This window comes from Oreochromis aureus, linkage group 19 (genome assembly GCF_013358895.1).
Source record: "Oreochromis aureus strain Israel breed Guangdong linkage group 19, ZZ_aureus, whole genome shotgun sequence".
Lineage (NCBI taxonomy): Eukaryota > Metazoa > Chordata > Actinopteri > Cichliformes > Cichlidae > Oreochromis > Oreochromis aureus.
Window position 1 is genome coordinate 21,023,180 of NC_052960.1, and position 72,089 is coordinate 21,095,268.

The window sequence follows — 72,089 nt, forward strand, 5'->3', positions numbered from 1 at the left end:
CTCCTCCATTCTCACTGTTCAGTCTAAATCAGTCATATGTCAGTGCATTTAAGCAACAATCTGTCACAGATCATGACGCCTACTGCTGAGGTCATCAACAATCAGTTCCAGTGAAATCTGCTGTCTGTAAAAGCAAAGAGGGGAAGTCCATCCATCCATCTATTTTCTTCTGCTTATCAGGGGCCGGGTCACAGGGGCAGCAGCCCATGCAGAGAAGCCCAGACCTCCCTCTCCCCGGCCACCTCCTCCAGCTTGTCCGGGGAACACCAAAGGCGTTCCCAGGCCAGCCGAGAGATATAATCTCTCCAGCGTGTCCTGGGTCTGCCCCGGGGCCTCTTCCCGGTGGGACATGCCCGGAAAATCTCACCCAGGAGGCATCCTTGTCAGATGCCCGAACCACCTCAACTGGCTCCTTTCGATGTGGAGGAGCAGTGGCTCTACTCTGAGCCCCTCCCGAATGGCTGAACTATTCTCACCCTAAAGAGCTGATCCAGTGTTCCACGACCAGGACGAAAACTGCATTGTTCCTCCTGCATCCGAGGTTCGACTAATGGATAGACTCTCCTCTCCAGCACACTGGCATAGACTTTCCCTTCACTACTAATTGAATGACTCTATAAAATATCTACATATATATATCTAAAAAAAGAGTCTTTGGATGCACTAGTGAAGCTCTGAGGTGTGCTGGATTTGTCAATAGAAACAAGTCATCTGACAGACAGAGAGAATGTCGAGACCTCAGGAGGACAGTTCATCCTCAAAATTTAATCTTATTCAGCTCGTTTTAGAACTGAAAAAGCTTCTCGGATGAGAGGTGAAATGTCTTCATGAAAAAAGTCCACGCGCTTTCTTTCCAAGCTCTTTTGAGCAGACAGCTTATTGTAAGTATCTTCTAAACAGCTTTGCACTGATAAATGTTTCTGTAGATTAATGTAGAAATACATTAAAGCATCATAGTCAAGGGAACAGAGGAAAGCACTGCCCTCTGCTGGGAGCAAGTGAAAACACTTTTACTGACGGTTGGATCAACATCCTGAGTTTGGTGCCAAACGCATCATTAAATAGGGAACAAGATCATTGAGTGAGGGCACACTGACAACAACAACCTAGCATTATATTTTCTGCACAGCTGTCTTCATGATGCTAATATGTATTCATATAGAGATAATAGCTTTATTTTATAGTATAAAAATAAAATCATCACTGTTTAAGACAATATTAACATTTTATTGAGCAGAATAAAGTATAGGGTGAAGAAAAGTCAGAGTGTAATATCTCCATATAAAATGTTTAATTTAAAACAGGACAGAATGATTATATTAAAGATTTAAAATAACAGCTGCTGTTGTGAAGCAGAGGCTCCTCTGGTGGGCTTTGGAGGTGACGAGGACATTCGACTTGTTCCTGACCAGGAGTGGGCATTCCACCCTTTTCCTGCTGAGGACCACTCTGGGTTACACCTCAGACCATCAAATATATGAATGTTATTAGATTGATTTTAATTGTGTTCTTATGTAACTGCCATAAATTTTCAACAATGGCTTTAAAAAGAGTTAAGGAGGATGGCACACACATCTCCTTGATAAAAGAGTGAATCAAATCCACCATTAAAATTACAACCACAGGGATAAACCTGCAGGCCTGACAGCAGATGTATCACTCTGCTGGTTTTCTACTTGCTGAGAGTGTTTACATTGCAATGTGCTTTTGTGACATTCATTAGTGCCCTCGCTGACACACAAAACAATGACTACACAACAGACTAACTACACACTCCACACTAAATGTCGCAAATCTCCCACATCTAAAAACTCACTCACTCTCACTCGCTCGCTCTTTCTCGCTGCCGTTACCGTCATTCCCAAAACTTTACCCTCTTCCTAAACATCCAAATCTCACTTTTTGTTAGGAGAGAGGCGGCTTTTTTTTCTTTACTGTTTTCGCGCCGTCCTTAGAAAACGTTTAAAAACCAACAACAACAACAAAAAAAAGCGTGACAACAGTATTTAGAAAAAAGCATAGCTTATATATATATTTTAATCATAACTCTGGATTTACTGACCTGTAGTTAAAATTTAAAAACCGGTGTATACTTTGAAGTCTGGACTTTCAACACAGGCTGAAAGACTCAGCGTGGCTGCAGCTTGTTGCTATGTCAGCTTAAACCAGTCATGTGATTTGGAGGTGCAGCGTTTGGACCCCAGAGGGTTATTAACACTCACCTTCATTTCATTTCCAGAGTGAAACAACCAACCACCTGTGTGAAATCTGAAATTCCCATGTGTTTTGTTTGTTTGTTTTTTGCTTGTTTTTGCAGATTGCTTCCAGATTTCTGGAATTTTAATTGTTTAGCTGATATATCTGATTACTGTTGCAAAAATAGCGCATGTGCTGATGTTTTATTCTATTGTGTCTGTAATACTAGAATCACCATTGGCTGATTTTAATCCCATTAAACTTCCTTTTAATTCAAGACAGGAATCTAATAAACACTAGAGGAAACAAAATATCAGCATAAACAGTTCCATCAATAGTCGATACAAATCACTGTCTTTGCTTTAAAAACTTTATTTAGGGGATTATTTAATCCCCTGCTCAATTTGTAAGTTTGCTCACAGAGAGAATATCAGACCAATAAATAACTTCGTACTTGGTGGAGAAACCCTTGTTGGCAGGTACAGGGGTAAGAAGTTGCTTGTAGTTGGCACCATGTTTGCACACATCTCAGGAGGAACTTTGGCCCACTCATCTTTACAGAAATTCTAAATCCTTCACCTTTATTGGCTGCTGCTTGGCAACTCAATGCTTCAGCTCCCTCTATGGATTTTCTATTGTGGAGACCAGGGAAATATTTTACTGCTACTATTCATAACCATCATCATTACTATTGCATTAATCATTATTTCATCAAAGCATTTTTTGAAGCTGTTGGCATTACGTTAAAACTTGTATTACAGGTGCGGTCATAATCATTTTCTACACACCTTGCATTTTGTTCTTATTTAAAGAGTTGAAGCTCAATCAGTTAATTGAGGGTCGTAGGCTTTGTTTGGCGCTACGTCCAGACAATTTATTGTGTACGACGTGACTTTGAGCTTTGAAAAGATTGCCTACACGCTTACAAAACACATATACCACGTTATTCATTATTATCTTTTAACCATTTATATCCTTTTTATTAAGCTTTGGGTAGTGGCTTTTTGATTAGAACATTTAAAACATTTTACATACATAGTTTCAGTTAGATTATTATCCACATGAGAATTGGCCTCTCTTCTCATAAGACAGAGTTCGAGTGAGGTCGATGCACACACACACACACACACACACACACACACACACACACACACACACACACACACACACACACAGTAGTTAAGTTCATGTTTTGGGTAAGAGTTTGGAGAATAGTGTGCAAGCTTGTAGCTGCAAGGATTGCGTCTGCCTAAGTGGCAGACACAATTTTTCATGTTCTCAGGAGATAAGCGAAAAGTTAGATGTCAACAGAAAGCACCTGGCCCACAGACGGAGAAAATGTTCTTTTCCCATGTGTCAAAAGTCAACAGAACATTTGTGGTTTGAAACTTACGTCTGTATTGTATCTGTTTGACGTAAGAGGGGGCGTCAGAAAACATACCCTGATGGTATAAGAGTTTGAGTAATGCTCCACCATTTTGAGATCGATACTGAATGTTTTACAGTGTTCATCTCCCACGCTGTGTGCATTCATTAAAATCATTGTTTGACCGACTCTTCTGGACCATGGTTGTTTTTGTACTCATCCTCAATATTTGAACCCATTTAACACTATAAGACTGAAGTTTACAGACCAGCTAAGCCACTCCATGACCCTAATGTGCTTCTTCTTTAGCTGTTCTTTTGCTGCCTTGATGGTATGTCTTGGGTCACTGTGTTGCTAGAAGATGACGACGACCCATCTTCAGTGTTCAGGTTGCGGGAAGCAGGTTCTTGTCCAAGCATGGCCACGTTCATTGGACTCTCAGTGCGGTGAAGACATCCTGTACCTTTAGCAGGAAAACAGCCCCAAAGTATAATGTTTACACTCCATGCTTGACTGTGGGGAATATGGTGGAGGCTTTAGGTCATACTCAGCATTTCTCTTCCTCCAAACACAGCAGTTTAAGTTGATGCCAAAGAGCTTGATTTTGGTTTCATCTTCCAACAGCACTTTCTCCCAATACTCTTCTGAATCATTTTAATGTTCACTGGAAACTTAAGACAGGCTTGTAACTTCTTGAGTAGGGGGACCTTGCAAGAACTACAAGATTTCAATCCATTACGGCGTAGTGTGTTACCGATGTTGTTTTTGTTGACTCTGGTCCCTACTGCCTTCAGATCATTAACAAGCTCCTCCATGTAGGTTGGGACTGATCTACCACCACTCTCATGATCATCCTCACATCATGAGGCAAGATCTTTCATGGAGCTCCAGACCGAGGGTGATTGATGGTCTTTTTATTTTTATTCTGAACAATCGCACCGGCAGTTGTCACTTCCTCCCACCAAGCTTCCTGCTGATGGTCTTGTAGCTCATTTCAGCCTTAAGCAGGTTGACAATCTTGTCCTTGACATCCTTTGACAGCCTTTTTTTGGTCTTGCCAATTATGATAGAAATCCATTTGGTTGACATTTGTGCTTTATATACATAAGTTGAGATCAGAAGTCTCGACAATTGATTTTAATCTGTGTGCCACAAGAGCAGGCAGCCAATCTCTGGGAGGCAAAATTCTGTTTAGGTTGTAGGGGATCAAATACTTTCTCCACTCAACGACATGCAAATCCGTTCATAACTGTTATGCAATCTGGAAATGAGCCTGCAGGTGGTGTAAGATTTCACAGAGACGAGTGTTAAAAATATGTATCTCTCTTTAACTGGAACATAACAGCCGCGCAGTTTCCAAGTCCCCAAATAATGCAACAGAGCCATTAAATGTTCTTCGCTTCTAAAATATAAGTTTACTTGGAAGTAATAATCTGGGATTTTTCTGTGGAGTCGACGATGTCATTTTCATGGGAAAATTCCTTCCTGATGGCCTTGAATGAAAAACAGAGCAGTGCACAGGTGCTCTAAATTAGCATTATGAAGAAAACCTACCATGAAACTCGGTGAGCTTTGACTCGAGGACATAGAACTCCAGATATGTCCTGTACACAGACCAGTGCTCAGTCTCATGTCCGACTGCAGAGAGTAAAACAACAAGGTTTAATTAATGACCCCAAACCAAAACAGCTAGTCACACTAGTTACTGGTTACCTAATAGTATTACAGATTATTAACAAGTATGTTTCAATGAGATATGTTGGTTGAGATTGTGTGCTTTTATGGGGGTTTTCTGATAAGAAAATTATCCTTAGATCCTTTTTTCAATCAGAGTTCAATTCTATTAAAAGACACGGATGACTCTAAAAACGTCCCAGCTGAAATGGTGAGTGACTTCACTCAGATGACACTAAGTGACACTGAAGGAAAAGGTCCGCACAGCCTCACCTGCCTTCCGGTCATTGCGCTCTACATCAATACAAAACACTGGAATGCGCTCCCTCTTTACGTCGTCATCGTAGAAATCAATGTACGGGATTGTGATGTTCCAGGCTGAGAGGTTTCGCGGGGTGCTCGGGGTGGAGGCCGCCTCCATAGGGGGGTCATCTTCCAGCACCATCATGGCTTCCTCCACCTTGAATAGAAGGAAGTGAGAATGGTTGAGGTCAAGGCTTTGCGGAGTACACGACAGATGAACAACACGACCACTTTTATGCTGCAAAACACACAAAGGTAGAGGCCTGACTTTAATTTCTTGGACTTCTTTTGTTCTTTGTGTATGGGTTCTTTTTACCTTAATCATATAATCTACTCCTATCAAAATTACTATTAAATTGAACAGCAAATGTGAAGATCAGGGACAACTAAACAAAAAAAAGGTGACTGAGACCTGACCACAAGTAAGGGAAGTGCAACGTATACACAGGATATCCCTTTACAATAAATGCCGAACAAGGAATTAACAGAGTAAAGACAGTAAAGTGCTGTAACAGACTGTGTTTGAAGTCACAGCAATATAAATTTACAAAAGCTCTTAAACTAGGGGATTTTCATTCATCTGACACTTTTTTTTTCTAAATTTCTTTCATTTAAGGTGGATATTTAGTCATTTTCGCAGGTCGTCTTTGTGGTTTCACAGGGAAACTCTTGCTCTTTAAAATCAACACTATCTACTGTAAAACAGGCAAATTCATGGACTCCACCTCAGAAAACGCCAGAACCCAAACGTTGGATTTAAATATTGGAAAACTAGACAGATATTTTATTATGCCTGAAGAAATCGGCAAAAACAAGCTTTGTCAAACTCGGCAGAGTCGGCAAATTGCACTGAAAACCTTGAAGATTTGCCCATAAGGTAGAATTAATAGACTATGTGGCTTTGTTTTCTTTACTCACCAACGCCACCATGTGGGAATTACTTCAGGAGACCCTCAATATGACTTGAAGACTCTGTTTGCAGTTACTTCTAATAAATTTGACACGCTGCTTTAAATTTGACATGCAGTTTAACCCTAAAAAGCAACTATCACCACGTGAGCATTATTTTATACACTATCATCATCTTATAATGAATGTTTAGGCCATTTTTAGATGTGCCTTACCATATCATCCTCCCCCTCTACCAGCCCATAGGATGGCAGCATGGCTCCTTCCATCGTTGTGCTCTTGAACACTCCTTTGATCTTACTGCCGATGCGGCTAATCCCAAAGGACTCGCCCCTCTTAAACATACTCCTGCAGTTCAAACAAGGAAGCTATTAAACACGGAGCAAAGGAGGAGATGCGCTTGGCTTCAGCAAAGCACATGCAGCTTCAGAGAGGTGACAGAGCAGGGACTATAGGGAAGAAGAAGCAGCTTATTGTATCATGGGAGGTGAAAGCTAATCTAGCCAAACCAATGACAACATTTAACTTCACAGTCATCTTACAATAAAATGCTTGGGTTGCTGGTAAAGCGCTGCAGAGCCACAAAAAAACACACACACACAACAAAGCGCTGAGCAGTGATGGACAGATGTGTAGCTTGGAGGGGATATTTTCAGGGTGTAAAAAACGCTGATGATGATCAGTTACCCGACAACCGATAAAAAGCACACATCATCACAGGTGCTCTGTGTGAGTGCCGGTTTGCTCACGTAAAATAAAAATCACCACATGACGCACAGAGATACGCCTACTACACAAGAAGCCGAGCACAGAAAAAGTGGCTGCGGTGTCGAAAACGAGACTGGAGGAAACAAAACGACAAATTAAAACAGGATCCCGTACATAGACCGCACCATGCAGGCGTCCGGCTGGGACTGGGGTCACATGGGTGTGAAACTGGCTAGCATGACATCACACTGAGCGACCTGTGACAGACAGATGGACCCTGACTTACTTGGGTGATGAGTGGCGGTGGGATAGCGAGCCATACGGGAAGTTTGTGAACGTGGACTGGGCATGGAGGGAGTTACAAGATGCAGGTGAAGAGCTGCCAGAGGCGGTGAACAGTGAGGACGGGGACTCGGGGCTCCAGTCCCAGGAGCTAAAAGCAGAACAGGGTCACATCCCCACGGCCAAGAGGAGGGAGCGGATTGTGGATCATACCAGGGCAGGCAGTATGGTGGTCACAGAATCAGAGTGGACATACGGTCACAGACGCAGGCACGATGGTGGAAATACACAGATGCTTCTGCTCCGCGGCTGCTGAGTGACCCCTCATCTGGGACTCTCCTCAGCTCTTTCGGGGATAGTGGCACGGCTGCCCCTCTGTTGGTCTTCCTTGGTCTCTTGTGTTCTGAGGGCCTCTGGATGTCTGGAGTTTTGATCTCCTCCATACCTGCTTCATGCCCTGGAGGACGGGGCAGTGGCTCCCCACACCCTCTAGCAGATCATTACATGAAGGAACCTTTTAAAAAGAAGCGCATTCATGCTCACAGGTGTACACACGGGTGATCACACACACAAACTACACCCTTTTTGGCTCCTACCTCAAAGCACACTGTGCGCTGTCGATCTTACGTGCTGCACAATAATGTTTAATATTTAGTATTTACTGTCATATTCCCATATATCATCGTGATGTTGTTTATTCTATTACTCTCGTTTTCTTCTGCTTGTTTTCTTTTTTCTTTCTCAACAGGTGATCCAGGTGATCGATATATGTATTTTTTGTCTGCTTATTCTGTTGGTTTTTGTTTTTTGCCATTTTTCTCCGTCCCTCTTCTCAACTGTTTTTCTTTCCCCCAGTCAAGTCTGTCCCGTATTCAGCAAGTGAAAATAAAATAAACAATAAAAGGTGAATCAAATAGACCATTACGGCAAGGCTGGGATGGTCCATTTGGTAAAGTAAATCCATTGGGCATCTTTCTTCACCTTTAGACAATAATTCTGATGGCAAAAGAGCCAAACGGGACAGGCAAAAAAACGAAAAAAGGAAATACACAGATGGGCGTAATGGGCAGACAAACGGGCAGAGGTGGAGAAGGTTTCTTAATCGCAGGTATGGAGGGAGGTTAGCCTCGAAACTGGTCACATGTGATTGTGGGCTGCGAAAGCAATTATATGCTATCCCATCTATCATTTTGAGTAGCGTAATTTATGCTGCTTTGGAAACTGCCTTTATAACAAGTTTGCTTTCAGGTGAAACAGAAAATGAGTTTTCCTTCATTTTAATTCTCTCATTTTGGATATAAAGCTTTTATTAGCTTTACCTGCTTACAGGCTTACTGGTGACACATGCTATGATTAGCTCATAAAGGTCAGTTTACTCAGTGTTCTCTCTTTTTGCAGCTACAGCACACTCACCAAATAAAACATGTATTTAGGGGTGAAATGAGATGAGTGCTAAAAGATTATATATCATTATCGTAGTATCAGCTAGTGCTTATGAAACTGAAGCCCTCCTTGACGGCTCGGCCCCAGGCAGGGCACAGTGATTCTGTTAAAAAAAGAAAGGCAGCACATTCCTTATGGAGCATCATCTTCTCTGAATCCAACAGCTCAGGGCACAGAATCCTGTCGTTGAACTCCTCTGAGAAGTTCAGAGAGTCAGACATCAATACGTCACAGTGATAGGTTAACTCTGCCACCCATGAGTGGTAATTTTTCCTGATAATTTCAGATGGGGTGATGAAAAGCTGTTGACTGACAGAACTGAGTAATTAAGGTAACAACAACTATTAACAACTACTAACAATTTAGAGAAAAAAATTGAATACTTGCCAACTGCGAGGCAGAATTGGAGGACATGGACAGCGCCTTCTTGCTTTAGGAAGTTCATAAAGCGAAAGAGAAGGTCTTGCTGTTCTCGAATTTCCTTCAACTCCAGCTTTAGCACCTGATACAAAGGCAGGAAAAAATGGATTAATATACTCTATAAAGCATTGCCTGCTATATCCCTCCTGCTTCTATTAGGCTTACACTGTCCCATATACCAGCTACATATTGTCACTAGGTTTTTGCTTAATGCCAGATGGCTTTTGTTTCAAAGGTGGCTTGCAGTTGAATTTTTTTAGGTTTTTAATGAATTACTTCACTCTCCTAGATGAAAGCAAACACTTACTGAGGGCTTTTTGCTGCGAGTATCAGAGTACTTTTGCAGGAAAGGAACCAGTGTTGAAGTGGGCTCTGTGGCTTCTTCAGGCTGGAGTGAACAAGTTGGGAAAAATTAAATACACATTTCAAATTCACAGAAGATACACTCACCCCTCATTCTCATTCACACATCCATCTTTAGGGTTTCAAGAAAATGGTCTGAAAAAGAGAAAATATCCCATGAGCAGCAGTTCTCTAAGTGAAAATGCCTTGTGGACGTCACAGGTCAGAGGAGAGTGGCCAGACTTCTGGCTGCTTTGAGCAGACAGGATAGGAGGGCAACAGTAACTCAAATAACCACTCATTAAAACCAGGGTATCCAAAACAGCATCTCTGAATGCACAACATGTTGAACACAGAAGCAGATGGGCTACAGCAACAGAAGACCACACAAAGATTCACCAAAATTGGACAACAGAAGATATGACAGACATTATCTGGTCTGATGAGTCTGAATTTCTGCTGTGACACTTAAAGGGAAGGGTCAGAATTTAAGTTAAAGAGCATGAAAGCACGGATGCATCCTGCCTTATACCAATAACTCAGACAGGTGGTGCTGGTGTAATGGTGTGGGGATATTTTCTTGACACACACTGAGTACTGCTGCTGACCATGTACATCTTTAATAACCCAGCCAACAAATCTGCTTTATGCCACAAAAATTTGAGTTCAGAAAGCAAAAGATCGACCTGACTTGTTACTAGAAAGGTGAACCAAACAGAGTGACTGGTGAGTGTAAATGACAGCCAGTTACAGTCCAGTATATACTTACAGGTGAGTTGTCAATGAATATCAAAATTAAATGATTTGCTGTGTCCTGAAATAAAAAAAAACACACACACACAAAAAAGCAGTCAGTAAGTTTCAAACTCAAGTGTAGCGCTGTAAGTAATGTTTTGATCTGTCTTTTATTTGCATTCTCATAATACTGCACATTAGCGCTGGTTAAAGGACTATAAAAGAAATATCCCGTTAGACTGGCAAAAGCATCCAAAGACACGTTTAAGGGAAAAAACAGCTTTGGATTTCTATTCTACACTCACAGGATCAGCCAAGTAGTCCATTGAAGGAAGGAAGACAGAACCAGCCAAAACTTCTCTTATCAGGAGTGTAAGAGATCTGAGAGAATGACGAGATACAGAAGCAGGAAATAACAGAACGAAGCAATAAAGACGTAGTGCTGCATAGTGTCACAAATGACACTATTCTCATGGTAGAATCATGCTGTGCATTCATGTTGTGACTTAATTGGGTAAATATATGGTTGCAGTGCATGGGCTTTACTTCCAGAGCAGTCAGTTACCTGCAGTCTGTGGCCTTGGGTGGCAGGATGTAAGGGAACAGTATCTCAGTCAGCTTCCTGAGGTAGAGAAGCTCATCTCTGCGACTGCGAAGAGCCACGTGGAGATCAGGACCATATTCCTCCAGGGCAGCTTGTTGAAGATACTCTATGTTTTTTACCGAAAAGAAACCAAAAAACATTTTTTATGATAAAAGAAATAAAAAACAAACTGCTCTGTGTGATTATATCTGCCATACCCTTCTGCCTTGCTTTGCTAATAATTTCAATGTGCTTCATGGAGACTTTAAGGAGCTTTTATGTGATGAGAGATGCCACATCCACCTAAGAGAGAGAGACAAGTTTATTTAAAAATGATGAAGATGAGTTTAAAACATTCAAAGTTTTTATCTTTATAGAGTCTAAGTTTCACCTTCTGGGTCCGACGAACCAGCACAGCTGCAAAGAAACGCAAGGTCACTCTCAGCTCGTCGACAAACGCCTCGTGGTCTGTGATGTCTCTGAAAGGAAAAAGAAATCTGTCCCCTCACTTCACAGGACACAACACAGTTTGAACCTCGGAGGAAGGATACAAGAAACTCTTACCTATACCAAGGATATACAAAATTTTCCAGAACAAGCTCTAGAATCTAAAATAAAAATGTTTGTTTAATGTTTGTTTAAAAATAATAACGTGTTTAACGAATATGTCTATTACCTCTGAGAGTGAGGTATCCACTTTAGAAGGAATTTTCAGGTCAAGCCATGGCTGATAGTTTTCCAGTAACAGAGTCGGTCTATAAATATGATCAAAATTGGAAAAAAAAAGAAAGGAATGAAATAGAAAAAATTCAGTATCATCAGCAGAGGAAGACAGAAGAATTCAGTCTGACCACTAGATGGCACTGCTAAATCTCCCATGACCTAATAAGTAGGTAACTTATTGTTGTCAACCCAGTAATTAGGTTATATATATATACATATATATACATATATGTATATATATGTATATATATATATATAGCATACGTAGTAACACAGTGATATGGACTTGGTCACAGATAACCTGTAAACAACGTCAGGCATTAAGTATTTACTATGCTAAATATATAACTGCTGCTGAAATAGATATAAGGTTTCAATGAAACACAAGTCAGCTTCTGTCCAGTCTACGACCATTGCACAACAGCATAACCACGTCACTCACCTGTGCCTTTTGCACTTGATTTTTCCACAAACAGCACAGCTGTGGTCCAGCGGAAACAGCTCCTGCTGGTACGACTACAAGATAAAGTCAATAGCAAAGATTATGAACTGCTGCTGCTTTTGTGCCTTTTTATTCATCATCATCAATGTATAAGTAAGCAATGGCATGCTTCCAACAAGTGATAGACATTACATATATTTCGCACATAAGTACTGACATCATATTCAGTACTTACTTTTGACAGTTCACTCTTCGGCCGCTCCCTTCTGCCGTATTTTGCGGCTGCATTATCCACACCCACCGCCGCGCTATGGATTGTGGGATATATGGGACCACGAAGCGTGCACCGTGTCGCTACCCGATCGGGTAGTGACAGGCATATACAGCTAAGGGTTTCCTTCCCAGGAAGGTGAAGCTGCGCACATTCAGTCGTGCGTGTGCAGTTTCAGATTCTGAAGCGTTATTCTGACTCCAAGGCGTCTACGCTGATGACGTAAGAGTGGTTATTAGTTCGGAACCAGCATAGAAATGGGCATCGTGTAGATGGGTCATAAATCACATCTTGTTATAATTACACAAAATGTGTGCTAAACCTCCAAACCGTTCCTTTTATACCTGACTTTTAGGACCTCCAAGCCTGTAGTTATGTTCATTATCAGTTAGAGCCCCTCCTCATTCTTTTCTTCTTCTTCTTTGGTGCAACCCAATAAATACAGTGTACCCCTTTGGCCTCTCCCCTTTTCTACAATTCTCCTGGGAGAGGTGGGTGTTATTTCTTTCCAACACTTTAAAACACACATATAATTCATATTTAGCCACCCTGATGTTTCTGATTGCGATTTTAGTTCAATTATTGTTATTATTAAGCCTGTTTTTTTGTTAGATGTTATAAGTGTGTAGTATGTGTGTATCATAAATGTGTTTTAGGCGCCATAAATGCTAGCATGAATATATACTCCTTGCTAGCTTGGAAGTTGTGGTGGGTTGAGCTAACCCTCTTCCCCACTGTATTTGGTCGTAGGAGCTGGAGCGGGCAAATTATTTACTTGGAGGCCTTTCTTTCTTTTACCTTTCTTATCAGACAGAACGAATAGGAATGCCGCTCGGGAGGAACGCGTTAGTCGGGCTGGCTGTCGGGGCCACGGCGGCCTTGGTTGCCTTCATTTACAGGCTCTGGGACAGCAGGAGGAGGTCCCAGAGCCTTGTACTGGAGACACGGCCAGCGGATGGAGGAGCGCTGCTGGGGGACACGCTGGATGCCCAGGGTAGGCTGGCACTGACCTCAGCTGCCCAGGAGAACCATGAGCTACATGGTTGCCCAGGATTCAATTTAACATGAACGTCACTGAATGTTTAGTATCACGTCTTTCTTATAGCGGTGATGGCCAGGCTAGTGTTATTCCAGAAAGGGACGATGTGTAGGACCTTTGCTTAGATTGTAAGGAGACTGCAGTCAACAGGTTTTCTCAAGGGGCTATAATATATAATTTCATATAGAAAATATAAATTATATATTATAGCCCCTGGCCGTGTATGTATATATGTATATATATGTATACATAGATATATATATATATGTCTATGTATACATATTAGGGGTGCAACGGATCACGGTTGATCCGAAATCCGAACCGATCCCTCTCCACGGTTCGGTACGCACGTGATCCGAAGATTCGAAAAAGAAAAAAAAAGTATGCGTATGGTGCGCGGTGGGTCTGTCAAGCGGTAGTTATGGTCAGCGCTAGCGGTCCAAGTAGCGGAGCAGAGGAGTTTGCGGCACTTAAGCAGCCCTTTGCTGCCCAGTCCGACCGGGCTAAAGCTATTACTAAAGCTAATGGGGTGTTTAGCTGCAGACGGGAGGCCGTACTCCGTTGTACAAAACAAGGGGTTTAAACTGTGATGAACGTGCTTGAGCCACGCTATGATATCTCGTTGCGCGTCCACTTCAGTGACAAGATCGTTCCAAGCATGTATGAGCAGGAGAAGTTTAAAGTTATGGCTGAACTGTCCCAGGCATCTTCTGTTGCTCTAACTACAAATGGGTGGAGCTCCAGGGCAACGGAAAGCCACGTGACCGTGACCCCTCGTTATATCACAGCGGAGTGGTAGCTACAAAGCCCTGCACTGCCCTATAGATTACATTAGATTAGATGAAACTTTATTTATCCCTCGGGTGGGTTCAAACTGAAATTCAGTTTCCAGTAGCACAGCACCGACAGAAGTTGCAGAATGTGAGCAGAAATATACCATATATACACATTTATAAATACAGAGAATACAAAAGGGATAAATAGAATAAATAGGAATAAGAATACAAGGAACGCCACATTTTAAGTATTGTGAGTCTATTACACCGTTGGATATTAACAAAACTATTGCACAGTGAAAAGGCACTACAGCTACTTGTTCCCTCTCCTCTGTCCCCGTTTCCCCTCCAGCGAGGAGTTAAACAGTTTGTGGGACAAAGGACTTTTTAAGTCTGCTGGTCCTTGACTTTGGGAGAAGCAACCTGTCACTGAACAGACTCCTCTGGTTGTTTATGGCCGTGTGCAGAGGATGCAGAGGCTGCCCAGCATGGTCCATAATGTCCATATTGCACCTTAATTTGTTTTTATATAAGTGCGTGGAATGAGTCTTCAGTTGAATGTTTTTAATAGGCAAAAATACTTAAATAAATAAATGGCGAGTAGAATTTTTGTCTTTTTTTTTCTCTTTTTGCTGATCTGAAAATTTATCCGATCCGTGACTTAAAAACCGTGATCCGATCCGAACCGTGAAATTTTTGATCCGTTGCACCCCTAATACATATATATATATATATATATACGTATATATGTTGATATGTTGGATAGATTGTAAGAACTCATTTACAATAGTTTTTGGGCAAACACTTTTGGATATACTGACCAGAGTCTGACTTGAGACTGGCTTTTATTTCCATTTATTGAAGTGTAAAACAAAGCATAACACGTTTCCTTTTCATACTGCCATTTTAAAATAAGATTTACATCATTGTTATAAACTGATTAATAAGTTAACTGTTCCTGTATATTAAGTTGTAATGCCTTTTGTGCTGACTAAAATCTCCCAGTGGAGGTATTCCAGATAGACCAGGCCACAAGTATCATTGTCACTGCAACCTGGAGGCAGGTTGGAGACATGGGTACAGTACTTATTAAATTGAAACAAGTAACTCCTGTTTCTGTCTTTAGAGATGGAGGCCCAGCAGCAGGCTCCGGCAGCAGTGGAGGCTGTGGATCAGGGGCTTTCCCCAGAGCAGCAACTGGACCAAGTGCTATGCTGCATAGCATCTCTGCGTTCAGAGGTAGCGGAGCTCAGGGGAAGTCTACAGGCAATGGCCTGGCAAATCAATCAGGATGTCAAGTGAGTTGAACTATGGTGAGCTACATAGAATCTGTCCTGCAGTACTGTGCAGAGGTTTTGTGTCACCCCTCAGTTCTTTACTGGGTCATAGTCAGTATTTGGTGTGAGCACCTTTATTCTTCAGCCGAGGCAGCTTTCTGTCATCTCTTTAAGTAGTCTTCAGGAACAGCTCTCCTAGCTTCTTGAAGGACAAAGCTCTTCTTTGTGTGGACGATTCCACACTGCTTCAATAATACTGAGGTAGGGCTCTGGGGAGGCCCATCCATGACTGATAGTTCTCCACTACATGTTTTTGTATCCAAGTATGCTTTTACTGCATTGTCAGTGTGTTTCCAAGCAGACACTTTCAGATGACACTGGATCAAGAATCCAAATCCTCCATCTACTAACTGTTTAGTGTCTTTCACGCTGTGTTATCTTTGATATTTTTCATAGATTTGAGTAAAGTAATGGAACAAATAATGTGTTTTTGTTTTTTGCATCAAACTTGGTTCTTTGCTAAGTCATCTGTACATGTGAGACAACACTGGTTCAACCCTCAAGTTAGGTTTCCTTTATGCTTTACAGAAGCTTAACAAATAAATAAACAGGATCTGGAAAGCTGGAGAACAAGACGTCTTTAAAAAAGACAAAGTCTGGAAGTCAAATGTATTGAAATGAGGACCGGCTCAAAACCTTTGCACAGTAATGTATCAGTTTGGAATAAAAAATCCTCAAAACAAAGATTAATAATTTGGGATGTAGTTGAGATCATGTGGTAGTAATGAGTATTAAGGTAAAGGCTCATTATTTTTATTTATGCGCGTGTTAATGGATTTTCACCAGGGAGCCATAGCCTGGTTACAGACATGTAAAAAAGAATAATAGACAGGAGGTGAATTCCTGCTACAAAACAATTACAATATTCAGGCTAAAGAGGCTTGTTTATATTAGTCCTGCCATCGGTTAGTATACAGAGCTAGTCATGATTTACAGGTTACAGTTGGCTTATTATGACCTTTGGGGAGGAATTTCAATGGAGCTTTACATATGAGCACACATACAACAGTACCTTATAGATGTATTAAATCACAAAACAGATTTAATGTGAAATAATAGAGACCACAACAAACAGTATTATAGCTGTTGTTTCATAAATGTCAAAGTGTATATTCAAAAGTCATTCTGTGTCTGTGACATTTCTGCGAATATTAAAATTATAAACAGAAAGCTGTCCCGAAGCGACATTATTTTTTATCCGCGGCTGAAACAAGCACCATATTGTTCAATAACTTGATGCCTATGGGAAATTTGTTCTCTTATAAACTCATTTCTGTAATGACTTGCGCATCTCCCATACACCAAATTAATCTGCCTCATTTTAAAATCATACGCCACTGCAGCTGTTTTGGGATACTTAAATAACCAATTGCAACGACAAAGGTGGCAATTTTAGCTTATTAAATCACTGATAACCCATCTTTCTTAGACAAGGGATTTTTGCAGTGTAGCAAGACTCTAAAGACTTTTTTAAAATATCAAAATCATACCATGGATGAGGGAGTATTCAGTGAGATTCATTAAGATTTGGAGACATAGCACCATTAAATCTATTGTGGCAATGTGGATTGCGATTAGATTAGCCTTTCATAGTCCTGGAAAAAAAAAACCTTTAGACAGACTAAATATAAATATACTTCATCGACTATCTGTCAGAGAAGGTGGCACAGGCATCTACAGCTTCCAGTGGAACCAGGTCACTAACATTTATTGATGATGTGAATCCTTGTAGAAGTATCAGGTGAATGTGTGGGACTATGTTTAAAAATTGCTGTAATGTACTTTTGTTAAAACTCCTGAATTACATGTCAGTCACATATCGATTGCTCTAAAATCCACTGGTTTAAAATCCTATGGACCTAGCTGACTAAACTTTGTCTTTGCAAAAATGTTTTGATTGGATAAAACATCCAATTTGGTAGCTGTTCATTCAACTGCTAGGACATCTCTATTTGCCCCTTATTCTAATAAACTAAATATTTCAGGACAGGCTTGTTATACTAATACACTCTGCTGTGATTAGGCACAAAGTAAATGTTTAAAGACTCCATGTACAGTATAAGCTCACACTAAAGTCTAACACTGCTCATTTCATCTCACCTCTGAGTTTGTAATAGGCCCGGTGGCTGCTGATGACTGCTTTCACACTCTCCTGGGGACACACTTTGACACCCGTAGTGAAGATCGTTGACCTCTTTCTACCACGTGGCTCCCTGGCCTCATCCTGTTAGTCACCTTCTGGACCCTCGTCTGTCAGCTGAACAAAAGTGGGGATCTGCCAACCAGCCGAGACCAGATAACTACTCCCCGCAATTGCTAGGGCTTGATCACTCACGACCAGTGTTGGTCAAGTTACTTGAAAAAAGTAATCAGTTACTAATTACTGATTACTTCCCCCAAAAAGTAATCCCGTTACTTTACTGATTACTTATTTTCAAAAGTAATCAATTACTTAGTTACTTAGTTACTTTTTAAAAACACGATTTACAACCTGAATAGGTGATAAAGCGATAGATCTTTCAGCCCAATTCTACTTTTTCTGCATAATTCATCATACAAAATGTAATCAAATGGAAAAGTCTCTTTTTAAAACTTGTTTTATTAGTTTTAATCTTTTAACTTTATGCATCAAGCAAAAATTAAATTATATGCAACATTCTCTGACTGGAAGAAATTTGTTTAACATTTAAACCTATTTTCTGCACATTCCAGCACATAAAATAAAATATTTTTTTGTGTTTACACTCACTCTTTCAAATAGATGCAAGTAAAACACAGCAGAAAATAAATAAAAACAAAGACTAGCGGTCCTGTTGCTCTATTTTCACCTGTAAAGCAGGACTGGGGTAGGCGGAGGAGGTTTACCCTGGTGCAGGTGCTGCAGCGGTCAGTGGAAGAATCATGAGTTTCTCTGTGAATTTCACATTACGTCGTAGCGCACTCGGTGCTTGCTTGGAAGTTTAGGGTTTTTTGCTGTAAAAGAAGTTTTCTTCCCACGCACAACGGACACTAATGTTTTGTCACTTTTTATGGAATCAAACTCAAAATAAGGTCAGTACTTCCACGCTTTAAACGCTGCATGCTACACTCTGTCCCGCACTCGATATATTATGATCTGCAGACAGCTGTTGTCACGAACGTCGCACTCGCTTACGTCACTGTCATGAGACATTCTCGCAAAAAATCACGGTTTTAGTAACGCAGCACGCAGCTGCGTTCTACGTGAAAGTAACGGTAATCTAATTACCGTTTTTGCAATAGTAATCCCTTACATTACTCGTTACTTGAAAAAAGTAATCAGATTACAGTAACGCGTTACAAGTAACGCGTTACTGCCCATCTCTGCTCACGACCAGCCTCTTTGTGTTTTTGTCTGCCTCTATGTGCAACTGTAAAGCTGCCCAACTCTTCTTCGTCCTTACCTTTGGGTGCCCTCAGCAAAGCTAAAAATATAGATGTCAAGAGAGGTCAGCAGTTTGTTTCTGTCCTACACACCAAGCTGCCGGACAAACAATGTGCTTTGTTGTTGTTCTCGCTGCACAGGCACGTTGAGCCTCTAAGACTCTTTCCTCTAGGTCCTGAAGAAGAACATTACTAACCTCCCTTCCCATTATTTTCCCCAGTTCGGTAATTTACTTGAGAGCATTTTCCTATGGTGTGTTTTTGTTCTTTGGTTGTTATCTGTGACTAGTTCTTCTTGTGTCCCATCCCATGATGATGTGACACTAACAGCTATGAAATAAGCAGCATCCTTGAGATGTGATGACTGCACTGCAGTGAGTAGGCCTCTCCTGGTTTGGTGTGCCAGGGTGGAAAGGCTCTGTGTTGTTAGTCTCCACCCCCACCCACATATTTTAGTGAATAGGATTAACTGCTGTTGTTGGCTGTTAGAATTTTTTTCTTTCCTTCTTTCTTTTGCAATAAATAAGCCTGTTCATTATATTCATAATCCATCCAGGCACTTTTTGTACATACTAATCTGAACAATGACTTTTTCTGAACCTTTCAAAACAAAAGTAATCATTTATTTTTGCTTGTTCTAGGCAAAAATAGAACCTAGACCCTAGCCATAGCTTTGTGTCTAAAAAAAATTTCACATCCATCAGATGTGATAGAGATGTTTCCAAAAACCTGTCGAACAAAAATCCAGTTTGTAGCCCGACTCCTTCCCCATCATTTTTTCCCAGCTACTGTCACTACACATGGCTATCTGTGAAATGATTGCGGTCCAACCAACCATCAACAACAGCTTGGTGAGAGCGCAGTCACGGGCTTTGAAGAGCTACTAACAGGCAGGGCATCAATGTGCATGCAATAGAAGATCAAATGTCTTGATCTTCTTTTTCTGTAAGACTATTTCAAAAAGGTAAATAAAAGAGAAATTGTGTCGTTAAATCTGACTGTTCCAGGATGTCTCTCCAGTTTGTGACACTGACCTGAATCCTTCATGATAACACAAAAGGTAAAGTCAGAGATTCAAGGTTCAAGGTGATGATTAAGAAGAATTGTTTTTAACATCTGAGATGAAATTAGAATAAACTGAAAATAAAGCAAAACACTGTCAAACTGAAGCATTGTTTATGCATAAAAACAGCTAATCTTGGAGCTGAGACTTGCACATTAATAATGTATTTCAGCTCTGTTTTCATGAGTTACTTTGATATTGTTCCCAAGATAAACAAAGCTTTGTCGATCTCAACTAAGATTTGATTCAGACAGGCTTGACCTTCTCCCACTGGCTGATGACTTGAATCATTGTCCAATTAGAGAGGTCAGTTTAAATTATGCAACAGAGGGAAAGTGGTACTTGCCATCTGTCAGAAGGGGTTATTTCATTAGGGACAGAGCCTGGGTATTGCTGACTGCCACAGTCTGGCACAGCAGAAAAGACACCTGCCGTTAAATTCATCATTTGTCCAGAGGGAGACTGAAAGAAGATTTCAGGCTGAGAATTTGACTCCATCCTTGGTCACTATTTGTTAATGGGTACTAGACAACTGCACTGATGTGGGAGGAGAGATACCCAGACTGACTAGCAGCCGGAGTACCGAGCTTGAAAGTGTGCTTAGGCTATGGGTGCACACTGAAAAACTCACAGGGTTGGAGACACAAAATGATTAGTCTATACTTTAAAACACTGGCTAAGATATAGAGTTTGTTCTCTGTCGAGAGACAAAATGCCAGAAAATCTGCAATGGAGGGGCTATTTGCATGTGTTTGTAGCTGTTCCATGATTATTGTAAATGGCAGAAGTGCTCCTTACACCTTAAATCAACTATGTGTCTTAGACTCTGTGCACATGCTTTGCTACACTGGCACTACATCGACACTACTTTTGCTTTTGCTGTTGTTATCCTCCACACACTGATTGGTGTGATAAACAGCCAAAGAGGTATTTCACAAATAAATCTTGATGATAAATTAGCCATTACAACATAAAATTAGACATAGATACCGCTGATTTGCTGGGATTTTCTTGCACAATCATCTCCAGGGTTTACTAGGGTTTATCCTTTTTCTAGGCCTGAGTGCCATCTTGATCTCAGAGGTGAAGACAATGGACAAACTGTTTCAAGATCATAAGAAGACAAGAGCAACTCAAATTATCCAAAAATGAATGCAGAAGAGTATCTCTAAATGGATAACACATCAAACTTTGAAGCAGATGGGCTACAGCTGTCAGGGTGCTGGGTCAGTGACCTAGCATTTTGAGTTTATTTTGTATTTCTGATTTCTTTTGATGTATTGGGGACATTTTTAGTTCTAGTGCTTACTGTTAGTATATTTTAGTTAGGTTTCAGTCTAGTTAATGTTATCATCCATGCTTCCTTGTTTATGTGTCTTTTCCTGTTTCCTGTGTAAGTCTGTCTTGTCCTCTGTGTATGACTTTTAGTTATGCCCGTGCCTCGTCCCCCTTACCTGTTCCCGTGTTCCCCTCCTTGTGTTCCATTCCAGCTCCCCAATCTGCCATGTGTTTCATGTCTGCGTGTTCCATGTCCTATTGTAAAGCACGTGTTGTCACAGTCTACGTCTCAGTATGCTTCCTGTTTTATTTTGACAGTCTTGTGTTCCGTGTTTAGTGTGTTTAGTTTTGCTTCCCCTGTGGCGTCGTGTCAGCTGTGTTTTCACGTCCATTATTAGCCATTGTCAAGCTTTCTGTTTACCTCCTCACGTCTCCATGGTTCATGGCGTCAGGATTTTCAGGTTTCATGTTTTAGTTTTTCCCAGTTTTCGTTTTGTTAGTTCTTGTTCACTTTATGTTATCATTTATTTTCATATGTTTCATTGGCTATAATAAAGGCTAATTTTTTGTTAGATTCAGTCAACCCTGTTGGAATTTGACATAATCAACATGAAACCAGGGATCTGTTCTGCTTGTAACAACAGTTCAGATTGGTGATGGTAGTGATTTCTTGAACATAATTGTCACGGTCCGCCAGGCAGACCGTGGGGATGTGGGGAAAGGAGGACCCAAAACGCAGACTCTGCGATGCAAACAGTGCACTTTATTTACAGTGAAGGCTGTAAACACAATAACTCCCCGTCACTCCCTTGACTCCCGTGTGTGTGCTCCCCTCCGACGTCTGTGCTCGTGCTCCCCGCTGTCGTGTTTCCGCACACCCCGTGCGTGCTGCCTTTCCGGTCCACTTTTCCTCCTGCAGGAAAACCACAGAAACAGCCGTCAACACTGACCCCCGCGGCACACACGAACTGACTTGAACTCACACACACTAACTTGGGATGACAATGCAATGATCCCACGCCAGTGGGAGCTCCAACACTCTCCTAAGTAGCTCCCCCGACGAGCCCTGATCACCAACAGGTGTGTGGCAGGAACTTCAGGTGTGGCCAGTCTGCCTGCAGGGCCACACCCATCAGGCCTGCATGTGGCTGTTCTCCATCCTCCAGCCACACATGTACACACCCACACCCTGCCTCTACATATAATGAGTGGAACACCGAACAACACAGCATAGTGCAGAAAACCACACATCCCCAAACAACAACAACACCACCAATAATAATAATAATAATAATAATAATAATGATCCATCCTGCTCACGGACCCCCGAGTCCTCCAGAGCAGGGTCCGTGACAATAATAGCAAATTACTGAAGTCAGATGACCTCCGTGGTCAACAGATCCCAATAACTTTCCCAAGATTTTTATCATGGATGTGCAGCTGACAAATCTGTTGCAACTCCATGATGCTCCATGATGTCAGTATTACATAAAATCTTGGATGGCAGGGGAAGGCTATGAAAGTAAAGACACTTTACTGTTTTTAAATCTCTAAACTATATAAAAAGCACCTTCGACTGCTCTCCTGACACAAGATGTTAACCTCAACAGTATGGAGCTACAAATATCTAACCTATTCTGTACTGTAATTAATTAGTGTCCTTTTTTATTTTTGAAAATGAAAATTTCCCCCTCAGTAAAGTACAATTCCCTAATGCAGTACTTTTATACATTTAGGTCTTGCATTCACTGCCAGTAATGACCCTGAACAGACATAAAACAAAAACACCTAAGAGATTTTTATCCGATTTAACTGTTTGCAGTTACGACTCTCTGCACAAGAGTAACCAAAAGATTACAACACATCATCTAAAAACCTGTGTGATCTGCTTCAACTGAGGTTCCAGCTTTTCTTCCCTTCCTGTTATTGTGCACCATCATGGCCAAAATTGCTGAACCGCCAACAGAGGGCGTTATGCTAAGCAATCCAGTCAGGATTCAAAACCTGAACTATTTAAAGCCAATGAAAAGAAAAAGCGTTCAGGCTCTGCGGATTCAAAAATAATTCATTCAGAAATAAACCTCTTATTGTCCAAGCTACCTTTACCAAAAACTCATGACCCACTCTATAAGCACTTAAAGTAGGAAATATTTTAGAAAACAATGTGGAAAAATCACAGAGAGAGGTTGTAAACACGTGGCTGGGACATGGAAAGTCCCTTAACCCTGTAAAGCCTGAATTATTAATGAAATAATTGCTACAAAAATTAACATTTCTAGCAACCTTCTGACAAAATACAGATAAAATTAGAGATTAATTTGCATATAGGATTTTTAATTTGTATAATATTTACTACATATTTTTTTTTAAATAAATGTATTGTGCAATTTATTTGGGTTTTTGAAGGGAAAGGTATCACAATGATGATGTAGAAGTCTCAAAGACTCAAAAAACCCCCTCATGTATCAAATATGGCACACTTAGTGTTACAGGGTTAAAGCTGCAAGGTTGCCAGGACTACCAAATATGCTTCGGTTCTGACGGCCTCATGGGGCTCAAAGGAATTTACTCATTCAGTCTGATCATGTTAGCAACACTTCCTAGGAGGGTCAAAATGCATTGCACCATTAGGCAGTCAAAACTCCAAATACTTAATCCAGACAGACACAGGTCACACGCAGAGAGGCAAACAGTGAAAGGAAAAGAAATCCATCATGATTCAGGTAAAAAAAAAGAAAAAGAAAAAAGAATTGGACGAGAAAAAAAATAATACACAGTGAATAACTGGAAAAACAAAGAATACATGAGGAAATCTGGAGGAAATCTCTGCTTCTCCTTGACCTCACTGGAAAACCTCATGAATTCAAGGAAATGTGTGAAGAATTAATAAGAACTTGATAAGGTGAGCAGAGGATCTGACAGCATTTACCCCGGGCTCCTTAACAATATGATGGAGGCTCTTTGCCTTATAACTAAAATAGAAGATTGACTAGAAAATGTGCATCTTACTTTACTCCAACATATACTCCTGTTTTTTCATGTAGGTCACATGAATTAGATCCACCACTGAAGTGTAACATTTTTAAAATGGTTAGATTGAAGAGGAAAAAGAAACATATGGGTTTTTTCATACTGGAGAGTGATCCTGGGAAACCTTCCTCCTGCTTTTTTTAAGATTTAAGATAGTAGCAGTATAGTAAAATTCCCTCCATCCATCACTTATGCCAGCTGCTCTGAAATAAGAATGAATTCATGATCCTAAATGATATTTATGGTTCACATTTAAAACATCAAAACAGCTAATGCCATGAAATGGAAAACACACATTTAGTTTACTTTAAACTTTGTAGGAAGTAAAACTGAGTACTGTGTAAAACAGCTAAGAATTAAAATAATGTACCCCGCCTCTCGCCCTATGACAGCTGGGATAGGCTCCAGCGCCCCCCGCGACCCTGAAAAGGATAAGCGGAAGCGAATGGATGGATGGATGGATAATAATAATAATAATAATAATAATGATAATAATAATAATAAAAAAACAAGAAAAGACTTAATGGAAATCTATATAAGCTTGATTTGTTTCAGTTAGTAATTAAAATTCTGAGACACCTAATTACCAGTTTTGAGATAATAACCCAAAATGTTTCACAGGAATTCTGATGTGACCAGAATTCCGGTGAAACGAGCTTGTGAAGAATGTGGTCGAGTTTGTCATTGCATCGCACGCCACAAGGACACACTAGACTCTTTATATAAATGTAAACACTATGCCATTTTTCCCTTAAATTTCCAGGTATTCATGTGGAGTACGACCTCTCCAAGCCAGTGAACCAGCGTGTAGCATCGCTGTCATTGCTCTGCACAGAGTACTGCGTGCCCAAGTATGAACCATTAGACCCACAGAAGACATACACCGTGGTCATGCCTTCATACATGGTGGGTGGAGGCGATAACTTTACAATGATTAAGAAGGAGTTACTGAAACATAATTCAGGTGGGTGGCAGACTCTTGTTATAAATTTGTAAGCAGTTTACCTCAGTATATCAGGGGCACTTAGAAGGACCTTTACTACATCCAGCACCAGCATCCTCTTAGTCAAAAATCACACTGACCTCATTAAAAAATGATATTTTCAATTCAAAAGGTCAAAGGTCAACCTCACACTAACATCCCTAACATCATAATCAACTTGTAGCAAAGTACCTGGCAGCTGTGAGATCCCTCTACAGTTCCCCTTTCCTTGTTTTGCATAAAGCACAAGTTTTTCTATTTTGGAAAATTAATTACATCTTTTTGTCATGAAACCTTCGTTACTCAACTTGGTTACCGGATACACGTCTTTGGTCAAATCAAATCCAAACGTGTTAGTTTCAGTGCACCTTTGTGAGCTGGATGGATACGCTTAGACGCCCTATGGGCTCGCTTTAATGTTCGATGTTGGAAAAGTCACGTTAGCAACTGTTCTGTTGTTTTTCCTTTGCCTTTGTGCATCCATCAAACTGCAGATAATGGTATTTCCACGCAATTGACATAACAGCACTCTTTGCATACATTTTGTTCTTATCGTGAAGCCAAAGTATTTTGAAATAAAACACTATCAAAGGATATCTGCATATCTTTATTTTAACATAGTTGTTGTTGCTTTGCATTGCATTGGAGGAGCGTGCATTTTAAATATCACTTTTGTGTAATTGTGGGAAGCAAAGATTGCAATTGAGATTAAAACTGATGCACAAATAATGATTATTTGTGCATATTTGTGCATCACATTTGTTTTGAGACTATCACTTGTGATACTAAATTTGGGTACGTACTTTTTATATCCTCTTCGCTGCCAGACTGAATGCTTGTGTGTTTGAAGCATCCAAGTTTCTGCTGCTGTGGTCCACTCCATACTCACACTCCCTTTATAAATACATATAATCTATACCTTAAATTAAATTCCTACAATGTCTTAGAACATATGCTGCAGTTTGATTGGTTGGTGGGGGGCAACAACCACAAGGCTAAATATTTAAAAGAAATCTCTTTTACTTGAACAAAGAGCTCATTTAGCAATCACTCCAAGACTTGGCAGACTGTCATAAAGGTTTGCAAACTCTTTAATGTTTCATAGTCATTTGTCCCTTGCTTTTTTTCTCCCTGGTGGAATGCAACCTGAGTCATGACCATTAATGTTTTTTTTAAATAAAACATCACAGGAAGGAGCTAGACAGTGCTTTTCATGAATTAACTGGATTGTCTAAAGTGAAATTCTAACATCCTGTCCATGTTAAAATGGATGAATTCATCTGATAATGCCTAAAGTGAGAAACATTTTACTAACGGACACTGAGAATTAACTGTGGCGCACTTGTCTGTGAAACACATGGAAATGGGGAAAAACAACATATGGACCACACATGGGAACGCAGCCGTATAACATCTGATCTTAAGAGTTTACTCTGTGACTCAAATTCCTGCACTTGTTTTTAAACTTGACAACACACATTACAGTAAAATATCTCTGCAGTGGTATAGTGGAAAAGTTATTCTTATCTTCAAGGCCGCACTAAAGAAGAAAAGAATAGCAGGATGTGGCTTGTGACTAGGGCTGGGTATCGTCACTGATCGTTTCCGATTCACAAGGTCCCGATTCGATCCACGATTCGATTCAATTCCATTCGATTCAATTCGATTCGATTTGAATCTGGGAAATTTTGACAGTCAGAAATATTATAATTCAGATCAGTACATTTACATATTTTTGTATCTATAAAAAGGAAGCTGACACACGCAAGACTTTATCAAAGGTGTGAGCGTCACAGCAGATGCCTTTGGGTCAAAGTAGCTGAAGATAAAACACAGAAAAACATGAAGGTGGTTTTCCTGGCCTGGGATTTTATAAAAATATTCTGCAGTACATCAAAAACGAAAGAAAACCATTAATCAACATATGAACGTTACCTCTGATGTTACAGCGGTTTTATTCGAGACACAGCTAAGCATTTTGCATTTTGCATAATTTTAAAAAGTTTAAATTTGTTCAGTATTGAACAGCAGAAATTAGGTTTTCTTTTCGGAAGTATGTAAAACGAAAAAAAAAAACAGCGGCCGACAGCGCTGTAAACAACGGTAGACTTGCGCTTAACAAGCAAGCGAATAATGCAGAAAACAGATTTTTGGACAGGAAACTGTTCTTGAAGTAGAGAGAGAGAGAGAGAGAGAACTGTGCATGAAGTGTGATTTTATCGTGGTGGAAGCAAAACAGTAAAAGTCAGAGTGATTTCATGACGATGTTTATGTGAAGCGTAGTTTGGATCTTCTTTTGCTGCTGGTTCAGTCAATATTGTTTGGAGAGAGATAAAACTAACAGCTTTAGAATCAGCGCAAAAGGGGCGTGAACACAAAGCGTGGACCCACCGAAACATCAGAATCAGCGAGCTGTCGGCTTTCAGCCCCGACCGTGACCGTGCCGTTGGGTGAGAAAGGCGACATCTCACTGATTCTGATCCATGGGTCCGCGCTGTGTGTTTATGTCTTTGTGCAGAATCCGTGTACCTGCTCTCATTTACTGTCTTAGCTGTTTGGTGGTTGTTGAAATTTTGTGAGGTTTAACCTGAGATTCTGGCATTTCGGGCAAGATAAATTTATATTAAAAAAATCGATTCAGGATTTTAATGAATCGATTTCACTATCCAAGCCAGAATCGATTTTAATCGATGAATCGATTATTAAAACCCACCCCTACTTGTGACATTTTCATTTCCAGCATTGCTTTAAGGGTTTCTGGCACTCCGGCACATCGAAATGCTGAAACAACCATTGGACAGTTTTGCCGTAGTGCTTTGTATTAACACTTACGATTCTGAGATGCTGAGCCTGAAAAGCCGATGATCTGCTGAGTGACATAGAAATCCATTGTTTTTGAGGATGGTTGAAGAACTCATATTAACTGTGGCAAAATTTCACACAGAGGTTGTTTGTTTGGTTTTTTTGTTGTTGTTTTTTACTTTTTTCCCCACCCATTATTCAGAGACAGAAATGAACAACAAATCAAAGCCCGCTGTAACTGTAAACTCTTTAGTTCTCAGTCTTTACTCTTGGGATTCTCTCCATGATGTTTAAATCTTTTAAATATGTTTCTGCAGTTTTCTTTAAATTTTACAAAAATCACTCTTGAAATTGAGAATCGAGCATCATGAAGATGTTATTTATATATTTTAATGATGTAATATTGATTCATTTAATGCCACTTTGAGATTTATTTTTTTTTTTTTTTTGCCTTTTCTTGCAGGTGACTTAGACATTACCGTTTTTTCCAAGCACATCTCCGACATGAAGCGCGTGTTCCCTGCAGTAGAAGGCCGCATCACTTTCAGGAACTCTGCTGTCATTGCTTCATACAGTATTGGCTTGTTGCTGCTGAGTCTGTGTCTGTCTGTGACACTTTGATTGGCTTTTTACACTCTGGTAAACTGTAATAAATTGTAAAGCTCCAGGAATTGGTTAACTGTCTTTTCAGCTCGCTGCCCTCAAAGCTAACTAGAAGACAACAGGATTACAGGTTCAGCCTTGGGGTAGCCAGCATCCAGGCAGAAACTTATTATAACCCACAACGATTCAGCAATCCCCCCAAAAAGCATGAGCGACAGTCTTGTTTACTAAAACCGACACACAAATGTACCAAAAGAAACAACCTAAATATAAAAAGCAAAGTTATATTGAATGATAGAGCTTACTGATTGAAAGATGAGGGAGTGTATGAAGCTTGGTCCATTTTCTGAATGAGATTATTTTACAAAATAACAGTGGATAGTAAAAAGCACACAAAGCAACAACTATTCCAAATGATTTTCTTTAATTACCATTATTCAAATGCCTCAAAAACTGTGGTCAGGCAGAATGCACGTCATCTTTAAAAAGAATGGGTTACAAACATGAATGCATTACTGTGTAGAAACTGTGAGGACTTGTAAACAAGCCAGTGATTTGTTGTCATGAGGACCTGTTTGATCTGCATATATGCAAAGCTGAAAGATTCATCTGCACTGAGTTCATGAATTTGTCAGTACATCTATGCTTTTACTTAGAATTCATATTTATAAAGGTGCTTTTAAAAAATTCTAAGGATATTTTTTCCTACTTTTATTTTTACACATTGAAAATACCAAAAGAAAATCTATTATTCATTGTGTATTCTGTTCATCTTGTAGTCATTCCAACAAACTTAACTTTAGTGGGCAAATGATTGTGCTCTTTAATGAAATATTAGTATAGTGATATGTATTTGCTTGTTATGATTACTCCTTTATTAGCAGTCAGCTATTAAGCTTGTAATATTTTACATTTCTCTCAATCAAATCCCATCTTCAAACTGACATAAACCCAGCCTCAGGTTAGTGCATTCCTAGTGTTCTTCTTAAGCCCAGATAAATGAGTTGGGTTACATCAGGATGGGCATCCCATCTAAAAACTGTGCCAATTTAAATCCACTGTTTGGACCACTTGGAAAATGCAGCTGACAGTGCCTTTGCCTCCCCTCCTTATTCCTTTCCACAAGTCTTGTCTCCCTATTCCTCCTGTCTGTCCTTTGTGATTATCTGCCCACCCTGGTGCCTGCCTGTCCCCTATCTGTTGGTCTGCTGCTCATTATTCATACTTCTGGTTTCCCTCAAGTGTAGCTTTTGGATTTTGTGTACTATGGATTTTTCCTTAGCCCAATAAAGGCTTTCCTTTTGCTGTTTATTTCCCTGCCTCGGTCATTTGTGTCCTCTCCACCTCCACCACACCTGACAAAACTGTTAAATCACTGTCTTTTACTGTTAGCTTCTACTGCTAATAATAATACAAAGAAGAAATTGTCAGTTAAATTCTGACTTTTTATTTAGTATATACTTCATGTATGTATTTATTTTACAAATTAATGACAGATGCACCAGGAGAAACCATCTGCCTTTCCTCCTGTTGTGGGAGCAGGTATCCAGATACAGTTACTGTACATGTCAGTTATGAAAGTCTATGCGTCGGATTTAGTCTAGTGTCAGATGAGCTCGGGTATGCCAAGCATGTTGGCTCATGTTTATTTTACATCCATGGAGCCATCACAGACGTCTCCTTCTGCACCTGCTGAGAACACAAGAATGCAGGGTTAACTCAGAAGCAGATGTGTGTTGCTGTGGTTTGGTGTTTGATTTAAAGACAATGTGAAAAAGCTTTGATTGTGTACAATCACATTTCCATAAAGTTGGGACACTGGGAAGAATAAAAATGGAATGCAGTCACATAAAGCACACCTAATTAAAAATAGAACATAAAAAAACCATAAAATGTTTATTATGGCTTCTTCTTTGCCTGATAGAGCTTTAACATGTGATTTCTGGAAGTGTTCCTGAGCACATGCTGTGATTTCCATGACAGATTCTTTCCTGTTTGTAAAGCATTGCCACCTGAGGGTCCAAAGATGCTATATTGATTTTCAGCATTGTCCCTTGCACACAGAGATTTTTCCCAATTCCCTGATCTGTTGATGATATTATGTACTGTAGATGATGAGATATTTAAACCCTTCAAAGTTTTATATCGAGGAACATGATTCTGATATTATTCAACAATTTGTAGGGGCAGTGTTTTGCAGACTGGTGAAATTCCGTCTTCTAAATGCTCTTTTAATGCCCGATGGTCTTGCCAAATAACCTCATTAGTTGCTAAATTTTCCTCCAGCTGTTCCTTTCTAGTACCTCTTACGTTTCAAGCCTTTTGTTGCCCTCTAACCTCTGCTCTAACGACTATCCAGGTAAAGGACTTTGGCATACTTATTAATGAGCTATATGTGTGTATTTCTCTACTAAAAATGCAGTTATTTAATCTTATATTCATTTAACATTGAACATTACCATGCAGTCTCATTCATTCACTTATGCAACGATTAACAATGATGTTGCTGATAGTTATTGACTGCATGTTTTTTCATTTTTCTGTTTATGTTTTGGTATTTGGGGTTTTTTGGGTGTCAGGATATATTCACACTCCATTCTGCGGAGGATAAGAGCCTATAGATGGGTGGGTGAACAAAAATGAATATATGTTTACCTTGTTTAGCTCTGGAAAAAGTTCCTGAATGACGATGTCCAGCAGCACATATGTCAGCTGAGTGTAGTGAAGTAGATTTTGGGTTGGGATGTTACATGATGTCCCTAAACGCACCACTGACATCCACACCTTTCAGCCGACAATTACCTGGCTATAAGAAACAGCTGCGCTTCACTACTGAGAGAAGGCATTTGGCAGTCTTGGCAATCTAAGGTGGTTGCAGCACTAGGCAGTTGAGCTCCACATATCTCTTAGGGAAAGCTACTCAGTTGCCCTTAGAGAGTGGTAAGTGCGACTTTTGTTTATTATACTGTGGCATAGTAGGGTGGACTTTTGACTACTGTTTTCCTCTTTTGTTGCAGGTGTATATTATACTGCTGCTGTCTTGTCAGATGCCGTTTTGTTTGTTATGCACTACTTTTATAAAGTATAGTGATTTGGGATGTGGTTTTATGTAGATCTTTTATTGATTGTTTAATGTTTTATCTTTTCCTTTATTGCTTTAGTGGAGGTGCGGCCGCTTGTTCAGAGGCTAGGCACGTGAGGTGGAATCCCCTCCCCGATGCATGCGAGTGTACACACCGGGCATAGGCAGATTGCACCCTTTAGAGTTTAGTGTGAGTGAGGTTTGCTGTGAAATCACACGGGTGAGTAATTGGTGGCACCCTTGGGCACTCCTCCCTGTAGGTTGCCTCCTCAAGTGGCCGGTCTCCACCATTTTGTTCAGTTGCTGCTTTTTAATATATTGTGCTTGTTTTAGGGTAGCATTGTGGCAGGGAGTATGTTGTTTTAATTATTGTTTGGTAATAAAGGGTTTTAATTTATTTTACTCTCTTACCCCTGCTACCCTAGGTGCCTTTTTAATCTTTTAGTTATGTTTTAGTAGTTTTTCTTAATAAACTTTGCATTATAAACTCCCTTTGTCTCACCTCTGCCTTTAAATAACGAGTCTGTGGGCTTTGGTAGCCAATACAATCTTCTCATTGGCTAGAGAAATCTTTCCTGGGGTTGTAGCGCCCTCCCCCAGGTGGCGTTGTCACTACTTTAGTAACCGTCCCCGGTTATCTCATTTCCGCGACACCACAATCTGGCGTTGTCGACAGAACATTTTCAGGCAGAGATCTGTTGCATGTTGTTTTGTTTTTTTGGGGGTTAAATCTGTTTGGTTATTGTAGTGCAGCGGCAAGACAGCAGCAGTGGCAGCGTCGGGACGGACTTCTGGTTTTTATAAAGTGATATTTAAATACTCTGGTTTATTATGGAGGAAGAGCTCACACAGTTACGAGACTTGGTAGCTCAGCTGCAAGCAGAAAATCGGCGGATGCAGCAAGAGCGAGGATCGGAGCAACCTGGCACCAGTGCTGCTGCTACAGGTTCATCCACCAATGGGCATTCTGCTGTTTCAGCTCCCGCGACTGAGAGACTGATTTATATTCCTCGGGAGAGGAAGTGCCCATGGTTCAACGGTAAGACTGGTATAGGTATTGCCGAATGGGTGGAAGAGGTGCAGGCCTGTTTGAGGGTACGACATCTTTCACCAGCCGACCAAGCCCTTTTCATCTATGATCATCTAGAAGGCGAGCCCAGAGAAGAGATTAAATATCGGCTTCCAGAGGAGAAAGACGATCCCGAAAAGATTTTGACTATTTTACAGGAACTGTATGGCTGTACTAAGTCATATGTTTCTCTGCAGGAAGAGTTCTTTTCAAGACGACAGCAGGAGGGAGAAACATTGCAAGAGTTTTCGCATGCTCTTATGTGCCTCATGGACAGAGTTGCGAAACAGTCCCCTCATGTTCTGCTGAACAAAGATGTGTTGCTTAGAGACCAATTTGTTGAAAATGTGCTTGATTGTTTCTTCGTGAAAATTAAAACAGTATGTCCGCAGCCACCCTACTGCCACCTTGATGGATGTTCGTCATGAGGCTATATTATGGGAGCGTGGAGGTATGCCAGGGGGCGGGAGGGATAGAAGTTACTCGGTTCCCCCGGCGCTAGGCTTCCAACACACTGTCCAGGAGGTCCCTTTTAGAGGTAGTCCGGCAGGTATTGCACCCTATGCCTCTGAAATACGGGAGTTAAAAGAGATTCTTAAAAGTCAGCAAGAGCAGTTGAATCAGCTCGCAAAGAGTCTTGCTGCTTTGAATAGTGCTTCCACACCATATCCTGCCTCACGTAATAAGGCTGTCATTTGCAGACGGTGCCAGAAGGTTGGGCATTTTGCCAGGAGTGCCCTGGTGAGCCCACAGTCATGCCTGTGCAGTCAGCTGGTACAGCAACGCAAGCCAGTTTGAGTAATGTCGTTTGTTCTTCCATGCAGGAAAACTTCCACCCCCTGAACCATTGAGCCGAGATTCAGGTGGGGGCATCCTAGGCTCAGAGTTTGTATTACCTGACCCGTTGCCGCAGGTTACTGGTGGGAAACCAGTAACTGGTAGGAAACCAGTAACCCCGCTGTCAAAACCATCACTTCACCCCTCTCTGGGTACGCATTGTCTGACCTTCGTATGTTGCAGGAGACTGACCCCGTGATCCGGGAGTTTCTGCCCTTTTGGAGGCGGAGGCGGGGCCCTGACGCTAAGGAGCGTGGTCGCACTTCAAGGCTGGCCCTCGGGTTGGTCAGGCAATGGAGTAGGCTAGTGGGGCGGAATGGGGTGTTATATCGGAAGGTCTGTCATCCAAGGAGAGGAGAGACACTGCAGGTATTGCTGCCAAAGTCCCTTCAGGGTCAAGTTTTGCAACATGTGTGCCAGGAGCATGGTCATCAGGGTGTTCGAGCACGGTAGATGTGGTTTCTCAATGGTGCTACTGGGTAGGGATGTATAGAGACGTCCAACGGTGGTGCCAGGAGTGTGAGCGATGCCAGTCGGCTCAAGATGCACCAACCCAACCGAAGCAAATCCCTGTAGCTGATTGGCGTAAGAAGCGCCACGACCAGCAAGCTAAGGATGCTCCCCTGCGAGAAGGTCAGTTGGTCTATCTGAAGAAAGTTGGACTCGGAGGTTGTGATAAAAGTAAGGGTGCTATGAGTTCATTGGCGTATAAAGTGCTAAAGGCCCCTCACCAAAATGGGTCCATGTATACTACTGCCCTGTAGAAGAACCGATGCACGGTGGCGAGTGGTTTTATTGGTCTCTGAACCTATTCCAGCCCCAAGCAGTTGCCAACAAAGACCAGAGACTCCTAGCCCTCGTAGGTCAGATGAGCTAGAACCCTCAACGTCCTCCGCGGGGTCGGCCTGCCCTGACCAGCTGCCAGTTATGGCTGGTGTTCATAACGATATAGCCCCTTTACGTAGGACTAATCGTGGTAATGCTGGGACGCACCCAAATCCGCACCATTTGCCCCAGGCAGCAGGAAGTAGAGCAATAGAGGCCGTGAACTCACAGGCACCTGTGCCTACTACAGTTACCCTGTTTAGACCTTGGCAGTGAGTGTCAATCGTCGGGACGACGATTCAAATCTCGGGGTAGATTGTAGTGAAGTAGATTTTGGGTTGGGATGTTACATGATGTCCCTAAACGCACCACTGACATCCACACCTTTCAGCCGACAATTACCTGGCTATAAGAAACAGCTGCGCTTCACTACTGAGAGAAGGCATTTGGCAGTCTTGGCAATCTAAGGTGGTTGCAGCACTAGGCAGTTGAGCTCCACATATCTCTTAGGGAAAGCTACTCAGTTGCCCTTAGAGAGTGGTAAGTGCGACTTTTGTTTATTATACTGTGGCATAGTAGGGTGGACTTTTGACTACTGTTTTCCTCTTTTGTTGCAGGTGTATATTATACTGCTGCTGTCTTGTCAGATGCCGTTTTGTTTGTTATGCACTACTTTTATAAAGTATAGTGATTTGGGATGTGGTTTTATGTAGATCTTTTATTGATTGTTTAATGTTTTATCTTTTCCTTTATTGCTTTAGTGGAGGTGCGGCCGCTTGTTCAGAGGCTAGGCACGTGAGGTGGAATCCTCCCGATGCATGCGAGTGTACACACCGGGCATAGGCAGATTGCACCCTTTAGAGTTTAGTGTGAGTGAGGTTTGCTGTGAAATCACACGGGTGAGTAATTGGTGGCACCCTTGGGCACTCCTCCCTGTAGGTTGCCTCCTCAAGTGGCCGGTCTCCACCATTTTGTTTAGTTGCTGCTTTTAATATATTGTGCTTGTTTTAGGGTAGCATTGTGGCAGGGAGTATGTTGTTTTAATTATTGTTTGGTAATAAAGGGTTTTAATTTATTTTACTCTCTTACCCCTGCTACCCTAGGTGCCTTTTTAATCTTTTAGTTATGTTTTAGTAGTTTTTCTTAATAAACTTTGCATTATAAACTCCCTTTGTCTCACCTCTGCCTTTAAATAACGAGTCTGTGGGCTTTGGTAGCCAATACAATCTTCTCATTGGCTAGAGAAATCTTTCCTGGGGTTGTAGCGCCCTCCCCCAGGTGGCGTTGTCACTACTTTAGTAACCGTCCCCGGTTATATCTTATTTCCGCGACACCACATGAGGAAGGCAAAGCAAAAAAGGCAGGAACAAGATGAGCAGCATTAAGGTCAGTCATGTTTAAATAAAGATGGAAACACGACCAGTATGCAGAACGGCAGAGGAAACTGTGTTTCAGCAAACTGCATGTTACATTGCGTACCTATTATAAGGTGCGAATGTTACATTCAGAGATACACTGCACAGCAGGAAAATGTACCCCAAGTCAATTTCCTTCATATACCCATCTGTCATATACTAGCACAGCTTTTTTTTCGTGACCAGATACGTTTCCTATCAGTGAAGTGCAAACATTCTGAGAAAGCACCGAGTGTGTCCTCGCTGTTTGCGCGTGTCTGTCCTTGTACCTGTTTGTTGAGCACTGGCTGCTGTAGTCCATCAAAGAGGAGACGCACTCCTTCATACTTGGCCTCTTCTCCGATACATTTCCCCAGAAAGTCTGAAGATAAATCAAGGACACGCCCCCAGGCGGCAATTTAAAACTCACCACTTGTCTTGTAGGTTTCAATGCCGACTACAAGTGGTCCATAAATTACAAAAGGCGACTTGGAAGAACTAAATAAATACCTGGAATATAGCTCATCATCTCCTCGAACGTCTTCTTTGCTCTCCTCTGCTTGTCTTGGGCGGAGCGAGGCGGGCTGCTTTCACAGAAAACTGAGTCTATGAGGGCAAAGATTCAGTACATGATTTCACCTCACTTAGTTTGTTTGTTTAAAGTTCAAGATTCTCACAAACACGCAGACTCTCTTCGGTTCCTTGGCCGTGTACCTCTAAGCAGGGTGATGAGCGAGACTAGCCGGTGCTCCTGGACCACCTGGTTGAGTTTGTACTGAAGATAATAATCTGTGTAGGCCTCCAGTGTGTTCTTGAACAGGATCCTGCCACCCATTAGCAGGTGGTGCAACCAATCAGGGACACGAAAGACGACTCTGCCTACAAATCAAGAAGAAGAGAGAGAGCACTGATCGCCTACATGACCTATCTTTTTAATATACACCAGTCAAGTATAGCATTATGACCACCTGTCTGATATTGTGTTGCTCGCAGCCCTTAAACAATCAAAGCATAGACGCTCGTACCAACAAGTCCTATAAGCTGCGAGGTGAAGCCTCCGTGGACTGGAGCATATCCCACAGATGCTCAACTGGACTTACATCTGGGGAATTTAGAGGCCAATTCATCACCTCAAACTTCTTGTTGTGCTTCTCAAATCATTTCTATACATTTTTTTACAGCCGTCAGGGAATACAGTTCCCACACATGTCAAAGTAATATCCACACCAATGGCAGGACCCAAGGTCTCTCGGCAGAACACTGCCCAAAGCACCGCACTGCTTCTGCGAGTTTATACTTGCCTTCTTGCCATAGTGCATCCTGGTGTCCGGTGTTCCCCAGAGAAGCTTCACACATACACGTGATGTGACAGAAAATGTAATTCGTCAGACTTCGCCATCTTCTTCCATTACTCCATGGTCCAGTTCTGATCCTCACATGCCCATTGTTGGCACTTTCAGCACTGTACAGGGGTCAGCATGGGCACCCTGACTGGTCTGCAGCTATGCAGATGCATACACAACAAACTGCAATACTCTGCGTGTTCTTACACATTTCTATCACAACCAGCAGTAACTGTTTCTGCAATTCCAGCTACAGTAGTTCATCTTCGCTCCCCATCAATGAGCCAATGAGCCATGACCCTGTTGCTGACTCACCACTGTTCCTTCCTTCACTGCTTTTGATAAGTATTGACCGATTCAGACCAGGAACACACCACGAGCTGCAGTTTTGGAGATGCTCCGACCCAGCTGTCTAGCCATCACATTTTGGCCCTTGTCAAACTTTCTCAAATCCTTACGCTTGCCCATTTTTCCTGCTTCTAACACATCGACTTCCAGGACAAAAATGTTCACTTACTTCCTAATGACAATCAGTGTAATTGACGTCACCTGTCAGTGGTCATCGTTATGCCCGATCAGTGTAAACTGTGTGTTTTACAATCTCTCTTTCCTCATCCCCTATTTGCCGACCTTATGGTTTCTCATTTGCTGTAAACTTAACACTGTGGACATTTTTCAATTATTTGGCCTAATATTTCTTTTTTAGTAGCATGCACTTTCAGCCATATGTTTCATGGTTCTAGCGTCTGTCAGCTACACAGACCAAGACGGATGAAAGAATAAGACAAGCAGTGGAAATGGGCTTCCTCTGAAGGAAGCGAGGAGAGATAAGAAGAGGAGCTCAGTCATTCAAGAGGGAGTCAGAGTAGAGACACTGCTTCTCTGCATCAAATGGAAGTAGTTGAGGTGGATATTGTGTCTCTCAGCTGGTTTGGAAATGTCCCTGTGCCTTCAGGGAGAAGCCGAGAGAGGGTATCTCTGCTGTGGCACAACCCAGAAGTGGTTTCACAGCAGATCCACAAATGGCACATGTGGAGTATTTCACTTTAGTATTTTACCTTGCAAAACAAGTCCTTTCTGAAACACTTTCCAATAACATTTCAACCCGGTACAAATCGATCCACATTCTATGTTTAAGCCTGGAAAGGAAACATCATAAATTGTGTCTGCAGAACAGACTGCAAAAAACAAACAAACCTCTACTTACCAACATACATGAAGTAGTCATAGACCCCTTCAATGGTGATCATTTCCATGAAGTAGTTCTGATTGTGTCTCTTCTCTGTCATCTCTGATCGGTTGGCAGTGTTTTTGAAGAGGTCATTGAAGAGCTGGGGGTGAGACACTTGCGTCAGATTTTAAGACTGAAGCTCTTTCAAACACCCACTGTCTCTATCTGAGAGCATTTCCAGTTATGAGTGACTCACAAAACTCTGGCAAAGTAAATATGTAACGTCCCTATTTTTTTTAGGAATATATTCAGATTTTATGTTAAGTTAAGTGGACGTGTTTGTTTAAGCACCACTTGCAAAAAGCTGTTATGATCTCATCAGTTCAGCCACTGGCAAGTTCTCAGATTAAATGCCCGAGGCCTTTATTGGCAATGTCAGACCTCATTTAAATTTTGTGAAGTGCTACTTCACAAAATTTGTTGCAAAAATAGCGCATGTGCTGATGTTTTATTCTATTGTGTCTGTAATACTAGAATCACCATTGGCTGATTATAATAATAATAATAATAATAATAATAATAATAATAATAATAATAATCCCATTAAACTTCCTTTTAATTCAAGACAGGAATCTAATAAACACTAGAGGAAACAAAATATCAGCATAAACAGTTCCATCAATAGTCGATACAAATCACTGTCTTTGCTTTAAAAACTTTATTTAGGGGATTATTTAATCCCCTGCTCAATTTGTAAGTTTGCTCACAGAGAGAATATCAGACCAATAAATAACTTCGTACTTGGTGGAGAAACCCTTGTTGGCAGGTACAGGGGTAAGAAGTTGCTTGTAGTTGGCACCATGTTTGCACACATCTCAGGAGGGACTTTGGCCCACTCATCTTTACAGAAATTCTAAATCCTTCACCTTTATTGGCTGCTGCTTGGCAACTCAATGCTTCAGCTCCCTCTATGGATTTTCTATAAGACTGAAGTTTACAGACCAGCTAAGCCACTCCATGACCCTAATGTGCTTCTTCTTTAGTTGCTCTTTTGCCGCCTTGGTGGTATGTCTTGGGTCACTGTGTTGCTAGAAGATGACAACGACCCATCTTCAGTGTTCAGGTTGCGGGAAGCAGGTTCTTGTCCAAGCATGGCCACGTTCTTTGGACTCTCAGTGTGGTGAAGACATCCTGTACCCTTAGCAGGAAAACAGCCCCAAAGTATAATGTTTACACTCCATGCTTGACTGTGGGGAATATGGTGGAGGCTTTAGGTCATACTCAACATTTCTCTTCCTCCAAACACAGCAGTTTAAGTTGATGCCAAAGAGCTTGATTTTGGTTTCATCTTCCAACAGCACTTTCTCCCAATACTCTTCTGAATCATTTTAATGTTCACTGGAAACTTAAGACAGGCTTGTAACTTCTTGAGTAGGGGGACCTTGCAAGAACTACAAGATTTCAATCCATTACGGCGTAGTGTGTTACCGATGTTGTTTTTGTTGACTCTGGTCCCTACTGCCTTCAGATCATTAACAAGCTCCTCCCATGTAGGTTGGGACTGATCTACCACCACTCTCATGATCATCTTCACATCATGAGGCAAGATCTTTCATGGAGCTCCAGACCGAGGGTGATTGATGGTCTTTTTATTTTTATTCTGAACAATCGCACCGGCAGTTGTCACTTCCTTCCACCAAGCTTCCTGCTGATGGTCTTGTAGCTCATTTCAGCCTTAAGCAGGTTGACAATCTTGTCCTTGACATCCTTTGACAGCCTTTTTTTGGTCTTGCCCATTGTGATAGAAATCCATTTGGTTGACATTTGTGCTTTATATACATAAGTTGAGATCAGAAGTCTCGACAATTGATTTTGATCTGTGTGCCACAAGAGCAGGCAGCCAATCTCTGGGAGGCAAAATTCTGTTTAGGTTGTAGGGGATCAAATACTTTCTCCACTCAACGACATGCAAATCCGTTCATAACTGTTATGCAATATGTTTTTTTCTGGATTTTTGATCAATTTTCTGTCTCTCCATTAAAAAGAAATTACCATAATAATTAGAGACTGATTTGTTTCTTTGTAAGTGAGCAAACTCACCAATTGAGCAGAGGCTCTAATAATCTAATTATTTCCCCACTGTATATGTGTAAAGCTCAGCTGGCTTGTGGACTTTTGACCAGACAGTTGTAACAGGAACAATTAATTGCAACTGAGCTTTAGGGAGGACTCTACCAGTCCTCAGGATTCTCCTCAGGCTACTCTTTTAAACAATGCAGACACTCAAAAAGCTATAAAGCCTCACTTGCCAACCTTTTTGTCATTCTCTGAGGTGGGATTCAGGATAGTGAGCTCAGGTCGGCTGGGTTTGGGTTTGGGAGATTCACAGGAATTGAGGTCAGCCTGATCAAACATTTCCACAGGCTGGTTGAAACTCTTGCTGTTTAAACATCATCTATTTTGCACATTGGTTTAAACAAAGTGTCTGTCACATTCTCTGCAGCGAGGTCAGAGAGAATGTGCCTCATACTGTACCGAGGTTCACGTCAGGTAACATCTTGTCCAGGAACTGAGACTCCATGCTATGAGGAGACAGGAACTCGGCCAGTAGCTGGCTGTTGCTCAGCTCTGGGTGCTGCAGGAGTTTCTGCAAATTTAACAGATCATGAAAACACACATTTGTTCTGTAGCTGAAAATCAATCACAGGACTGCAGATTTATTGTGTATGATCAAATGTATGCAGATGCAAGTGCTTTACTCGTTTTTAGAACAAAGCAGACTGTGGATTTTCAAGGGCTTTATGTGGGTTTTTCTGCTTATAAAGCCTCCCAACCAAGTTTGGATTAGTGCTTACTACTTTCCACAGAACATTGCAACTTTTTAAATTAATTCCCAAGCTTTCAAAGCAGCCTCTTGGTGTGCCTTGAAAAAACTTGCAGACTTATTTCAAGGTAAGTAATCCATCACAGTGAAAATTTTTACTGCTTTTTGTGTTGTCTTTTGTGATTCTGTACTGATGGTCCTCCAGGTGGGGACCATTTAAAAATCTTTCCTTGCTGTTCCATCCTCTCCAGGACTTTTGTCATTTTTCTCTATAAATGTTCAACAGTTAAGACTCAAATTTTATTCCTTGAAGTGTTTAAGGACCTTGGCAGCAACTCCAGAGACTGAATTGTGTTTTATTCAGTTTTTTCCTGTGTTTTTGAAAAGCTGCTCTTAGAATCACCAAATGAAGCAAAGACAAAGATATTTTTCTCTCTTTACAAGAAGTGACTCAACCACTGACTAAGACTGATTAAGACGACTTTAAATGTTTCTTTTTTTCTGAAACCTAATTTGAAGTATTCTGGATGAACGCATACGCACAGAAAACTACACCCAAAAACTTTTCAACAATGTGTGTGTGTGTGCGTACGTATTTCAAGCTAATTTGTTGGTAACCTTCTCACCAACCGCCTCCACTCAAAGTCATTTTCGTAAGACTACTTGTCTTAGAGCTTTTTATTATTTAGTTATTTGAAGACGTTTTCACAGTACAAACCATGATTCAGCAACTTTTAGAATCACCTCTAGCAGCAATAAGTTGAAGTAAACATTTTCTGTATTTTTTTATTTATTTATTTGAGGTTCATTTTAAAATTACACTTGATGGCCCCAGGTTCTATTCATCAATTGTACTATAATATATTTACTCCAAACATCTTATATTAGGAGCATATTGTTTTAATTAATACTAGAAAGTCATCAGGTTCCAATATATATTTTGCAGAAAATGCATAAACTAAATGCACAGTGCTAAATGTCAGGTTTTGTTATTAAAATTAACAATAGGATGCACATTTTTGTATATTATGTTTATGATTATTAGGGTTGGGTACATGTAGACATAAATATATACATACACTACAATCATCATAGTACGGCTATATAAAGAAATTTTATAGCAAAATGTTAAAAGTGTAGCTACACAGTAATTACATAAAGCATGATACTTTTAAAAGTGATTATTGTAGCTGATCAAAACCTGTTATATTGCCTAGGTACAGTATATATTACACCTATCTAAATGCTACCTCATTAAAAAAGCATTCGCATTTCAACATCAGAGATGGTCACACTTGCATGATCCTTTAATCAAGTGCATTTGATTGGACTGCTATTAACATCATCATTTCTATGGAAGCAGTAAGGCTGCACTCAGTGTTTCACAGCACTTCATGGAGTCCTTTGAAAACTTTCTTTTTCACATGACTGAGTATCCTGCCCAGTGCAATTCAGAAGAAAAGGCCAAGAGAAGCTCAGATATCTAACTGAAGATATTCCTGAAATTCCTCCCTCTTCGATGTCAGAAATTCGTAATTCTTGGGACCAATTATTCTCTTTGAGGGCAGCTGCGCATCTGGAAATGAGCCTGCAGGTGGTGTAAGATTTCACAAAGACGAGTGTTAAAAATATGTATCTCTCTTTAACTGGAACATAACAGCCGCGCAGTTTCCAAGTCCCCAAATAATGCAACAGGGCCATTAAATGTTCTTCGCTTCTAAAATATAAGTTTACTTGGAAGTAATAATCTGGGATTCTTCTGTGGAGTCGACGATGTCATTTTCATGGGAAAATTCCTTCCTGATGGCCTTGAATGAAAAACAGAGCAGTGCACAGGTGCTCTAAATTAGCATTATGAAGAAAACCTACCATGAAACTCGGTGAGCTTTGACTCGAGGACATAGAACTCCAGATATGTCCTGTACACAGACCAGTGCTCAGTCTCATGTCCGACTGCAGAGAGTAAAACAACAAGGTTTAATTAATGACCCCAAACCAAAACAGCTAGTCACACTAGTTACTGGTTACCTAATAGTATTATAGATTATTTACAAGTATGTTTCAATGAGATATGTTGGTTGAGATTGTGTGCTTTTATGGGGGTTTCTGATAAGAAAATTATCCTTAGATCCTTTTTTCAATCAGAGTTCAATTCTATTAAAAGACACGGATGACTCTAAAAACGTCCCAGCTGAAATGGTGAGTGACTTCACTCAGTGAAGTGACACTGAAGGAAAAGGTCCGCACAGCCTCACCTGCCTTCCGGTCATTGCGCTCTACATCAATACAAAACACTGGAATGCGCTCCCTCTTTACGTTGTCATCGTAGAAATCAATGTACGGGATTGTGATGTTCCAGGCTGAGAGGTTTCGCGGGGTGCTCGGGGTGGAGGCCGCCTCCATAGGGGGGTCATCTTCCAGCACCATCATGGCTTCCTCCACCTTGAATAGAAGGAAGTGAGAATGGTTGAGGTCAAGGCTTTGCGGAGTACACGACAGATGAACAACACGACCACTTTTATGCTGCAAAACACACAAAGGTAGAGGCCTGACTTTAATTTCTTGGACTTCTTTTGTTCTTTGTGTATGGGTTCTTTTTACCTTAATCATATAATCTACTCCTATCAAAATTACTATTAAATTGAACAGCAAATGTGAAGATCAGGGACAACTAAACAAAAAAAAAGGTGACTGAGACCTGACCACAAGTAAGGGAAGTGTAACGTATACACAGGATATCCCCTTACAATAAATGCCGAACAAGGAATTAACAGAGTAAAGACAGTAAAGTGCTGTAACAGACTGTGTTTGAAGTCACAGCAATATAAATTTACAAAAGCTCTGCAGAGCCACAAAAAAACACACACACACAACAAAGTACTGAGCAGTGATGGACAGATGTGTAGCTTGGAGGGGATATTTTCAGGGTGTAAAAGACGCTGATGATGATCAGTTACCTGACAACCGATAAAAAGCACACAACATCACAGGTGCTCTGTGTGAGTGCCGGTTTGCTCACGTAAAATAAAAATCACCACATGACGCACAGAGATACGCCTACTACACAAGAAGCCGAGCACAGAAAAAGTGGCTGCGGTGTCGAAAACGAGACTGGAGGAAACAAAACGACAAATTAAAACAGGATCCCGTGCATAGACCCCACCATGCAGGCGTCCGGCTGGGACTGGGGTCACATGGGTGTGAAACTGGATAGCATGACATCACACTGAGCGACCTGTGACAGACAGATGGACCCTGACTTACTTGGGTGATGAGTGGCGGTGGGATAGCAAGCCATATGGGAAGTTTGTGAACGTGGACTGGGCATGGAGGGAGTTAGAAGATGCAGGTGAAGAGCTGCCAGAGGCGGTGAACAGTGAGGACGGGGACTCGGGGCTCCAGTCCCAGGAGCTATAAGCAGAACAGGGTCACATCCCCACGGGCAAGAGGAGGGAGCGGATCGTGGATCATACCAGGGCAGGCAGTATGGTGGTCACAGAATCAGAGTGGACATACGGTCACAGACGCAGGCACGATGGTGGAAATACACAGATGGGCGTAATGGGCAGACAAACGGGCAGAGGTGGAGAAGGTTTCTTAATCGCAGGTATGGAGGGAGGTTAGCCTCGAAACTGGTCACATGTGATTGTGGGCTGCGAAAGCAATTATATGCTATCCCATCTATCATTTTGAGTAGCGTAATTTATGCTGCTTTGGAAACTGCCTTTATAACAAGTTTGCTTTCAGGTGTCGGAAATGAAACAGAAAATGAGTTTTCCTTCATTTTAATTCTCTCATTTTGGATATAATGCTTTTATTAGCTTTATCTGCTTATAGGCTTACTGGTGACACATGCTATGATTAGCTCATAAAGGTCAGTTTACTCAGTGTTCTCTCTTTTTGCAGCTACAGCACACTCACCAAATAAAACATGTATTTAGTGAAATGAGATGAGTGCTAAAAGATTATATATCATTATCGTAGTATCAGCTAGTGCTTATGAAACTGAAGCCCTCCTTGACGGCTCGGGCCCAGGCAGGGCACAGTGATTCTGTTAAAAAAAAAAGGCAGCACATCTTTAATCTTAAGTATGAAGTGTCTTTTGGAATCTTGCGTGCAGAACTACTCAGCCAGCCACTGTTCTGATCAGCACACTGACGACCTGTACTCACCGAATGTCATCCAAACTGACGCTATTTCTGGAACAATATGCACAAGGAGTTAGTGGCAGGGCCCCGTGGCCACGTACACACCACAGCCCGCGATAGAAAACACAACAGTCGATCCATGGCTTCAGTTCTGTTACAGCTATACTGCAGTGGTCTAATATAACTTGCATTACAAGAAAATGGGTTGCTTCTTTACAGCTTAGTTACAGTTATGTTTATGTGTGACGCAGCTGGCTCATAGCATATCCTGTCATCGCACTGCAGAGTGCTGTGGGGAAACAGGGATTTATGTACGTTTAATAGGGAAACCAGGAAAACTGGACGTGGAAGAAAACACAGAAATTTACTGTGTGTCTAAAATCTTAGTTAACAGTGAATTTGTGTTTGCGCTGTTTTCTGTTTCTATATTTTCTGAAAGTCCACCTGTGCATCATTATGCTAAACTTTTATGCTGTTACACACAAACATAACAAAGTGAAACCTACCTGCTCATTTTGGAATTTCTGGCAGGGACTCGGCGCCTCTGAGAAGCTGCCGAAAGTACTGTGGAAAAAAGGAGGTCACGGCAATCAAACAACACATGTGGAAAATCTGGTACAGTATGCAAGCTAAACTCAAGGAACATCCCATATCTATTGACCTCTTAATGTCTAAACAATAATAACCACTGATGCCCAGTTTATTTGGGAGCAAGAACAGGGGTGGCAACTAAGTAGAAAATAACCTCACATTGTTATCCAGACACTATTCACACAGGGCTATGGCCTGCTCTGAACAATGGCTGAGCTCTGGTCCACCCAGCTGAATTCAATGAAATTGCTTCTGAGGGGTGAAATTCAGCTTGGCAGTTTGGCATAATGCCAGCGCCGGCTCATTGGCCGGTTGCGCGTCTGATATTGATGACAGGGCTGATAGCGGTTGGTAGCTGGGGGATGGAAAAATGGGTCTGAGTCAAAAAATTCCAGTTGAGTTTGTGTTTAAGCATTTTACAGATATAGTTTTGGTATATCTGAGACAATACAAATACTAAATTTAAGGAATGATCATTCAGTCTCAACTTAAAGACCCATAATTTAGACAGGAAAATGCTTAAATCTGGAAATCAAGCTGGGTGACAATAGGCTTAGTGGTTTCTATTGAGGTGTGGGCGCTAACCTCATCGCTGTGGCAGAACATGGGGGTGAAAACATTCTCCAGAAGAGAGAGGACGTGCTCGTAGGCTTCAAACAAGCACCTCATGGTCTGCAGTTTCACCACCTCCGCATAAGGACCCTCAGCAACTAGGACGTTCAACAAAAACACACACGCGAGTTAGCATACTACACAGCATGCATACTCATTAAGGCAGACCTAGGATGTTTAAGACACTTTAACTTCAATAATGACTCCTGTCACATACTGTTGCGTATTTCTTCCACTATAAAGGGGTCAAAGCGGATTTTGTCAACACTCTCGTCCAAGCAATAGGTCTCGGAGATCTTCTTCACTTCCTTATGGAGCATCATCTTCTCTGAATCCAACAGCTCAGGGCACAGAATCCTGTCGTTGAACTCCTCTGAGAAGTTCAGAGAGTCAGACATCAATACGTCACAGTGATAGGTTAACTCTGCCACCCATGAGTGGTAATTTTTCCTGATAATTTCAGATGGGGTGATGAAAAGCTGTTGACTGACAGAACTGAGTAATTAAGGTAACAACAACTATTAACAACTACTAACAATTTAGAGAAAAAAATTGAATACTTGCCAACTGCGAGGCAGAATTGGAGGACATGGACAGCGCCTTCTTGCTTTAGGAAGTTCATAAAGCGAAAGAGAAGGTCTTGCTGTTCTTGAATTGCTTGTTAATTGCTTGTTAACAGGAATATCTAATCACATGACACAAACTCAGTACATTTAGACATTTATACGGCAACCTGCTTAAGTTCAAATGGAGCATCAGAACGGAGAAGAAAGGAGATTTAAGTGGATTTCTATGTATTTTTTTATTAAAACCACTTTATAGAACATCACATCCGTTACAATGTAGAATCCATGTCATTTATAGTTTACAAATGGCAAAATGTTTACATAAAATCATGACAACTTTTGCTTGAGTGTATTGCACTTCTTAGTTTTAACACCAGGGGGAGCTGCTGATGATCAAGGCAGTTGCTCCACCAAAAAGGACAATCACAGAAGAAATTTACCCCAAGTTACCAAACATGGCAGAACCAAAGAAGCGAGTGGTCGAAAGTGAGTGCAGAAAATTTCAGACACGGTGGGAGAGTGAATATTTCTTCAAAGAATTCAAGGGGAAGTGTGTCTGTTTGATCTGCACTGAAACTGTGGCAGTTATGCATCCTACACTGGTGCTGAGCGAGAGCAGAAATTAAAGCAAAGGGTAGCTATCCTGCGGGGTCAGCAACAGTATTTTTTTCGTGCTCAAATTGTCCAGGAAAAGGCTCCAATAGGAGCTATGAGGTCGCCTAACTCATCGCAGGACATGGCAAGCCTTTTTCAGATGGAGACCTCATAAAACACGGCCTCGTTAAAGTCACCGAAATAATGTGCCCGAAAAAAGTGCAGGACTTCAACAACGTCAGCATGTCCAGAAATCCAGTTGTGCCACGCACTGAAGACTCGTCAGCCAACATTAAACTGCAACTGTCTGATAAAGCTGTGCTTTTGATTTTTACTCCATCGCATGCGATCCGAGCACCGATGCCACAGACACCGCACAGCTGCTAATTTCTTTGCGGGGAGTGGATGAGAGCACGAGCGCTTTAGGTGAGTAAAAAATATATTCCACACCCGTGTGTTAATATGCAGGTACACATGCTTCAAATATCAATAATGCGCATCAATTCTGTCACTACCCTGCTTTTGCGCACCACTTTCTTATATGCGTTTTTCTTGTTAACACACAGAGTACACACCGCTGTGCACAGCACACGCACACGCAAAGTCAGCTGATCTCCTCTGATGCAGATCTGCTCCTTGATCAAGTGACATTTGTCCGGATTTTTGGCACGAGTGGCGTACGATCAGCACCGCGGCTGGATGGCCCGATTTACATACCCAGCGCAGCTGATACTCACCAGAATAATTCACTAAAATTATATGGACTCCTGTTATTAAGTCCAGTTCAGTCTGTTAATGTTGATAATCGTTTCAAACGAACGTTAATAGATGTTTTGCTAAGCCTAATAACGTAAATAACAAACTTGAAATGTACCCGTCCCATTTTCCCCTTTGTTGTTTTTTCTCTGTGCTGTAAATCTTCTGTCTAAGAAGAAATCTGAGGCTGCTGGTCTGAGAATGAGCTACCAAAGCTTTTTCTGAATAAATCAATAAAGATCCATTTATGGAAAGCTGTGATGAAGGCAGTTTTGTCTTTAATTATATTCAACAATATAACACATTTGACCACTTTTAAGTGATTTTTAATACAGTAAAGTTAAGGTTATATACCTAATTTCTAGTAAGTGGCCCAGCCCCTCCTATATTTTTATGTATGTGGCCCTCAGCGAAAAAAGTTTGGACACCCCTGCAGTAAGCTGCTTCTTCTTCCCTATAGTCCCTGCTCTGTCACCTCTCTGAAGCTGCATGCGCTTTGCTGAAGCCAAGCGCATCTCCTCCTTTGCTCCTTGTTTAATAGCCTCCTTGTTTGAACTGCAGGAGTATGTCTAAGAGGGGCGAGTCCTTTGGGATTAGCCGCATCGGCAGTAAGATCAAAGATCATGGTGGCGTTGGTGAGTAACGAAAACAAAGCCACATAGTCTATTAATTCTACCTTATGGGCAAATCTTCAAGGTTTTCAGTGCAATTTGCCGACTCTGCCGAGTTTGACAAAGCTTGTTTTTGCCGATTTCTTCAGGCATAATAAAATGTGTCTATTTTTCCAATATTTAAATCCAACGTTTGGGTTCTGGCGTTTTCTGAGGTGGAGTCCATGAATTTGCCTGTTTTACAGTAGATAGTGTTGATTTTAAGGAGCAAGAGTTTCCCTGTGAAACCACAAAGACGACCTGCGAAAATGACTAAATATCCACCTTAAATGAAAGAAATTTTTTTTTAAAGTGTCAGATGAATGAAAATCCTTTTGTAAATTTATATTGCTGTGACTTCAAACACAGTCTGTTACAGCACTTTACTGTCTTTACTCTGTTAATTCCTTGTTCGGCATTTATTGTAAGGGGATATCCTGTGTATACGTTACACTTCCCTTACTTGTGGTCAGGTCTCAGTCACCTTTTTTTTGTTTAGTTGTCCCTGATCTTCACATTTGCTGTTCAATTTAATAGTAATTTTGATAGGATTATATTATTATTAGATTATATGATTAAGGTAAAAAGAACCCATACACAAAGAACAAAAGAAGTCCAAGAAATTAAAGTCAGGCCTCTACCTTTGTGTGTTTTGCAGCATAAAAGTGGTCGTGTTGTTCATCTATTGTGTACTCCGCAAAGCCTTGACCTCAACCATTCTCACTTCCTTCTATTCAAGGTGGAGGAAGCCATGATGGTGCTGGAAGATGACCCCCCTATGGAGGCGGCCTCCACCCCGAGCACCCCGCGAAACCTCTCAGCCTGGAACATCACAATCCCGTACATTGATTTCTCGATGACGACGTAAAAGAGGGAGCGCATTCCAGTGTTTTGTATTGATGTAGAGCGCAATGACCGGAAGGCAGGTGAGGCTGTGCGGACCTTTTCCTTCAGTGTCACTTAGTGTCATCTGAGTGAAGTCACTCACCATTTCAGCTGGGACGTTTTTAGAGTCATCCGTGTCTTTTAATAGAATTGAACTCTGATTGAAAAAAGGATCTAAGGATAATTTTCTTATCAGAAACCCCCATAAAAGCACACAATCTCAACCAACATATCTCATTAAAACATACTTGTAAATAATCTGTAATACTATTAGGTAACCAGTAACTAGTGTGACTAGCTGTTTTGGTTTGGGGTCATTAATTAAACCTTGTTGTTTTACTCTCTGCAGTCGGACATGAGACTGAGCACTGGTCTGTGTACAGGACATATCTGGAGTTCTATGTCCTCGAGTCAAAGCTCACCGAGTTTCATGGTAGGTTTTCTTCATAATGCTAATTTAGAGCACCTGTGCACTGCTCTGTTTTTCATTCAAGGCCATCAGGAAGGAATTTTCCCATGAAAATGACATCGTCGACTCCACAGAAGAATCCCAGATTATTACTTCCAAGTAAACTTATATTTTAGAAGCAAAGAACATTTAATGGCCCTGTTGCATTATTTGGGGACTTGGAAACTGCACGGCTGTTATGTTCCAGTTAAAGAGAGATACATATTTTTAACACTCGTCTTTGTGAAATCTTACACCACCTGCAGGCTCATTTCCAGATCGCAGCTGCCCTCAAAGAGAATAATTGGTCCCAAGAATTACGAATTTCTGACATCGAAGAGGGAGGAATTTCAGGAATATCTTCAGTTAGATATCTGAGCTTCTCTTGGCCTTTTCTTCTGAATTGCACTAGGCAGGATACTCAGTCATGTGAAAAAGAAAGTTTTCAAAGGACTCCATGAAGTGCTGTGAAACACTGAGTGCAGCCTTACCGCTTCCATAGAAATGATGATGTTAATAGCAGTCCAATCAAATGCACTTGATTAAAGGATCATGCAAGTGTGACCATCTCTGATGTTGAAATGCGAATGCTTTTTTAATGAGGTAGCATTTAGATAGGTGTAATATATACTGTACCTAGGCAATATAACAGGTTTTGATCAGCTACAATAATCACTTTTAAAAGTATCATGCTTTATGTAATTACTGTGTAGCTACACTTTTAACATTTTGCTATATAATTTCTTTATATAATCATACTATGATGATTGTAGTGTATGTATATATTTATGTCTACATGTACCCAACCCTAATAATCATAAACATAATATACAAAAATGTGCATCCTATTGTTAGTTTTAATAGCAAAACCTGACATTTAGCACTGTGCATTTAGTTTATGCATTTTCTGCAAAATATATATTGGAACCTGATGACTTTCTAGTATTAATTAAAACAATATGCTCCTAATATAAGATGTTTGGAGTAAATATATTATAGTACAATTGATGAATAGAACCTGGGGGCATCAAGTGTAATTTTAAAATGAACCTCAAATAAATAAATAAAAAAATACAGAAAATGTTTACTTCAACTTATTGCTGCTAGAGGTGATTCTAAAAGTTGCTGAATCATGGTTTGTACTGTGAAAACTTCTTCAAATAACTAAATAATAAAAAACTCTAAGACAAGTAGTCTTACGAAAATGACTTTGAGTGGAGGCGGTTGGTGAGAAGGTTACCAACAAATTAGCTTGAAATACGTACGCACACACACGTTGTTGAAAAGTTTTTGGGTGTAGTTTTCTGTGCGTATGCGTTCATCAAGAATACTTCAAATTAGGTTTCAGAAAAAAAACATTTAAAGTCGTCTTAATCAGTCTTAGTCAGTGGTTGAGTCACTTCTTGTAAAGAGAGAAAAATATCTTTATCTTTGCTTCATTTGGTGATTCTAAGAGCAGCTTTTCAATACACAGAGGAAAAAACTGAATAAAACACAATTCAGTCTCTGCAGTTGCTGCCAAGGTCCTTAAACACTTCAAGGAATAAAATTTGAGTCTTAACTGTTGAACATTTATAGAGAAAAATGACAAAAGTCCTGGAGAGGATGGAACGGCAAGGAAAGATTTTTAAATGGTCCCCACCTGGAGGACCATCAGTACAGAATCACAAAAGACAACACAAAAAGCAGTAAAAGTTTTCACTGTGATGGATTACTTACCTTGAAATAAGTCTGCAAGTTTTTTCAAGCCACACCAAGAGGCTGCTTTGAAAGCTTGGGAATTAATTTAAAAAGTTGCAATGTTCTGTGGAAAGTAGTAAGCACTAATCCAAACTTGGTTGGGAGGCTTTATAAGCAGAAAAACCCACATAAAGCCCTTGAAAATCCACAGTCTGCTTTGTTCTAAAAACGAGTAAAGCACTTGCATCTGCATACATTTGATCATACACAATAAATCTGCAGTCCTGTGATTGATTTTCAGCTACAGAACAAATGTGTGTTTTCATGATCTGTTAAATTTGCAGAAACTCCTGCAGCACCCAGAGCTGAGCAACAGCCAGCTACTGGCCGAGTTCCTGTCTCCTCATAGCATGGAGTCTCAGTTCCTGGACAAGATGTTACCTGACGTGAACCTCGGTACAGTATGAGGCACATTCTCTCTGACCTCGCTGCAGAGAATGTGACAGACACTTTGTTTAAACCAATGTGCAAAATAGATGATGTTTAAACAGCAAGAGTTTCAACCAGCCTGTGGAAATGTTTGATCAGGCTGACCTCAATTCCTGTGAATCTCCCAAACCCAAACCCAGCCGACCTGAGCTCACTATCCTGAGTCCCACCTCAGAGAATGACAAAAAGGTTGGCAAGTGAGGCTTTATAGCTTTTTGAGTGTCTGCATTGTTTAAAAGAGTAGCCTGAGGAGAATCCTGAGGACTGGTAGAGTCCTCCCTAAAGCTCAGTTGCAATTAATTGTTCCTGTTACAACTGTCTGGTCAAAAGTCCACAAGCCAGCTGAGCTTTACAGATATACAGTGGGGAAATAATTAGATTATTAGAGCCTCTGCTGAATTGGTGAGTTTGCCCACTTACAAAGAAACAAATCAGTCTCTAATTATTATGGTAATTTTTTTTTAATGGAGAGAGACAGAAAATTGATCAAAAATCCAGAAAAAACATATTGCATAACAGTTATGAACGGATTTGCATGTCGTTGAGTGGAGAAAGTATTTGATCCCCTACAACCTAAACAGAATTTTGCCTCCCAGAGATTGGCTGCCTGCTCTTGTGGCACACAGATTATATTCAATTCAATTCAATTCAAGTATTTATTGTCATTGTCAAGAACAATGAAATTGTGTTTGGAGCTTCTACAACAAATAATAAGTACTAAATTCCCCTTAGACCCAAGTGTGACTATTTAACCCAGTGTGACTTCAGTGAAAATCAATTGTCGAGACTTCTGATCTCAACTTATGTATATAAAGCACAAATGTCAACCAAATGGATTTCTATCACAATGGGCAAGACCAAAAAAAGGCTGTCAAAGGATGTCAAGGACAAGATTGTCAACCTGCTTAAGGCTGAAATGAGCTACAAGACCATCAGCAGGAAGCTTGGTGGAAGGAAGTGACAACTGCCGGTGCGATTGTTCAGAATAAAAATAAAAAGACCATCAATCACCCTCGGTCTGGAGCTCCATGAAAGATCTTGCCTCATGATGTGAGGATGATCATGAGAGTGGTTTTAGATCAGTCCCAACCTACATGGAGGAGCTTGTTAATGATCTGAAGGCAGTAGGGACCAGAGTCAACAAAAACAACATCGGTAACACACTACGCCGTAATGGATTGAAATCTTGTAGTTCTTGCAAGGTCCCCCTACTCAAGAAGTTACAAGCCTGTCTTAAGTTTCCAGTGAACATTAAAATGATTCAGAAGAGTATTGGGAGAAAGTGCTGTTGGAAGATGAAACCAAAATCAAGCTCTTTGGCATCAACTTAAACTGCTGTGTTTGGGGGAAGAGAAATGCTGAGTATGACCTAAAGCCTCCACCATATTCCCCACAGTCAAGCATGGAGTGTAAACATTATACTTTGGGGCTGTTTTCCTGCTAAAGGTACAGGATGTCTTCACCACACTGAGAGTCCAAAGAACGTGGCCATGCTTGGACAAGAACCTGCTTCCCATAAACCTGAACACTGAAGATGGGTCGTCGTCATCTTCTAGCAACACAGTGACCCAAGACATACCATCAAGGCGGCAAAAGAGCAGCTAAAGAAGAAGCACATTAGGGTCATGGAGTGGCTTAGCTGGTCTGTAAACTTCAGTCTTATAGAAAATCCATAGAGGGAGCTGAAGCATTGAGTTGCCAAGCAGCAGCCAATAAAGGTGAAGGATTTAGAATTTCTGTAAAGATGAGTGGGCCAAAGTCCCTCCTGAGATGTGTGCAAACATGGTGCCAACTACAAGCAACTCTTACCCCTGTACCTGCCAACAAGGGTTTCTCCACCAAGTACGGTTATTTATTGGTCTGATATTCTCTCTGTGAGCAAACTTACAAATTGAGCAGGGATTAAATAATCCCTAAATAAAGTTTTTAAAGCAAAGACAGTGATTTGTATCGACTATTGATGGAACTGTTTATGCTGATATTTTGTTTCCTCTAGTGTTTATTAGATTCCTGTCATGAATTAAAAGGAAGTTTAATGGGATTAAAATCAGCCAATGGTGATTCTAGTATTACAGACACAATAGAATAAAACATCAGCACATGCGCTATTTTTGCAACAGTAATCAGATATATCAGCTAAACAATTAAAATTCCAGAAATCTGGAAGCAATCTGCAAAAACAAGCAAAAAACAAACAAACAAAACACATGGGAATCTCAGATTTCACACAGGTGGTTGGTTGTTTCACTCTGGAAATGAAATGAAGGTGAGTGTTAATAACCCTCTGGGGTCCAAACGCTGCACCTCCAAATCACATGACTGGTTTAAGCTGACATAGCAACAAGCTGCAGCCACGCTGAGTCTTTCAGCCTGTGTTGAAAGTCCAGACTTCAAAGTATACACCGGTTTTTAAATTTTAACTACAGGTCAGTAAATCCAGAGTTATGATTAAAAAATATATATATATAAGCTATGCTTTTTTCTAAATACTGTCGTCAGGTTTTGTTGTTGTTGTTGTTGGTTTTTAAACGTTTTCTAAGGACAGCGCGAAAACAGTAAAGAAAAAAAAAGCGAGAAAGTGAAAAGTGAGATTTGGATGTTTAGGAAGAGGGTAAAGTTTTGGGAATGACGGTAACGGCAGCGAGAAAGAGCGAGCGAGTGAGAGTGAGTGAGTTTTTAGATGTGGGAGATTTGTGACATTTAGTGTGGAGTGTGTAGTTAGTCTGTTGTGTAGTCATTGTTTTGTTTTGTGTGTCAGCGAGGGCACTAATGAATGTCACAAAAGCACATTGCAATGTAAACACTCTCAGCAAGTAGAAAACCAGCAGAGTGATACATCTCCTGCTGTCAGGCCTGCAGGTTTATCCCTGTGGTGTTCTCCTCTGTCATGTGGTGGAAAAACAGTTTTTTACTGGCACACATCATTTGTTTGTTCTCTCATTTTAGTTATAATAATATTTTTAAATGGTTGTATAAAATAAAAGGACACCAGGTCTATTGGCAGCATTTTTAGATAAATAGTTGTATGTTTACAAAATGTGTGCATAAGTTTTCAAAATGTACAATTTATATTTGCATTTCAAGTTATAAAAATAATTTACTCAACATATGAAGAATTTGATTTTTTTTCTAACAAAAAACAGTGAAACTTAAGTTAGACCTGTGTTTGTAAATGAACCGTCCCATGTTGTGTAGCTTTCTGGATTGTATACTTATTGGGCTACATATTTATATATTATGCAGGCTATACAGTACATGAAATCAAAATTCACATTGTTTTATGTCACTGAAGTGTTTAATTATGTGGGCTACAGAAAATAATGAAGTTACAGACGATATTTATATGAAAAACATGCATATGTGTTTGGGGAAAAAGGCTTTGATTTTGCCACCCCATTTGATTTCTTTGCCACCCTCATGCCACCCTGAGAACATTTCTCTAGATCTGCTCCCTGGAAGTGAATTTGATTTTGCTAAGAAACTTCTCCAGTTACTCTGAAGTCATGGCAAAGACAAAAAAAGGACAGACTATTAATAAAAAAATGTACACTCTTTACAGATTTCCAGTCCATAACTAACATAAAGAGGGAAACCATCCTTCACACTTATATTCACACCTGCAGCGAATTTAGAATCACCAAATCCCAACAAACATGTGTTTAGACCTGCAGAACAGGGACCGCTGCACTGTGCTGTACCCAAAGTGGACCATCTGTAATCATTGTATTTTATTATAATTATACAGCACAGAAGAAGGATTGTTGCACCATGAAAATAGCCTATGCTGTGCTTACTTTACTTGTTTTTGTCAAAACTGGGCCACACGGCCATGACAGAATGACAAGTGCACAAAGAAGTTTCAAGGCACACAAATAGCCTTTACATCTAATCATGTATGATAATTATTTTAAATGACTGATTATTGATCACTATAGAATTGACTAGACTTGGGCACATTCCTTGATTTCTTATAGAAAGTCAGCATATTACGATCTTGTGTATCATCAAATTAAAGGTTACACCAGAGATTACGTTACTTTTATTTTCGATTCACTTTTGTCACTGATAAAAGTTTGAACTGGAATTCAGTGATTAAGAATGAATCAGCAGTGAGTTGTGTTGACACAGCAAAGCGTCTTGCCAGATTTGCATGTGACTGATATCAACTACTGGTTGTAATTTTAATGGTGGATTTGATTCACTCTTTTATCAAGAAGATGTGTGTGCCATCCTCCTTAACTCTTTTTAAAGCCATTGTTGAAAATTTATGGCAGTTACATAAGAACACAATTAAAATCCATCTAATAACATTCATATATTTGATGGTCTGAGGTGTAACCCAGAGTGGTCCTCAGCAGGAAAAGGGTGGAATGCCCACTCCTGGTCAGGAACAAGTCGAATGTCCTCGTCACCTCCAAAGCCCACCAGAGGAGCCTCTGCTTCACAACAGCAGCTGTTATTTTTAATTTTTAATATAATCGTTCTGTCCTGTTTCAAATTAAACATTTTAAAAGTGGATCACTGTTTCACTGTATGGTTGATTCTTTATTCGTGCCCTTAAATGCATTCATGTATATGAATATGTCTACTAGGCATTTTAGCTTACTGAGAGCCTCATATGGAGTTATTACACTGACTTCTCTTCACCCTATACTTTATTCTGCTCAATAAAATGTTAATATTGTCTTAAACAGTGATAATTTGATTTTTTATACTATAAAATAAAGCTATTATCTCTATATGAATACAGATTAGCATCATGAAGACAGCTGTGCTGTGCAACCGATTGTAAGCTGAAAATATAATGCTAGGTTGTTGTTGTCAGTGTGCCCTCGCTCAATGATCTTGTTCCCTATTTAATGATGCGTTTGGCACCAAACTCAGGATGTTGATCCAACCGTCAGTAAAAGTGTTTTCACTTGCTCCCAGCAGAGGGCAGTGCTTTCCTCTGTTCTCTTGACTATGATGCTTTAATGTATTTCTACATTAATCTACAGAAACATTTATCAGTGCAAAGCTGTTTAGAAGATACTTACAATAAGCTGTCTGTTCCAAAGAGCTTGGAAAGAAAGCGCGTGGACTTTTTTCATGAAGACATTTCACCTCTCATCCGAGAAGCTTTTTTAGTTCTAAAACGAACTGAATAAGATTAAATTTTGAGGATGAACTGTCCTCCTGAGGTCTCGACATTCTCTCTGCCAGTCAGATGACTTGTTTCTATTGACAAATCCAGCACACCTCAGAGCTTCACTAGTGCATCCAAAGACTCTTTTATAGATATATATATGTAGATATTTTATAGAGTCATTCAATTAGTAGTGAAGGGAAAGTCTATGCCAGGGTGCTGGAGAGGAGAGTCTATCCGTTAGTTGAACCTCGGATGCAGGAGGAACAATGCAGTTTTCTTCCTGGTCGTGGAACACTGGATCAGCTCTTTAGGGTGAGAATAGTTCAGCCTTTCGGGAGGGGCTCAGAGTAGAGCCACTGCTCCTCCACATCGAAAGGAGCCAGTTGAGGTGGTTCGGGCATCTGACAAGGATGCCTCCTGGGTGAGATTTTCCGGGCATGTCCCACCGGGAAGAGGCCCCGGGGCAGACCCAGGACACGCTGGAGAGATTATATCTCTCGGCTGGCCTGGGAACACCTTGGTGTTCCCCCGGACAAGCTGGAGGAGGTGGCCGGGGAGAGGGAGGTCTGGGCTTCTCTGCATGGGCTGCTGCCCCTGTGACCCGGCCCCTGATAAGCAGAAGAAAATAGATGGATGGATGGACTTCCCTCTTTGTTTTTACAGACAGCAGATTTCACTGGAACTGATTGTTGATGACCTCAGCAGTAGGCGTCATGATCTGTGACAGATTGTTGCTTAAATGCACTGACATATGACTGATTTAGACTGAACAGTGAGAATGGAGGAGACAAATGGTGGTTTTCAGACACTTGTCTATGAAGACGATTTGCATGAGGAAGAGTATCCTCCTTACCATCAGTCTAACAGGGTACAAGGTATAATAATTCAAATTTTTATTCATTGCACTCCCATAGTCAGGTTTCTGATTCTTTTGATTGAAGTAGGTTTTACAGAGTTAAGATATAATGACAGGACATGATGATCTGAGACAACTACGTGTAAGGTTTACATGCTCTAACAGGATTTTTCTAATCATAAATAAAGAGTACAGAGCAGATGTTAAATAAACTGCTAGTAAACAGTAATATTAAGTCCTAAAATGATTGCATTTTATTCTTTTAAAGCTTCAACCAAGTTATATGTGTGTTACCTGCCTTTAAGTTGAAAATTGATCATTTTCTGCCTGTTTAGTGTCCATGTTCACTATGAGTCCTGGGAGACGCCACAGACTGGCTGCAGTGTGCCTGGCGCTTCTTGCTGCTGTTCTTCTGATACTGAGTATTGGCCTGGGGATCCACTGTAAGTCATTATGAGTTACAGGAGTGCACAGAAATGTTTTCATTATTAAATCATTTCTTTTTTGCAAATGGTTATCAAACTTTGCCAATAGTCCAAAAACAAAAACAAGCAAACAAACAAAAAAACTCTAAACTGTAAAAAAAATAAAGCTCTTTAGAAAAACTGAAAAAAGTCCTGATAATTTTCTGCCAGGAACACCTTCTGTTTTTTTAGTACAAAACAAAATTGGTTTTTATTCTTTTCCTTTAATTCTCATCAATTCAAAAACTGTACTAAAATATGTCAGCATCCATCTCCTCATAAAATGACTAAACAGCAAATCGATGAACAAAATAATTTACAATCTTTATAATTTGAGCTTTTTTATTTTCCTTGAAATGAGTTTGTCCTCATGTAAAGACATGGAAGTGACTTCAAAGTGTTGTCTTTAAACAGGATACCTGGCAAACATTAACAAAAAATTTAACAATATTTAACAATATCCAGAATACATTTAAGCTAGAATCACTGCCTCATGGTTATTTGCATCAGCCAAAGTGATAAGTTGTGGTTTAAATTCTTGTCTGTCGAATGATGTACATAGTCAGTTATGGCCAAATACCAAATGGCATTTATGTCATCAATGAAGCCGAGACTACATTTATCCTAGATTAACACTGTAGGACCTCTACCTTGCAATTTGAAGCAATAGAGATGAGTTTTTGACAGCTAAGCGGTGCTAAATGAAAATAAAATTAAAATAAAAAATAAATAAATAAAAATAAAATAAATAAAACTGAACAGATCTAAAGGTGTTCCCGTAATTTGGGTTTATTAGAATAAAAGATCGATGAGGAAATTAAGAAAAATATATGAGTTGGGTCAGTCATATACTCCGAATAAGTTCACTACACGTCGTAAAACTGAAACAACATTATCTGATGAGGGTATTTCCAAGCTTTGTGAGGCGGTCAAGGGATCCACATATGTGTAACAGGTGAGCAATCAGCTGAGTCTTCATCAGATGTACTGTGTGACATTAGTGATGGTAAGATATTCAAAAGTAGTCCTTTTTTTTTTTTTAACCAAAATCCATTATGTTTCAAACTACTGCTATACCAAGATGCCTTTAAAGTTGTTAATCCTTTAGGTTATGGAAATAAATAGATAAAACTGTAGTTAAAGGAACCATGTTTTGCATGCTGTAGATAATTTGGGCTCACATTGCACTGGTGGCTTCTGCTTTAGTCGTACACATCATTTCTGTAGATATCGCTTAATGATGCAATCTGTTTTTCAAGGTGGTGATCCAAATCAGTGTGGAGCAGAATACACCATAGAGATGTACAACTCTCCTGTTCAACACCTCAAGACTGAAGGTACACCAGATATAGAAGGAGTAAAGTTTGAGTCAGTTTTCAACTGTTTAAAATCTTTTCACATCTGTCAGCCAGGTTTGCCAGTTTGATTAGGACACAAGATTTTTATGGCATTTTGTCATATGATGTTGCACTGTTTCTTAAATTTTTTTGTGAAAAAAAAAGAATGGTTCGCCTACTCCATTCTGAATCGGAGCATTAAACAGTTTAAATACTCTGACTCTGGTACCTCTTCAAAGCCGTGTGAGGTCAGTCCTCAACAAATTCTCAGCACAAACAAAACTGGAACTTTTTAAAGCTGTTGCCTCTCATAATTGGTGACAGAGTGGAAGATGGAACAGATGACTTTTACCCCACTGCATCCAGACTGCAAATAAATCGCGCATGTGCGAAGGCACTGCTGGCATGTGATGCACAACCGCAGAAGAAAAGGACCTGTGAGGCTCAGTAACAGAGATTTTATTAGAAAACTACAGACATTTTGCACCGAAGAAATTTTTTTTTTCCCAATGCATCTTGATAACTTCATTTCAGTTTTTTTCTTTGCATCAACAAATAAAGGAGGTCACATATAAGCTACTTTTTTTATTGCTCAAAACTTGTCTGAACACAGGCTGCACATGTTGGTCCACTGTGATGTATGTGGCTGACGAAAACAAATTGTAGAACCTAAAAATAACAGCAGTCCTGATCAAAAGTTTTAGACCATTTGAAAAATGGCAAAAAATCATATTTTGCATGCACTCTTAGAAGGGATGTGTTAAAATTGACACATGATGTGTTAAATTTTAACACATGTGCTGCATCAGCTCAGGGACAACACATGATGTGTCAGTTTTAACACAATTAATGTGTCTGCTCCTTTAACACATCTTCTGTGTTAAAAAACGTAAACACAAGGATGTGTTATTTTGACACAAAGATGTGTTAAAATGTGTACATTTCAATTTTTGAAAAAAAGGAGAAAAAAGATGGGTATATATTATACATTTATTGAATTCCATTTTTTTATTTAGCATATTATAAATCATTACAAACTGAATAAACAACAGCTGTCAGAATCTTTTCAATTAAAATGTTTTAAATTCAATTTTAGCCAAAGCTATATCACAATTTTTACTTGACAAAATCAAACAAAATTCATATCTGACTAATTTTCTATCTCTCTAGATCATTAAAATGTCAAAAAAATTGAAAAAAGGGCAAAATATCATATACACACACACACGTTCTGATATAATCATGTCCAGACAATACATGAATTAAATTCTTTTAAAGGTAACAATTGTCATCTTCAACAAATTGTCAACATTCAACAAATGTGAGGTTGCATGCAAGCAGAAAAACATACATTTTGGCGAATATAGCATCCAGGTTATACAATTATGTACCTTGGGTTTAAATACAGCTTATTAGCATCAAAGCTTGTCACTATATATAAAGGCAGAAAATCAAAAATTTCAGCCAATCAGTTCATATTGTCTGACCTTTCCACTGCATAGGCATAAAAATGGTCAGAGTCCCGATAAGCAGTGTATTTGACAAAGATGCCAAATGAGGTTTCTCACCTTTGTGAACAGAGACTCTCTACATTTTGGACAGATGAACATTTTACTTGCATGCTTTAATATGTGCAATCAGCTCCAGTACTTTGGTTTTCCTTTGGGTGGACAGCGGCAGGTCATAGACAAACTCAAAGAAGGTGAAGACAAGCGGTGCTGGATAGGACAAGTTACATACCCAGTACAGTTTGAAAAGCTTATCCACAACACACGTCTGGGCTTCATTCAGAGAAATGGTTACTCTGTCATTCTTAGCAACAATGATGTACTCCCTGGTTGCACTCTTTAGATCACCGATGCATATCAGCTGGGGTTGGTGTGTTGTGGATGATGCTTCAGGATCACTGCAAAACGATGTAATACTTGTTCCAGGCTTGGAGATGGGGAAGATAAAGATAGATTTTTAGAGAAGTATTCAGTGAGGTGTAGACAAATGCCTTCCTCAGGTGAATACCATGTGAACTTTACTGAATACATACCAGTGCAAAATCAACCAAGTGCGTTATAGCTGATTTAAAGCTGCAACGACTGGCACCAACTGCTGGGAGCAGGTGTGTTAACATGCGCGCGAGGGGGGGTTCTTGTTTCCAGGGCAGCTACTGATTTGAGCTTCGGAATGATACTGGCTTCCCATTTTCGTAAAAAGAGATCCGTCTTTCCTCCTGTAAGCTTGCCAAACTCCAAGTCCACCTTATGGAGAGAAAAAACAGTGTTTAAGTTGAAAATAAAGCATTAAATACATGAAATCAAAAGTACATTCTGCCCATTTGGTAGCTGTATGGCTAAAATCAAACTTTACAGTATCACATTTCTGTTACCCACTTCCACATCAAGCTTACCTACACATTGAAACATAACAATTTACTTGGAGTGGTATTTGAATACAAGTCCATTATTCCTTAATTTTAGCTATGATTTGGGTCCCATCAGACCCTTAGAAAAAAATTAGGACTTTTTAGCTGATGTTCTAGCAGCCAATTTCTTATTTTGTCTGTCTGCGGTTTGTCCTGTAGAGCTTTTTGTGCTGAAAATAGTGCTGCTGAAAGCAGAGTTTCATACAGATTTAGGTGATTTTTTTGTAGGTTTTTCACTTCCATGAGCAGTACTTCTACATTGTCATTTGATGTCCCGACTATTATAGTCATTTGGTGGTACGAGTAAGATTTTGGATCATGTGAAAAGTGATGCTCATTGTAATAAAAGCCCAGTGAATAATGATCCAACTCTGAAATTATAAAACTTTCAAAATATTCACTAGGAGCTCATAAACATAGCTCCAAATGTATCCACTCCTGTTACATACTTTGTATGCAAAACACAACTGAGTGAAGAAGGAGTACATAAACAATTACCAGGAAACCAAGCAACTTACCAGACTTGGCATGTCCAAAAACCGTGGGTACTCTCTGAATATTTCAGCGGCAGTGGGGGAGTCCTTGCTAATCCAGGCTCTGCGACTGGTTTATGTTTCCTCCATGCCTGACATGATAGGTGGAAGGTTCTCAGCTGAGGGCCGCAATCTTTTGATCAGGGTGACCCACTCATCTGTGCTGCTGGTATTCCCATCCTCTTGCCTGAGCTTCTTGTCTTCACCACAGTCATCTGTCACTTTTCGCTACTTATAACGTCTCTGCCCCTGGTCGAGATTCCGTCTAAGGTTGCGCAGTTTAGGAATCCACAATGGGAGACTGGATCATAATAATGCTCCTGAGGAAGAAAGGACACAGGTATATGGGTAACAGCTGAGCAATTTTAACTGAGAAAAAAAAGCTCTAATAAATAATGAGATAAAGGTTAAAAGATACACAGTAAGTGGGAACAAGTGCAATTTACAGTATGTAGTGGAATTTACATTATTAAAATGATAAATTTACTTACAAAAATTTACTTCTCATCTATAAAAGTGGTTACAAGGACTTTGACAGATTCTAAGTTGTCATATGCGTGCTGAAAAAAAGAAACGAATGGCTGAATAAGTAAGATAATTTGCATGGTCAAGTTGCTGTTGTTGTTTTTTTTAACACTGACTATTACTTCCTCAGAAGTTCTGCATAAAAAGAAACTATATCAGAGCATGTTTCCAGCAATAACCCTTAAAACGAATGCGCACATACTTTAGTTAATCATACTAGATGCAAAAACTGCTTTAACTGCTTAAAAATAATTATCTCTGTCAATAGGAGGTATATCATGTTAAAGTTACTCAGTCTTTATTCCTATTCTGTGCTAGTAAACGAATGGTCTCGGTGATAACTACATTTGCTATATTCAGAGCTAACAACAATATTGTCATTTTACACAACACTGCTACGGTTAGGCGCTGACTCTGGCGTTGCTCATAGACACCAAAATGCCTGTCGGAGCCGCTAGCTCAACTACAACACTGGTTCTAAGGGCAATTTCTGAATACTCTAATACATAAATAAAGTAAATAGATAAATACATGAATAAAGTAATACATAAAAATACTACCAAAACACATTAACTCTAATGAAGTATGGCACAAAAGCCAAGAACTAATACTAAAATTAAGAGTAGGATATGTTAGCAAGACTGTTACATTAAGGTTAGCTAGGTATAGTTAAGCAGTAATTAACTTAAACTCAAAACTCCTACATAACTCCTATATTTTATATAAATTCAAAGTTTCACATTCTTCCAGAAACCCGACATATTTTCAGTACATTAAGATAAACTGTTAAATTATACTTACTGTAAGGTCTGACAACATAATAGGCGAAGTAACCTCCATCTTTGTCTCCTTTGTCTCAGTGGCGCGAAAAGATAGCGCCCCCTTCCCACCGCTGGTATGTCATGTTGCTGGGCAGAATTTGTTTCAATTTCCAGCATGTGTGTTCTTACTCATTTCATTTTCTACTTTTGCTTCAATTGTATTGCCCTCGTTCACATGTTAAGGTCAAAATTAAGCCTGTTCTGTGTGGATACTTATGCTTATACACTGTAAAATCTAATTAGTTCCCAGAACTCAAAAAAATTATGGAAACTCGTTGCCTCAAAAAAATTGAGTATAGCTTAGCTAAAAATGACTAAGTTAGGACAACTTATTTACTTTGAGTACTCTGTACAAGCTCATTTGTTCCCAGAACTCAAAAAAAAAAATTGGATCAAGTTTACGTAAGATGACCAAGTTAGGGCAACTTACTCATTTTGAGTACACTGTACAGCCTTGTTAGTTCCCAGAACTCAAAAAAATTATGGAAACTCGTTGCCTCAAAAAAACTAAGTAAAGCTTACTGTTAGGACAACTTATACATTGCAAGTATGCAGTATTAAGAATAACTTGATATTTCTGACTGTACAATACTATTTGTTTACCTACTGACAAACATTTCAAGTTTAACTAAATGAAAAAACAATTTGTGTAACCTGAATGTGATTAAAAATAATTAACAACACTTTTTGTAATGATGTTAAAAATCAGCCCAACTTTTATTTTCAAACACAACAAAGTACAACAGCCAACATACTGGACACTGTTCTGCTGAACAACAAACAATTATATTGCCATCACTGTTTTAATCTTACAATGAAACAAAGTCTCAGATGTAATTATTCTGAAAATAAGTTTAGGTCTACCACAGTTTGTTTTGTACTTACTTATATAATCAAAATAAAATATTTATTGTTCTGTCACAAGTGCAGTCTCTGATTTAAACAACACATTTGTTTTTCATTCCAACACATGAGCTGGAATGTTGTATTATTTTAAGGATGCTTGTTTCCAGTCCAGGCATTACTGCCTGAATGACTGTCATGGATCGAGGTGATCCAAATGTAGGTGCAGAAGAAAGTCTTTAACTTCCCTTAAGTACAGTGGCAGTGGATGTGGGTTGAAGATGCAATGAGCTTGAACCTGCAGGCGACAATCTTCACTGACCACACCATCTGTGACGGAGGACTCATCTCTCCTGTTGTCCTGCAAGCAAACAATCATATTTTTTGGAGCATGAACTTAATTGCTTTCTTAAAACATTTTTTTCTGCATTCGGTATAGAACAGACTCCAATTTAGACGATCTCAGGCTCCCTCCCCACCGGAGAGGTGACATTCAATGTCCCAAATTGTCAGTCTGCATAGCCCTGACCACCACCCAACACACAATAATGTCATGAAAGCATCATTTTAAAAAGGCTATGCAAACATGGTCAATAACTTTCATTCTAATGATGTGCAAAATGATTTTGGGCACAAAACAGATTTTGCTGTTAGAAAACTTGCAGACTACACTATATACAGTGTAGACCCTCTAAACTAAGTTTGGGGGATGTGATCTTTCAAGAAATGCAGACCAAACTGTTGTTGTTTGTTTACTTACACAGCATGTCTTGTAGAATTAACTGTGGTCACCAGCAACAGCACAGTGCAGTCATATCTCAAGTCTAATAACAGAAGACAGGAAAAGATCAGTAAAGAAACAACTTCCCCAAACCAAAGCACAAATAAAACAATAAGTAAAACAGGCTGATCTAAAGTATGATTATAGTTCAGCCTGATTAATATAAATGTCACCGACAGTTGCTAATATATTGGAAAACCAAAATACTTACTGATGTCTTTCTGTCCAACAACAGGAGTGCTGGTCCCGAGCCTCAAAGACAGTAAGAAGCCAGCAGAGGGAGAAAAAACAGAACATTTTTCAGAAACTGATTTGATCCTTAACGGCTGTGCAATCATTGTAACATAGAGTTTGCTTATGTTGTTAAATAAAGGCTAGATTTGACATTAATAGATGCCACAGATGTTCTAAAGCTGCCACAAAGCATGAAAAAAAAATAGACATCTACGAAAACGTCGGAGCATTTTTGCAAATATGTGATGTCTTGATAAATCGAACAGATATTTGAAATTTACACAGCTACATTCTCGCCTGAAAATATCTTAAAAGTTTATTTTGTGACCCAGAAAAAGTAATAAGTTTTTCAGCAGTGCTCCTCCGCCATTGCAGCGCTTACAAGTACGCACAGGCTCCGACAACCGTGGCCGACAAATGCGATCCTCCTTTTCCCCAGACTACCCTTTCTGGGTCACAAAATAACCTTTTAAGATATTTTCAGGCGACAATGTAGCTGTGTAATGCTCAAATATCTACTTAATTTATCAAAATATCACATATTTGCAAAAGTGCTTCCACGTTTTCGGAGAGCTCTGTTATCCACCCCCCACATCCCACACCTACCCCACCCCTAACGGCTGCACCTCCCGAAGAATTCTGTCTGGCCTCTTATCTCACTTATTTATTTCAAACAATCAACAGAGAATTTCACCACATAGCTTTATGTAAGGTTTTTAAGGCTGTGGTGTTAATTTTTAAGTAACATGAGCCCAGCGCAGCAGCAACGCTAGGCTAACACTAACTAGCTAGCAAGATTTTAAACCTGGTGCTAAACTAAGAGAAGCCACAAAATCAGTTTGAATAAGAGTAAACATTTACTCACCAAGTCAGTGTATCAGGTAAAGATCCACAGCAATGACAACAATAATATCTTGAGCTGATGCTTCTCCAGGTTTGCTCAACATATTCCATAAAAAATGCACCGTGAACATGCAGACTGATCTGCGAGGGAGGAGGACGGTAGTCACGTGGCATTTTCAAAACACATCTTTCATCCTTCCGCACTGAGAAGCAAAACTTCCAGCTTACTTAGTTTTTCTAACTTAAGACAACTTAAATAAATGGAGTTTATCAGCGTTTTTTTGCAAAAAAGTACTGGTAACTTATTTAAATTGAGTTCTAATAACAAATTGATAATAATTGAGTTCAGCCTATTTAATATTTTTAATTAAACACAATATTACATTTTACAGTGTAGTATAGCCATGGCCATTAATTGGTATGCCATACACACTGAGAAATAAAAAATTAATCCTCTTTCAGAATTTTAGTACACCATACACACCTTGGTCCACATTACATTATAAAATGTTTTATTTGTTGAAAGTAATAAGAAAAGGATTATGGAAAACAAACAATAAGTAAACATTTTATTTACTCAGTTAATATACTTATAATACATTGTTCATCTACAATTTATTTCACTAAACACAGGGCTAGCATCAAATTACAGCGCTGCTAATTTTAGGTCCTGTTGTTAGATTCTGAAAATAACACACAAAATGTGTTAAACTGTGCAACACATCAAGTGTGTTAAGCTTTTTACACATTTTTTCAATGTTTACACATTTTCTTACACATGTTATGTTAAAATTCACACAAAATGTGTTAATAGTGTAACAACACATTTTTTGTGTCATTTTTTAACACATCCTTTCTAAGAGTGTGGTTGGATCTTAACAAGGTTCCAAGTAGAGCTTCAACATGCAACAAGAAGAAATAGGAGTGAAGCAAAACATTTTTTGAGCATGCAATTTATTAAAGACAATGCTTAAACTGAAACAGGCTGTTTTACAGCTGATCAAAAGTTTAGGACCACACCTCCAGAAACATGGGTAAACCCCCAAAACAGAAAGTTCCAAACTTGAACTCAATAATTAATTGGTCCGCTGTTCTTGTTGATCACTTCATGCAAGCGTTTCCATGAGGTGAGTGGGAACATTTCTCCAAGTGGTGAAGATGGCCACACGAAGGGTGTCTACTGTCTGGAACTGTTGTCCATTCTCAGTTGGATTTAGATCAGGGAAAGACGCAGGATGGTCCAAAAGAGTGATGTTATTCTCCTGGAAGAAGTCCTTTGTCCTACGGGCATTGTGTACTGTAGCGTTGTCCTGTTGAAAAACCCAGTCGTTACCACACAGATGAGGGCCCTCAGTCATGAGGAATGCTCTCTGCATCATCTGGACATAGCCAGCAGCCTTTTGACACTCCTGCACCTCCTGAAGCTCCATTGTTCCACTGAAGGAAAAAGCATCTCCCCAACCATTGTGGCGCCCCCTCGTCTGTAGGGCGTAGAAAACATCTCAGGTGGGATCTGCTTGTCATGCCAGTAAGGTTGGAAGCCATCAGGACCATCAAGGTTGCATTTTTTTACAGGAGAAAAAAAAAAGGTTATATTTTTTTCTCATCAGAGAATTTTTTTTTAAGCTCTTCACCACTAATGGCCTTAATTTGGGTTGAGGATTTTTTAGGTCTTCCACTTCACGTTTTTGTTCCATAACCCCCAGGATTATTTAGGAAATGACCGTCTTAACTGCATCCCACCTCAGCAGGGATGGCGCGCTGTGAGCGACCCTACTTATGCAGTTCAACAAGCCGACCATGTTCAAAAAGGAAATTTTTTTTTTTTTGCTTTTGCCATCAGAACATCCTGACAGTCTGACTACCTGACAGAAAATGACAATGAATCCACAGTTTTGCACAGATTTGGCCTTTTAAAGGCATGTGGTCCTAAACATTTGATCAGCTGTAAAACAGCCTGTCCCAGTTTAAGTTTGTGAAATGTAAGTTAAATGTTTTGTCTCATTCCCATTTCTGCTTGTTGCATGTTGTTGGAACCTTGTTAAGATCCAACCATGCAAAAGATGATTTTTTGCCATTTTTCAAGTGGTCTTAAACTTTTGATCGGGACCGTATTTAATAATCGATTAGTTTCTTCTGAATGGATTAAGAATGCTTTATGTCCGCATTGCAATGCATCACAATTGTAAATCATTACACGATTAATTGTGTCAGCTCTATTAGATGTAAGATTGTATATTTGCTTTTGAAATGGGCAGTTTGCTTTATTGTGCTTTGTATTTGCTTTCAGACTGCAAGGAAAGAACGCTAATGTACACCGAGCATCTGAAGAACAACATGCAAGTGCTCCAGCACATTGGATCCAAAACCTGTTCCAGTTCCTCAGACACCATCAGAGACTGTTTTGAAAGCCCTCTACTATCAATCTGGATAAAAAGAATCTTTGCCAACCACTGCAAGTATCAAGTGTTTTAAATTTTGTTTGAATGTTTATTATGTACTTATTTGTTTAAGTTTGATATTAATTAGATCAGTGCCTTTTTAGTCATTAATTTGATTATTAAATATTAACTGTTTAGGGCAGCACGGTGGCACGGTGGTTAGCACTGTTGCTGCACAGCAAGAAGGTCCTGAGTTCAATTCCACCATCAGGCCGGGGTCTTTCTTTGTGGAGTTTGCATGGTTAATTGATTAATCCAAATTGCATAGGTGTAAATGTGAGTGCGAATGGTTGTCTGTCCCTGTGTGTTAGCCCTGTGACAGACTGGTGACCTGTCCAGGGTGTACCCCGCCTCTCGCCCTATGAAAGCTGGGATAGGCTCCAGCGCGACCCTGAAAAAGGATAAGTGGAAGCGGATGGATATTAACTGTTTAATTTAATCATTGTCTCTACTGGTTTTTATTAATGTTTCTAGCAAATTATGACAAATTTTAAAACAATTTTATTCTATTCTAATTTTTCTATTAGCCCTATTATGTTTATTACCTCATTTGTTGGACCTTAATCTTTTTAGACGACATTCTGGCTGCAACAGCTGCCAATATTTTCATGTAAATATGAACTTTTGAATAAAAAGGCATGTCTTGTATTATACAGCTCTTCTGTGCTTTGTCAATAGGAGACGGGAAACAAGCTTATTAAAATGTATTTTAACTGGTTTACTTTATAATAGTTTTTTATTTCAATGTAATAATTGTACAAAAACCAAAGTTCACTGTGAATTTTACATTTATCAACAAGTATACCGTTATGTATTCTGCATTATCACTATATTTTCCACGGTGAAATTCTGGCAACCACAGCTGCCAGTATTTTACCGTAATATTCAACTTTTTAGGTATGATACCGTATTATTTTATACAGTTTAACTATATTTAACAAAGTAAGACTGTAATCAGGTTAACGGAATGTCTGTTGTTTTCACATGAATTTATGTTTAAATTCAGTCATTTACTGTAAAAAAATTATTATTATTTACTGTGAAATTTAAGGTTACTAAAATAGGATACCGTTTTGTGTTCTACATTTACAATTTATTTTTCATGGTGAAATTCTGGCAACCACAGCTGCCAGTAATTTACCGTAAATTCTACAATATTTTTTTTACAGTGTACAATTAGAAGTGCTTGTTGTGATGAAAACTTTTCATCAGCAGCAAAGGCATAAGGATCACTTAAATGGATCACTTAAACTCCGGTTGATGGTGCACATCTTTTTCTCTGCTGTGCTAAAGATGCTCTCAGCTGTTTAACTTTAGGGATGGAGAAAAGTTTGACATATTTCACGACCATTAAATATTAGCGAGGCCTCTGAGAATGAGGTCAAGCAAAAACCCCTGCTTGTGCTCATTGAATTATCAACTCAGTATCATTTATATGTACAGCATACACATACATGCACATACATGCATACATACACATACACATCTCTATATACACATACAAATGTAATGCAATATGCAATGCACAAAGCAAAACAACAATTAGTACAGCTAACAGGGTGTAACCTCTACGGTGGCTGAGATAGGCTCTAATCCTCTAACCCTGAATTGGTTAGATCAGGGGTGTCAAACTCAAATACACAGTGGGCCAAAATTCAAAACTGGAACAAAGTCGCGGGCTAACGTTAATATTTATTGAAATATATTTATTCCTCCAGATATAAGAATGAATCTTTTCTTATGGACTCAAACACATTTTGCTGAAAAACTGAATATGGAACAAGCAAAGCTTAATACTAAACAATATATATATTAGCTGTATAATACCAGTAGGCCAGCTCTAATAGTAATTTGGTATGGCTTCGCGGGCCAAATGTAATTAGGCTGCGGGCCAAATTTGGCCCGCGGGCCAGAGTTTGACACCTATGGGTTAGATAGAATACATTGGATTGATACATAAACATTTGCATTTTAAGCTTTTTTTATGTTTTCATGTTTTTTTAATCCCACACTTAGTCTATACTCGACATACAGACATACAAAAACTTCTTCTCTCTCTTTGAACACTGCGATACTTTGAACACTACACTAAATAACAATATTTAGTGTAGTGTGTAATGTAAATGCATACATACAAACATATATAATTCTTTTCAAAGACATAAAAGCCACAAAGCACTGTACAAAAGTTCTG

The 72,089-nt window shown here is 40.0% G+C and overlaps 2 long non-coding RNA genes and 2 pseudogenes across 2 annotated transcripts; 1 reads left to right on the plus strand and 3 right to left on the minus strand.

Annotated features, from left to right (window-relative positions):
- Positions 1–2,839: 2,839 nt before the first annotated feature.
- Positions 2,840–12,662, minus strand: LOC120435001 (annotated as a pseudogene).
- Positions 12,663–30,136: 17,474 nt separating this feature from the next.
- LOC120434799 lies at positions 30,137–47,254 on the minus strand (annotated as a pseudogene).
- A 774-nt stretch (positions 47,255–48,028) lies between these two features.
- On the plus strand, positions 48,029–50,040 carry LOC120434803. Its single transcript, XR_005609365.1, has 3 exons — positions 48,029–48,191; positions 49,083–49,156; positions 49,911–50,040. It is a non-coding gene; the product is annotated as an uncharacterized LOC120434803 (long non-coding RNA).
- An 11,244-nt stretch (positions 50,041–61,284) lies between these two features.
- Positions 61,285–64,999, minus strand: LOC120434802. Its single transcript, XR_005609364.1, has 4 exons — positions 64,734–64,999; positions 63,393–63,727; positions 62,500–62,710; positions 61,285–62,393 (listed from the first exon to the last, which is right to left on the minus strand). It is a non-coding gene; the product is annotated as an uncharacterized LOC120434802 (long non-coding RNA).
- Between the last annotated feature and the right edge of the window lie 7,090 nt (positions 65,000–72,089).